Source organism: Hypanus sabinus, chromosome 8 (genome assembly GCF_030144855.1).
Source record: "Hypanus sabinus isolate sHypSab1 chromosome 8, sHypSab1.hap1, whole genome shotgun sequence".
Classification (NCBI taxonomy): domain Eukaryota; kingdom Metazoa; phylum Chordata; class Chondrichthyes; order Myliobatiformes; family Dasyatidae; genus Hypanus; species Hypanus sabinus.
Genome location: NC_082713.1, coordinates 162,539,109 through 162,611,197, shown reverse-complemented (window position 1 = coordinate 162,611,197; position 72,089 = coordinate 162,539,109). Strand labels below are relative to the sequence as shown.

General features: G+C 41.1%; 1 protein-coding gene across 1 annotated transcript; it reads left to right on the top strand.

The window, feature by feature from the left end:
• Positions 1 to 26,641: 26,641 nt before the first annotated feature.
• On the top strand, positions 26,642 to 67,459 carry slc6a15 (solute carrier family 6 member 15). Its single transcript, XM_059976589.1, has 11 exons — positions 26,642 to 26,933; positions 28,157 to 28,314; positions 33,467 to 33,593; positions 35,273 to 35,454; positions 50,896 to 51,006; positions 57,741 to 57,982; positions 58,081 to 58,273; positions 59,661 to 59,853; positions 61,398 to 61,557; positions 64,335 to 64,497; positions 66,263 to 67,459. Exons 1-11 carry the CDS (start codon positions 26,642 to 26,644, stop codon positions 66,629 to 66,631), a joined length of 2,190 nt encoding a protein of 729 aa, XP_059832572.1. The 3' UTR covers positions 66,632 to 67,459.
• Positions 67,460 to 72,089: the final 4,630 nt, after the last annotated feature.

The window sequence follows — 72,089 nt, the reverse complement described above, 5'->3', positions numbered from 1 at the left end:
TATTACTTAGACAGAAACATTGCCTAATAATCATGAAAAATAATGCAAAGGAAGATCATCTGATTAGAATAAAGTGGTGTTACTTTCTTTTGTGATGTATTGGGATTCATCACAAAGATAACCAATTAGGGACTTGATTCTGTCTTGCGTTCATATTGACATGTTATTTAGCTTTCAGTATTAAATGACTCATGGGAGCCTAACATTTTGCTAACTGTAATACAATGTAGGATGTGGTAAGTGTCTAATAATATGCCAGGGAAGGTATTAAGGAACATTAGCATTCAGTGAGTTGGATGCTATTAACAATCATAGCATTGTTATTGGCTTTCCAATGACAGAGTGTGACAAAGACAATTCAGTGTTTAAAGATAAACAACTATCATCACAATTAATATTGTTCTAAGGAGTGTTTCACAACAACTACAGAATAGGATGTTGGCACAGTTATCTATTTAAAGCATGCCAAACTCTGTGCTTTAAAATGAAGTACTTACAGAGTAAGTTTTTAACCCAACTTCCGGGCCAATGCACTGAGTGAATACCAAAGAACTTCTCTCCTGACTTCACATAAATATTTGGGATCGGAGGAGATTACCTCCTTAACGCAGTTGAATATGCAAAGATAACAATGTACATATGTATATAAGGAGCAATCTGGCACTTACAATCATTTAATTAAGTTTAATTTTCAACGTGAATCTGGCACTTAAATGGAGTTGTGTACCCAGTCGCCAATTTGATCCCAGTGCCATTGTTCCAGAGCAACAAGAAAACAAAGGTATGATGTTTCATGCAACGCACACGAGATGCTGGTGGAACACAGCAGGCCAGGCAGCATCGATAGGGAGAAGCGCTGTCGACGTTTCGGGCTGAGACCCTTCGTCAGGACTAACTGAAAGAAAAGATAGTAAGAGATTTGTAAGTAGTGGGGGGAGGGGGAAATGCGAAATGATAGGAGAAGACCGGAGGGGGTGGGATGAAGCTAAGAGCTGGAAAGGTGATTGGCGAAAGTGATACAGAGCTGGAGAAGGGAAAGGATCATGGGATAGTAGGCCTCAGGAGAAAGAAAGGAGGGTGGGAGCACCAGAGGGAGATGGAAAACAGGCAGAGTGATGGGCAGAGAGAGAACAAAAAGGGGAGGGGGGAAAATAAATAAATCAGGGATGGGGTAAGAAGGGGAGAAGAGGCATTAATGGAAGTTAGAGAAGTCAATGTTCATGCCATCAAGTTGGAGCCTACCTAGATGGTATATAAGGAGTGTGGCTTCATCTTGACATGAGACGACAGTAGTGGAGGCCATGGATAGACATATCAGAATGGGTATAATGTTTCATTTCTGTTTTGGAATATTTTGGATACATTCGACGTAGAACATAGAATGGTATGCACAGTACAGGCCATTCAGCCCATGATTTTGTGCCAACCCTTTAACCTTCTCCAAGATCAATCTAAACTATTCCTCTCACCTAGCTTCCCCCTCCAAAATTTTCTTTTGTTTATGTGCCTATTTAAGAGTCTCTTAACTGTCTCTAATGTACCCGGCTCTACCACTACCCCAGGCAACATTTTCCATGCACCTACCACTCTCGGTGTAAAAAAAGAACACCTTTGACATGCCCCTATACTCTCCTCGCAACACTTTGAAGTTATGGCCCTTTGTATTAACCATTCATTAGCTATTAGTATTCTGTTTGCAACAGTCTCAAGGATATGATCACACTGGAGAGGAAGCAGAGGAAATTTAGCAAGATATTGACTGGAATGGTGCAGTCCAGTTATAAGGAGAAAGTGGATGGGCTGGAGGGGGTGGGACTTGAAAGAAACATTCAGACAAGCATTTGAATCTCCAAAACAGACCAAATGTGGGTAAATGAGACCTGTTTAGCTCAGTACAATAGTTGGCATGTGGTGGGTGGCAGAGTCTTTCTCTGTGCTCTGTGAATCTAAGATTGTTGTTTCTCTAGTATCTGTACTTACTAAGTGAATACTGATCAGCAGAAATTAGCTTGCCTTTACTTTGTTTGTGGTAATTGAAATTCCAAGATTCTGTTACACATTTTCATATTAATGAAGTTATTATCATTAATTTGATTAACTCTGTCAGACTGCAATCACACTTACGATATTGGTAGGAATAATCAGCTCTACAAGATTCTGTGCATCTTGTATCATCCCAGATATTCAAGTGTAGAGATAGACCACGGGCGACCATATCGATGTTGATAAAAAAAAATCTTCCTCTTGGCTATCAACTCTAATTGCTTTGAATCCTCTTATTTGCATATTTATAGTTAATTATCATCAAAGTTTCAGTTAGACTGTTATATTTTGATGCATGCTTCCAGGAGGAGGCCTGAGGAGTTGAAACAGATATGAAATAGAGGATACAAAAACGCATAATTATCCACTTGTTAATTTCATTCAATTAAATGGAGTTAGCAACCTTCCTTTTATTCAATTCCCAGTGGTATCTGACAATAAGTAAGGATTAAATAGTGTAAAGTGGTGAGTTGAAAAGAAATAAGCATTACATTAAGTCTGACGCCATGACAAGTTGCCACTCTAATTTTACCAAGTTTAGTATGGTCAGAAACTGTGTCCCACTTAAAGTTAAATTATTGTACGTTACATATTTTACACAAATTATTGAACAACCCCTTTGATACAAATAACATGGTGAAGCTTAGATTTCACTTTTATTTTGTTCTTTAAGTTACTTTGGGCTGAGCCCGGTGTTTGGACAACGATTTATGTACCAGGCCAAATTGGAAAGGTCAGGAATTGAGGGGATGGGGTCCAGACCCCAGTGCACATGGAAGTGACTGGACAGAATGATTTAGGTGCTGGACCAGATTGCAAAGGTCAGGGTGTTGGGTCAGTTCAACTCACTGCTCCACATTGCACTGAACTAAAAGAGTCTGTGGACGGACTCTCTTTGTGGCCTTCAGTTCAGAATGATATTTGCTTGTATTTATTGCTTACATGATCTGTTTTTCTATCTCTGCACACTGGGTGTTGGACAGTCACCTTTTTTTAATGATTTCTTTTGAGTTTCTTTGTTTCATGGCTGCCTGTTAGGAGACGAATCTCAAGGCCGGACAACACATATCCAAGGGTACTTATAGAGGTCTGTGATTATATATACAAACCCCTAACATGTATTTTTCAAAAGTCAGTGAAGACTGGTGAAATCCCATAGGACTGGAAATGGGTTAACATTGTCCCGGTATATAAGAAGGTTGACTGCATCTGATATCTATAGACCTGTGAGATTAATGTGTATCGTAGGTAAGATAACAGAGTCATTAATAGAGAATGAGGTGGAAAAGCAGAAGATAAGGATCGGCATGTTAGCAGAAAAGCCCAGCAGGGTTCAGAAAGGAGAAATCATGTTTTACTAATATGGTGGAGTTCTATGAAGAGACAACAAAAATTTACGATAACAATAGTGCGGTTGATATAATTTACTCGGACTTTCAGAAGGCTTTTGACAAGATAAGCCATGAGAGGTTAATAATCGAATTACAGGAGGCAGGGATTCAGGGAAAGGTGTGTGAATGGGTGCAGAATCAACTCAAAAACAGAAAACAATGAGTTATGATGAGAGGAACATTAAGATATTAAAAGTGGGGTTCTGCAGGAATCTGTTTTGGGGCTACTGCTGTTTTTAATTTACATTTATGATTTTGATAAGCACATAACCAATAAACTAATAAAGTTTGCAAATGACACAAATTTAGGGGGACAGACTAATAACATTCAGGCAGCAGAATCAGTACTGTTAGATCTAAACAAAATCCATATATGGACAGATAAATGGCAGATGAAATTTAATGTAAGTAAATGTAAAATATTACATATAGGAAGTTGCAATATTATATATAAATATCCAACGGGGAGTCTTGAGTTAGAAAGTGCACTGTATGGGCATGCTGGTAGACCCACCATTATCAACATCTAGATAATTCATAGAAGTGGTTAGGCAGGCAAATAGGATGTTGGGCTATATAATGCTCTCAGTGAAGTTCAAATCTAGAGACGTTCTCCTTAAGCTGTATGAGGTCACACCTTGAGTACTGTGTACAATTTTGGTCTCTATATTTTGTAAGAGATGTAAAGTCACTGGAGAGTGTTCAGAGAAAGGCAACGAGACTCATTCCAGGTCTGCAGGGTATGAGCTATGAAGAAGGGTTGAAAGAATTAGATCGTTTTTGCCTTAGATGCAGAATGAAAGAAGACATGATAGAAGTGTTCAGAATCATTAGGGGTATAAGTAAAGTGGATGCCAGCTGCTATTTCAAAATTAATCCATCAAGGAGGACATGGAACCATAGGTAGAGACTCATTAAAGCGAGATTTCAGACTAACATCAAAAAGTATTTCTTTACACAGTGAGTTGTGGACACATGGAACAAACTACCTAGTTCTGTAGTTTAGAGTAGTACCTTAAAGAGTTTAAAATCAAAACATGATAGTTATTTCAACGCACTATGTGACTAGAAACTTGGCAAGCTTCATTGAGCTGAATGGTCTGTTCTTGACAAAAACTTCCTAATGTTCCAATATATAGGTACATTGATAATAAATGTACTTTGAACTTTGAATAAATAGTGCAAACAAAAGTAGTGAGGTAGTGTTCATGGCTTCAATGTCCATTCAGAAATCTGATGGTAGAAGGGAAGAAGCTAATCCTGAATCGTTGAGTTTGTGCCTTCAGGCTCTTTTAACTTGTTGCTTATGGTAGCAATGAGAACAGGACATGCCCTGGGTGATGGGAGTCCTTAATAATAGATTCCACCTTCTTGAGGCAGTGCTTCTGTGAAGATGTCCTGGATGTTTAGGAGTCCAGAGCCCGTGATAGAGATGACTAAGTTCACAACTTTCTGCAGCTTTCTGTGCAATCACCCCCCCCCCACCACCCCGCCACCCCATACCAGAACCTTATTTGAATTAGCATTCATCTTTTACACTACTTAATTATTTTTGTAACATAATTTTTGTGTCTTGCATTGTATTGCTACTGTCGACCAACACATTTCACAACATATGTTAGTGATAATAAAGCTGATTCTGACATTTGTTCAGATGAAACAACATAAAATATAAAAAATAATACCCATAAAAATATAATTGGTGTGGATATTGCAATATAAAAATATTACAGGATCCATTTACTTTCTGGTTTAACAGATCAGTGAACAAAAAACTGTTCAAATGCTTTGTTAATTTACACAAACTTTAAGAAAGCACATTAAATAATCATTAAAGATTATTGCTTTCGTAACAAATTAGATGTGTTGTTAGAATATAAATGTTAATGAAAGCAACAAATTTTCTAGGCTTGATAAAGGAAAATGGTTGCTTTGTCTTTATACCTAAGATTTGTTTGTTGGGTACATATATTGCGATGAATTAATCAAAATTCCATACTCAATACCTTCGACAAGCGGTCCATTTCCTTTTTGATTTTACTGATGTTACAGTTTTGTTTTGTTGCATGCCTTACCTACCTACTGCCTGTTATGCCTCTTGCATTTCGGGCAATAATGAAGTTTCTTCATCTTTCCCAGTATGCAGAGCTTCCTTCATCATGTCAGTAGTTTCTTCTCGGTTTTCACTACTGTCAGACAGGCAAGTACCAGGGGGAGACTCAGGAATATCATCACATTCGGATGCAAAACGATTCTTCATTACTTTTTCCATAACAATTTTGTTTTACCAGTCAATGCTGTTTGCTCTGAGCTGAACCCCTGAACCTGGAGGACCGGTGGACCACTCTTAGTCCGGCCTTTACCCTTTGACCTGTTTGTCATGGGTGACCCTACCAAGAGCCAAAGCATAAAGCCCTGACTCCAACCAACATAGATCTGTGAGTCAATGAAGCTCAGAAGACTCCAAACCATGACAAGGTTGTGATCCTCTTGGAGGTTGCTACGTGTCAAGCCTCTATTATTAGATCAATCGAGCTTCTTGATTTCACTCACCGATTTGTTTTTCACTTTCTGCTTGTATCTTCCCATTCTGGATTTCTCCAGAAAGTTACATTTTTTTTCACTCATCTGGGTTTTTTGAAAGGTAAGGGATAAATTACCTGTGTTAAAAGGAACCAAGGAATTGAAAATAATTGGTGATTCTTTGTTGGTGAAAATCTGTAAATTAGGTTTACAGTATCTATAATAATCTGTGGAATCAGGGGACTGTATTGTCTCCCTACCTGTTTACCCTATATATCTTGTACTTTAGATACAACACTGAGTCATGTCATGTGCAGAAATTCTCTGGTGATAGTGGGGTGTATAAAGGGAGGATGGGAGGATGAATATAGGGCCATGGTGGAGGATTTTGTCAAAAAATGCAAGCTGAATCTTCTGCAGCTCAACATCAGTAAGACAAAGGAGCTGGTGATGGACTTTAGGAAGACTAAGCCTGTACTGTTCCCTCTTACTATTGATAGTCAAGATGTGGATGTGTAAGGACCTCAAGTATCTGGTAGTGCACCTGGACGACAGGCATGAGTGGAGCACCAACACAAAGGCTGTGGAGAAGAAGGGCCACACTGGATGCACTGGATGCTACAAAGGACCCTACGTAAAATCCTAGCAATTTTGGACAATGTTTCCCACCCTCTGCATTCCATCTTCACTGAATAGAGAAGTACTTATGGTAATAGACTAAGACAACTGTGCTGCTCCGAAGAGTACTATATAAGGTCATTCTTACCCTTGGCCAATAGGCTCTCTAATGAGTCAACCTATAGCCGGGGAAATGACGACACCCTCCTGTTAGACTGTTTGTGGTAACTTATTTGTTATTCTTTCCACTTCTCTTCTAATATTTATATCTGCGCACTTCTAATGCTACTTTGACACTATAATTTCCCTTGGGGGTCAACAAAGTATCTGCATCTGTCAACTAAGACCCTATGTTACCATTAATGGGAAAATGTACTGTACAATGGGAGTATGATTCTAATGCATCGCTGCTGATGATAAACTACAACATGAGCATTGACAATGTTCTATGTTGAAAGGGACACATATCCGGTAGCAGCCAGTTCTAACAAGTCAATCGCCTCTCTGCTGACCTAGCATGGTTTGCTATCCTTGTATGATGTGCCCTTTAGTCACTCCGGTAAAGATGTTTGAAAAGTCAAAGAATTGTGCTCGATTCTTTATTAGCAATTAGCAAAGCATACAATCTTGAAGTGGTGTAATTAAGTGCAACTAAGCAGTCAACAAAAGATATGAGTTCTGGCATTCCCTAGCTCCAAATTGACCAGAACAAAGCACAAATACTCAACTTATTCCCTTTGATTTTACCACACCCCCACTCACGTGACTAGTTACCAAAGTACACATAATAAATGCGCAACACAGAGTAATATGCAGATAGAAGTATTTGCATGGCTCCTACATATCCCATCTTACGATGGTGTGAAGAAACAGGAAGAGAGTGATACAAGAGGTTCTGTAGGTGCTGAAAATCTTTAGCAATACACATAAAATGCTGGAGGAGCTCAGCAAGTCAGTCAACATCTATGGGCAAGAATAACCAGTTAACATTTCCAGCTGAGACCCTTCATCAGGAAATCTCAGATTGAACGGTGGAAGGAGTTCATGATCTTGTCAAGGTAAGGGAGTTTACAGGTAATTAAAGCCAAGCAAATTGAATCCTAAAGAAGTGGAATGGCATTTCAGAACCACAATAAAAAATCCTGAGTATTGTGATTATGGGTGAATGTAGCATCAAACACTACATATGTTCCCATCATCAATGGATCTGACATTCAGAAATGGAGTTCAATGCATTTATATTACTCACTATGTGTATTGTTCTGAGCCTCAGCATTTCACATGTTGTCATTTGTGCATGTCCCAAAACTTGATTATTTCCCCCCCAGTACCCAGAGGTACTTCTATACATTCCACTCAACTTAATTGGCTGTGTCTGTGAGACTCAGTGATGGGAGCAAACAATTAATATCCTCCCATCTTCCTTTTCTTCTTTGTTCTTCTGACAATAGACATCACATGAATAGGAAGCTAATTGCATCCATTCTCTTCAGCCATTTGAGGATAGAGGTACGAGAGTAAATCTAACTTCTAAAATACTTTTATATATGTTGCAATCTCTTTATGAATCTTTCTTCACCCATTCAGTTCATCAACCAACCAGCTAACCCTTATTAGTTCTGGTTAGCAACACTTACAACAAATTTTGATCTCTTTGCACTAAGAAATCTTTTTGTTCTAATTGTGTTATTTTCTTGTAAAAATGAAAATAATCTATATTTGCTTTATGTTTTTCTTGTGAATGTTGATTACGTGATGCCATGTGTCTTTGATGCTGCTGCAGGTAGGTTTTTCATTGTATATCTGGATACCTGAAACCTGAGAAGGAGAAGCTAAAGTCAGATGTATCAGTGTTACAGTGGAGTGAAGGGAATTACAGAAGCATGAGCGAGGAGTTGGCCAGAATTGATTGGAAAAGAACAATGGCACAGCACCAATGGCTGGAATTTCTGGAAGCAATTTGGAAGGGACACCCCAAAGAGGAAGAAGTATTCCAATGGAAATATGATACAATTGTGGCTAACAAGAGATGTAAAAGCTAACTTAAAAGCCAAAGAGGATTGGGAAACTTTTAAAAACAAACAGAAGGCAAATAAAAAGTCATTACGAAGGTAAAGATAGTATATGAAAGTAAGCTAGTCAATAGTATTAAAGAGAATGCCAAAAGTTTCTTCAGATACACAAAGTGTAAAGAAGAAGTGAAAGGGGATATCAGACTGCCGGAAAATGATGCTGGAGAGGTAGTACTGGGGGAAAGGAAAAGGTGGATGAACTGAATAAGTATTTTACATGTCTTCAATGTGGAAGACACCGGCAGATGGTGAGAGTTCCATGATATGTGTGAAGTTATCATAACTAGAGGGAAGGTTCTTGGGAAACCGAAAGGTCTGAAGGTAGATAAGTCACCTGAACCAGATGATGTACACCCCAGGGTTCTGAAAGGGGTGGCTGCAGAGGTTTTGGAGGCATCAGAAGTGATTTATCAAGAAGCACTATATTCTGGAATGGTTCTGAAAGATCAGAAAATTGGAAATGTCACTCCAATCTTCAAGAAGGGAAAGAAGTAGAAGAAAGAAAACTATAGGGCAATTAGTCTGACCTCAGTGGTTGGGAAGATGTTGGAGTCAATTATTAAGGATGAGGTCTCAGGGTACTTGGAGGCATATGATGAAATAGGCCATAATCAGCATGGTTTCCTGAAAGGGAAATCTTGCCTGAAAAATCAGTTGGAATTCTTTGAAGAAATAACCAGCAGGATAGACAAAGGAGAATTGGTTGATGTTATGTAGACCCTATCCTCGCTATATGCGTCTTCAGACAATACTTTTTCATAGTTGTACGTCAAACTTATTTCTACCAACTTCTCCTTAAATGCGACCAAAACTCACAGTTATGCATGCCTGTGTGGTGGAGTCTGCGAGGCTGTTGGCCGATCAGTATTATGTGGGACGAGACGCACTGCTTTCCTGCCAAAACAAGCCACGCGCACATGCCTCACAGTCTCATTCCCACCGGTCTCACATTGGTTTTGGCAGCGTGCGGATGTATGATCTTGCTTTCTTAACCTTTTGTTGTTGTTACCTACAGTGCAGTGATTTTGTGCTTGAAGTATTTAACCATGCCTCCTAAGTGTCCTATGTCAAGTCCTGGGCCATCAGCCAAGTGGCAGAGAACCGCTTTAACATTTGAACAAAGTTGGAAAGTTTAAACAGGGTGGCGTCAGATGAAGGTAACACAGCTCTGGGACGCTACTTCAGCCTGGGTGAGTCCATGATCAGAAACATGAAGAGAAATGCTGAGAAAATAAAACGTGAAGTGATTGATTCACCACAAGTGTCTTCAAAGATTGTTGCCAAAGTGCATCACCCAAAAATGGAGAAAATGTTGAGGTTGTACATTGAGCATTAAGCAAAGGAAAAAAACAACACTCAGTGCCAATCATCTTTGTGTGAAAGCTTTAGAAATTTATGGTCGCCTTTATTCAGAGGCTAGTGAGGAAGTGTCAAGTGATATTGTTAGCTTTAATGTAAGTAGGGGATGGTTTTCTAAGTTGTTAATCATCAGTGGCTTCACAACTTAGCTGTGCATGGTGAACAGGCTAGTGCTGACCATGACACTGCTGAACACTACCCTGAGCAGTTGGGGCCTATGAAAGCTGAGTTAGGCATCACACCAAAACAGGTGTATGTATGAATATGTAACAGTTTCTTCCCCAAACTATCAGACTCCTCAATACCCAGAGACTGGACTGACACCAATTTAATGCACTCTACTGAGCCTATTGTCTTGTCTATTATCTATTGTAATGCCTGTACTGTTTTGTGCATTTTATGCAATCCCGGGTAGGTCTGAAGTCTAGTGTAGTTTTATTTTCTGCGTTGTTTTCACGTAGTTCAGTGTTGTTTTTGTACTGTTTCATGTAACACCATGGTCCTGAAAAACATTGCCTCGTTTTTACTGTGTACTGTACCAGCAGTTATGGTCAAAATGACAATAAAAAGTGACTTGACTTGACTTGACTTGAGGTGTTTAATGCAGACGAGACCGAGCTTTTTTGGAAGCGTATGCCGAAACGCACTTACATAGGTAAAGATGAAAAGACTGCATCAGGTTTCAAGGCATGTTCAATGAGTATTTTTTATGGCAAACCATCTCTCAGATGTTGCAAGCAACAGATGATTTTGAAGAGCCTGGGAGATTACCAACGGTGAGGGAACGGTGGAAGTCCTTCAACATCAGACATGCCATCAACAACATTGATGATTCCTGGAAAGAGGTCAGGTCTTCCACTCTCAATAGAGCACGGAAATAAATTTGGGCAGAGTGTGTACACACCTTCAAGGGGTTTCCTGCCTTCACTGCAGGCCCTTGGTGGGGAAGGATTCTTGGAAGGTCTCTGAAGGTGCCACACATGAGACTGCTTAACAAACTATGAGCACATGGTATTATAAGAAAGCTTCTAGCATGGATAAAGGACTGGCTGATTGGCAGAATGCAAAGAATGGAAATAAAGGGGGCCTTTTCTGACTGGCTTCCGGTGACTAGTGGTGTTCCACAGGGGTCTGTGTTGAGACCGATTCTTTTTACACTACATGTCAATGATTTGGATGAAGGTCTTGATGGATTTGTTACAAAGTTTGGAGACAATATGAATGTAGGTGGAGGGGCAGATGGTTTGAGGAAGCTACAGAAGGACTTAGATTGGGAAAATCTGATAATTGGGAAAATAAATGACAGATGGAATACAATGTTGGGAAATGTATGGTCATGTACTTTGGTAGAAGAAATGAAAGGGTTGGCTGTTGGCTAAATGGCGAGAAAATACAAAAAACTGAGATGCAAAAAGAGTTCAGAGTCCTTGTGCAGGATTCACTAAAGGTCAATTTGCAAGTTTAGTCTGTGGTGATGGAGGGAAATGCAATGTCAGCATTCATTTCAAGAGGACTAGAATATAAAAGAAAGACTTTATAAAGCACTGGTGAGGCCTCACTTGAGGTATTGTGAGCAGTTTTGGGCCCCTATATTAGAAAAGACATGTTGAAACTGGAGAGGCTTCAAAGGAGATTCATGAAAATGATTCTAAGTTTGAATGGCTTGTCACATGAAGAGCATTTAATGGCTTGGTCTGTATTCAATCGAATTCAGAAGAATGGGGGGGGCGGTGACCTCATTGAAATGGTGGAAGTTCTCATAGTGGATGTGGAGAGGATGCCCCTTATACTGGGAGAGTCTAAGACCAGAGGACACAGCATCAGAACACAGAGGCGCCCTTTTAGAATTGAGATGAGGAGGAATTCCTTTAGCCAGAGAGTGGTGAATCTGTGGAATTTTTTGCCACAGGCAGCTGTGGAGGCCAAGTCTTTTATGTATATTTAAGGCAGAGGTTGATAGATTTTTAATTGGTCCAGGATTGGAGGAATATAGGCAGAATGCAGGAGATTGGGGCTGAGAGGAAAGGTGGATCAGCTATGATGAAATGGTGGAGCAGACTCAAAGGGCCAAATGACCTGTATCTTATGATCTTGTATGTGCTGCCGCACAAGACGATGCACTCAAATTTGACTTTGGGTTATAGCTCTCCTTGTAAAAATCCCATATAGTATATCATAACAAATGAAAAAAGCTCAGTCACAATATGAATTGAGCTGATTTCCCTTCAGAGGTTACAAACAATGTGACAAACCGATAACATTGCTCAAGGCCATGGATGTGCAGTCTTTCCCATATTTGGTGCTGCTGGCCACTAGTCACCCAGACTGCATAGTATTTTACTCTTTATTTTATGCTGTGGGGCAGCACAGTAGCAGAATGCTTTACAGTACTGGCAACTCTGGGTTCAATTCCCATCACTGCCTATGAGGAGTTTGTATGTTCTCTACGTGACCACGTGGGTTTCCTCTACAGTGCAGAGACATACCAGTTGGTAGATTATTCATTCATTGTACATGGACCTAATGATTAGGCTGGGATTAATTCGAGGGATTGCTGGGTGGCGCTGTTTGTAGGGCTGGAAGGGCCTAATCCACTCCAAATCTCAATTTAAAAATTAATTGATTAATTAATTCCCACATAGCACTACTGAGATTCCTACCTATGTATAGAGGATATGTGTAAGAAATTAATATGTATAAGGCAGCCAATATTACAGTGTTAATAAAAGTTTCTGACATAATTAAGCAAAAGTAGAGAACACATCAGCAACAACGTCCATAGAACTGAACAGATGATGATCTCATAGCCTTTACTGGAAAGGGAATGATGTTAGCAAAATCAGAAACTGGTGAAGTGTTTAATGTCCTTTCCCAAGGTTGCAACAAATGGCTGGGGTAAATGTAGAAACCCATGCAATACAACTTGAGAGAGGTACAACTCTTTGCTTTAAAGTGTGATGTTTGCAAACAGCGGGGGAAAAGGACAAAGTTTAGTGGAAAGTGAGAAGAGCAATGTTAACAAAGTAATATGCATATGCCCAAAGACAATTTGCAGGAATATCATCATACAATATTTCTTGCACAGCTACATTTGGATATATGAGTGCAGATTCTGACGTCCATGCTGTTTGCACAGAACTTAGAACAGTACAGCACAGACTGGCCCTTCAGCCCCCAATGTTGTGTTGGACCAGTTAAAAAGTAAATCAACCACCCCCCCCAAAAAAATCCCTCCAACCTACACAATGGATATATCCTTCTATCTTCCTCATATTTATGTGCCTATCTACATGTCTCTTAAAAGCCTTTAAAGTATTTGTCCCGACCACCATACAAGGCAGTGCGTTCCAGTCATCTACCGCTCTGAGTAAAAAACTTATCCCTCACATCCCCTTTGAACTACCCCCTCTCACCTTCAATGCATGCCCTCAGGTATTAGACATTTCTTCCCTGGGAAAAAGATACTCCCTGTTTGCTCTATCTAGGCCCCTCATAATCTAATAAACTTTTATCAGATCTCTCTTCAGCCTCCGGCACTCTACAGAAAACTATCCATTTATCCAGCCTCTCATGTTATCACACGCCCTCTAAACCAGACAGCATCCTGGTAAACCTCTTCTGCACCCTCTCCAAAGCCTCAAAGTCCTTCCTATAATGGGTTGAATAGAAAGGTATGCAATACTCTAAATATGGTCCCAGTAGAATTTTATAACTTTGCAACTCAGCCTCTTGACTTTTGAACTCAATGCCTTAACTAATAAAAGCTTGCATTCCATAAGCCTCCTTAACCACATTATCGAACTGTTGGCTACTTTCATGGAGTTGAACTTGTTTCCAAGATCGCTTTGCTCATCAACACTTTTAAGAGTCTTGTCCTCCTAGCATTTGTCCTACAATGGTGCAACACTTCACATTTATCTGGGTTAAACTCCATCTGCCATTTCTAGGCCCATATCTGCAACTGATCTATATCACACTGTATTCTTTGCCGGTCTTCTACACTGTCCATAGCTCCACCAATCTTGGGTATCATCTGCAAACATACTAACCCCCCCCCCCCCCATTTACATTTTCATCTGGGTCATTTTTATACATCACAGCCATCAGCAGAGATCCCAGCACTGTGGAACACCATGAATTACAAACCTCCAGCTTGATTAAGTCCCTTCACTATTCTCTGTCTTCTATGTGCAAGCCAGTTCTGAATCCAAGTGGCCGATTCGCCATGGACCCATGCATCCTAATCTTCTGGACTAGCCTCCCATGAAGGACTTTGTCAAATACCTTACTAAAATCCATGTAGACAACAGTCACTGTTCTACTTTCAATAATCTCTTGTCGAACAACTCCATTGAGTTGTTATGACATAACCTGCTACGCATCAAACCATGCTGGCTCTCCCTAATTTGGCCATGTGTTTCCAAATGCTCATACATCCTATCCTAAGGATATTCTCCAGCAATTTTCCTACAACTGACCTGAGACTCACCAATCTATAGTTCCCAGGATTTTCCCTTGTTCCCTTCTTAAATAGAGGTACAACATTAGCCATTTGCCAGTCCTCCAGGACCTCACCTGTGCCTAAATAGGACACGAAGGTACTGGTCAAGGCCCCAACAATCTCTTCGCTTGCCTCCTTTAATAACCTGGGATAAATCAAGCCCTAGGGACTTAACCATCTTAATACTCATTAGGAGACCTAATACTTCCTCCTCCTTGACCTCTAAATGCCTTCAAATATTTATGCACTCAGCACTGATTTCCTGGTCCTCCATGTTTGTACATATTCCCTGTAACCTCGTGAACTTTATCTGGTTGCTCAGATATCCTCCTTCGTGGGTAGGTCAGTGTTAGAATCCTGGGGGAAATACAACAGGGTTAATGATGGAGTAGTGTATATGGGCATTAAAGTTTGGCATGGACATGAGCCACATGGTATTTAGCTGATATGACAAACAAACGTTAATTGACATGATAATTATTAAATATTTAAAAGAGAGAGCAATTGGTAGGAGCTGGAGAGTTTGGACACAGAATTCATGAATGATCTCACTGACAAACTTCTACAAATGTGTAGTGGAGATTATATCACTGATTGGTATGGGAAAACCATGCCTTTGAATGGAATATCCCACAAAACGTAGTGGATTCTGCCCAGTACATCACAGATAAAAGCCCTCCCAACCATTGAGCACATCTACATCTAACACTGTCAGTGGAAAGCAGCATCCATCACCAGAGATCCCCACCACTCAGGACATGCTCCTTTCTCGCTGCTGCCATCAGGTAGAAGGTACGAGAGTTTCAGGACTCACTCCGCTAGGTTAAAGAACAGTAACTATCCTTCAGCCGTCAGGCTTTTGAATAAAAGGGGATAACTACACTCACTGCATCACTGACATATTCCTGCAACCAATGACCTCACTTTAAGGAATCTTTATCTCATTATCTGATGTTCTCATTACTTATTTGCTATTTATTTATATATTCATTTGCAGAGTTTGTTGCCTTCTGCACTCTAGTTGATCTTTCATTGATCCTGTTATAGTTGCTATTCTATAGATTTGCTGAGTATGCCTAGAAGAAAACAAATCTCAGGGTTGTATATGGTGACACACACATATATATATATATGGTGACATATATGTATAGTTTGCTAATAAAACTTACTTTGAACTTTGACTGGGACTATAAATATCTTGCATCATGATAAAATACAGGTATCAATTGCTATTGTATCTTCAACAGTCAGACTTGATGAAAGGTAAACACCACCAGCAGTGAAGTGATTAAAACTGAAGTTGTCAGACCAGAGGTATTCTAAAGAATTGAACGTAAGTTTGAAGGCTATCATGATATAGGAGAAGAGAAGACCATGACTGGATTGGAAATGAAAGAACCAAATTTTAAATAGTGATGGCTTTTTAACCCCCAAGCAAAGTATTGAAGGTATTGAAAATCCTAAATAAAATCAGAAAATACTGGAAGTAATGTATCCTTATAGCTTTGTTACTCAAATCAGTTTTTAAGAGTTTACTTTTGTCCACCACCACATGATTGGAATTAATTCCTTACACTCCTGGGGTGGTTAGTAACCCTGAGTAACATGTAGAACTTTTCAGTTTTCTGCTGAAGATCAGACTGTTTCCCTAGGTTGAAATTACTTGACAAAGGGAACATTGGCATCAGTGTCTTAAAAGGGAGTGTATTCAAGTTGGCTGACCTTGCCAAAATCCTCTTTGCATCCATCAATTGAGACTGTGACATTGAAAGTGTACAGTAGTGGTGACTTTTCCTGCCTCAGTGAAATATGTGGACCAGAGGATGCTAGTTGCAGGCCCAGCTCTAGTAACAAATTAAACTTCTCTGAAACAACACAAGCAAAATGCTGGATGGATTTTCCAGTCTCTGCAGAATCCTTTGTGCTTATTAGACTTCTTTGAAGTTTTACTGGAAAGTTACTTGAACTCACTGGAATTTAGAAGATTGAGGGGAGATCTTATTGAAATGTATAAAATTCTAAAGGGATTGGACAGGCTAGATGCAGGAAGATTGTTTCCGATGTTGGGGAAGTCCAGAACGAGGGGTCACAGTTTAAGGGGAAGCCTTTTAGGACCGAGATGAGGAAAGGCTTCTTCACACAGAGAGTGGTGAATCTGTGGAATTCTCCGCCACAGGAAACAGTTGAGGCCAGTTCATTGGCTATATTTAAGAGGGAGTTAGTTATGGCCCTTGTGGCTAAAGGGATCAGGGGGTATGGAGAGAAAGGTACAGGGTTCTGAGTTGGATGATCAGCCATGATGTAGGCTCAAAGGGCCAAATGGCCTACTCCTGCACCTATTTTCTATGTTTCTATGTTACAACTGAAATGGTGGATGCAGGTTTAATGTCAAAATTTACATGAAATTTGAATAACTACGTGAAGGTAACGGCATGGAGGGTTATGTTCCAGGTGCAAGTCAATGGCATTAGACAGTTTGCCATGGACTAGATGGGCCGAAGGGCTTGTTTTAGTGCTGTGGGGCATTTGTTCTAAAGTGCAACTGTACCTATAGATCTTGCTAAATGGGTCATCTTGTCCAGGCTTAAATGTCTTGATGGACCCTGATTAATTTACATTTTCTGTCAACTTGTCTCCTTAAATGTTGACTTTAGTGAGATTTCCATTGGAGAATTTCCACTGTTCCTAATCTCTAAGTTAACAGTTCTCAATGTGTTAGCAGCAGTCAATTTAAAATTTGCAAATTTAGAATAAATTTTTGTTGAGATTAGTAAAATAGCTGAATTTTGATGTCCAAGGAAATGATTCCGACCTTGTATTTTACTCAACGTTGTTGGATTAAGGTGGAAGTTACTACAATCCAACCTTAACCATGTGGCCAAATCGGAGCTAACCAGTCAACAGAATAGTTTAATCCAGATGCAGGAGTAATTCGACGCAACTGGGAGAATCTCTACTGAAAGCCATTTGAAACGATCATTGGTTGGTATACTCGTAGTCAATTTCAAGGCATTCCCCTTTAAATGAATGGAGAATGTTGATGGCTGTCGTCACTCTGGGGGGTTGGAGTTCAGTGAAGGTGTGGTTCTCTGTTAGAAACACTCGACCCTCTCATCGGATGAGAGCTCTTTCTTCAGCTCCGGAGCACCGTGAATCAGATGATCCAGCAGTGTCCAGACACGCTCGCCATCTATTAAACGATTTTATTTCTGGCAAGGTAAGTCAAGACGTCTATTTTGAAGCCTTCGATTAAAAACCGCTTTCTGCTTTAGAAGGATCGTAGTTATAATTTGAAATGCTTAATAAGTAGGTTGCATTCTGATTTCATGAGAGTGGAGTAAATTAATCGAGTTTGTGTATTTGAATTTTTGAAGAAAATATTCAGTTGTCATCGCACGAAGGTTGTTACGGCATTTCTTTCAATGCGTTGCAGGATTTGGATTTATTGGGTACAGGGGAATAAACGATGTTTTTCTCGGGGGGGGGGGGGAGAGAAGAAACACAGGCCAGCGGAATAATCGCATGTGTACTCGATGATTTGGTAATACGGGCGAGATGTCTAGAGATTAGGTACCTTGGAGATGATTGTGTATGTTTGGAGTTGTATGCAAATTTATAGTGACGGCTCTGTCTCCTAAGCCCTCTTAGTACTCAAACGCACAACAAATATTCACAATGCTGTCTCACACACACAACACAACACACACACACACATACACACACACACACACACACACACACAGATGAATATGTACACATACACGAAAATATCGACGTACGGAGACAAACGCCATGCGCCCACAAACGCAAAAATGTATCAACCCAAACACAAATACACCTGCAGAAAACGCAAAAATGTATCAACCCAAACACAAATACACCTGCAGAAAACGCAAAAAATGTATCAACCCAAACACAAATACACCTGCAGATCCGAATACATCGACGTGCATGTTGCAACACACCCTGGTGCCTATCCCAACCATGTAAATAAACGCACAGAATTAAATTCACAGCCACACATAACAATATCAGATATACATATGAACAAAATGGACATAGAAAATTACACAAAATAGATCTACATTGACAAACGACAGGGATAAATCACATATTGACATACAAAGAAACACATGCAAACGTGGGCGGGTATAAACACAGGATCAGAGAGAGAGAGGGAGAGAATTATTTGCTCGGCCGTGTAATCACGTTATCTGTTCATATATTCTGCGATGTATTTGTTCTGCACGGGGTGTATTTGACAAGTTACCACCCAAGGTTATTCCAGTCCCTCCCACGATCAGCGCGACCCCCACCCACCCCTTGCTCCCCTCAGACTGTCCGGACCACACTTGGCCAATGCGGCCGGCAATTTCTTCCGACTCTCTGGGGAATATCACCCTTTGGTTTGTCGCGGACAGTCTCCGGGAGCCCATGACGCGGTCAGCAGCCGCGATTATCCGTCTGTGCGGGATTTAAATCCCCTGTCGAGGCTGAAGGTCTCAGACGGATTTCGGTGCGTGCGGAAGAAATCCGTGTGCACCTCGGCTGCCTCGTTAAGTGCTGGTGGACCGGAATGCGGAGAGCAACGCGTACCTCTCTCCACAATTCAATGAAAAGAGATGGTTTGTGCTTGAATGTGTCGGGCAGGTGCAGCGTGTCGCGGCGTTATGCAGCAGGTTTCGTTCCTGTTCCACGGGGCAGCCTGATGCCGGTGAAAAGGACCTCACCGCGCACTGCGGTAACAGGCTCTCCCCCTTCACCGTCAGAACTATTGATTTGGTGGAGGCAGGCGTCGGAGTGCGTCCGTTTCATCGCTCTCCGGAACTGCAGCAGATGCTAGAGAAGACGTTGCATCTGAAAACAATGGCTTAACTTTCCTGAGGGTGTATGGACGTTGACCCTTGGCCGGGTAAGCGACGGGTAAATTTGCCGCAGCGAAACAATAGAATATTTGCGAGGTTTGATTCTTACTCCTCCGGTCCAGTGACTCAGCAGTAATCAGACTCGTGAGGCAGAATCCCAGTTTATCCTTGCGGGAATATGGAGATTAAACCATTTGGCTAATTGGTGAAGCAAGTCTGAAGGTCAGATGGTCATTATTAACCTTTTTTTCCCGATTCGAAATCACCAAACTATGCAAGCCGCCCAGTTTGTCCTAATAACTGGCGCCGTCAAGATAACTGAACCCATTGAATCCATTAGTTGCTTGCCGAATCTTTAGTGACTAAACATTTAAAATATTACCATTACAGAAGTTTTTTAATGTTATTTAAGTGATCTGTAAGTAAATACTATGATTCATCAATGATGCGTGTTGTAAATTATACAAATAATTCTGTGTGCGTTGCGGAAACTGATATTTGTCCGATTACGGAGTCAACAGGAGCAAACATCATTTAGGAAATAAGATTTATCTAAAAATTAAAGTCATTTGTATAGATCCAATGCTGTTGCAATTTTTGATCCTGGAATCAGGGGAACTGTTACGAAATAAATTCACTAATTTTCAACATTGAAATCTTATATTTTGCTTGGAGCAATGAGGGTATTGTTTCTCAGAAGTTCCAATTGGATTGACATACAGTTCATATAGAGTCTGAGGCAAAGAAATGGGTCACTTTCATACAATCCCAGTGCAGAATAATGTCAGTCAGATCTCCCTCTCACCAACTGAGGAGCCAAGCAACTGGCCCATTGTTCTCTGTTTCAGTACCTGAGACTTACTTTTTTGGAAGATCATGTGAGATCATACCAATTTGTTGCATTAAAATGTCGTCCTGAGTTTTTGCTGAATATTTTACCATTTTATCTTAAATCCAAGTCATTTGATAACCAACTGTCAGTCAATAGAAACTATTTCAATTCTTGATAGAAGCATTATCCCAAACATTTTCCCCTAACATTCCATGTAATCTCTGCTTTATTTCTCTGCAGAGGGCTGTCTTACCATAATAAGAGAGTTCCCCTATATCCTTGTCAAAGCTTTGATATCATTCCCATGGTGTGAAGGTTTGAACTCAGCACAGTATTTCTACTGTCTTACGAATGGTTTGCCATTATGATACATTCCATGACTACTTAGAAAGTCAAAGATCCATAATATTTTTACTCTAACAGCCTAATCTCATGGCCTGCCTCTATCTGAGGATGTGAATCCAGGAGTGGCTCTCTATCTGGATGATATTTACAAGTACACCATTTGGGTTTGCATCCGACAGGGGATATCCAAAGAAACTGAATGGGTTTGCAGAGATCACCAGACTTCAGTTGTTCCGGGCTAAAGTTATCCCTTATTGGAAGACCTGTTATACTTCAATCTACTCTATTGCATGCCATAAAATTACGTCAAAATAGTTGGAATCATAAATGAAAATACTTTAATGTGAGAGTTAGTACAGGGGCTCCCAACCCTTTTTATGCCATGGAACCTTACCATTAACTGAGGGGTCCATGGACCCCAGGTTTGGAACCCCTGGGGGGATGCCTGCTCTTCACAGACTTTTAAAAAAAATGCATTTACATTTCTCAAGGCTCTTACAAAGTAACATAAAGCAGCTGAGTTCCTCCAACAGCTCATTTATGAGTCCAGATTCCAACATGGGTAATCGTTTGTGTCTCCAGATAACAAAGCGGTATGTCTAAATTATTTTAGAATATTTGCATGCTCCAGAATACTGCTGCAAGATTAAAAAACATCTTCCAATTTTTTCAGTCTAAAGTCTGTGTCTTCTGTTAATTGACGCCCCATCCAACAGAAATTGATTTTATGTATTTTGTGAGTTGTTTTGTTTATGTCTCCCCTCTTGCTGTGAAAGAGAACACCCCTTTTTCCCATTACTGTGGAGGGAGGGAGGGAGGGAGAGAGAGAGAGAGACTGTGGTGTCTCAAATTGTTGGGTGAACCATTCGTTTTTGTTGTACTGTGAATTATTGTCTTTATTGGGGGCTTTGCTGTTGCTTGCTTGGTGTGTGCTGATGCTTTTCTGTGGAATTGGGTGGGGTGGGGGAGAGTTGAAGCTTTGCTGCTGCTTGTGCATGGGAGAGGGAGAAGGGGTCTTTGGGGTTCTAACATTTTAACTGTCACTCATTCTTTGGGGCACTCTCCCATTTTCATGGATCTCTGCAAAGAAAAATAATTTCAGGATGTATATTGCATATATTTCTCCTTTAAATGGAGCTATTAAGCTATAAACCTCATTAAAACTCCTCCAAAGCTTGAATCTCTATCAAATCATCTTGATCATCTCCTATGAATTCATTCTCAGCCTGTGGGAGAGATATTTGCCTTTTGTTGATGGCACTAAATATATATACTGTACCATTTACATCACCTCTTTACATCGAGCTACAGTAATATCAGCAGATCTGAATGTGGAGACTTGAGTGCAACCAACGGCTAGTAACCTCCCACGTTTAATAACAGACGCAAAGATAATTTTAACTGTTTCCAGCGTTCTGAACCTGAAAGAAATCAGAGTGATAATCATCATGTAAATGCATGTTTTACATGTTTGGTAGTGTTGTTGAAATGGATTGGTGGTAATTCTTGATTAAAATAAGTAACTTCAATTGTACGTGCTTCTGTGAGGTCTCAATATCTTCCCACAATCTCTCTCCAAAAGCACTCTTAAATAATTTTCTGCTACAAACCTCCTGTCCTAAGGAGAGGAGAGGAGCAATTTCCCACCGAGTAAAACACAGGAACAAAGGGACACCATTAGAATTTATTTATTTTGAGATAAAATGCAGAATTGGCCCTTCGGGCCCTTTGTGCTGGATTGGAGGCAACCCCTGATTTTAACCCTAGCTTAATCACGCGACAATTTACAATGACTAACTAACCTACCAACTGCTACACCTTTGCAGTGTGGGAGGACACTGGGACACCTGGTAGAAACCCGTGAATTCTACAGGGCGCACACACAAACTGTTTACAGAAGACGCTGGGGCAGAACTCTGAACTCTGTGATGCCCTCAGTTCTAATAGTGTCATCTTAACTGCTACGCTACTGTTGCACTCTAAGGTTGGGTACATTGATCACAAAACACCATTTTATTAGCCAGTGGAGTTCCCTGTCTCAATTCCACAATCTCTGCCACATATGAATTTAGGGAATAACCCCTGAGGGGAACACCATACTCAGTTCAAGTGATCTCACTACTACTCCTGTGCCACATATTCATTATTCTACTACTTCTCAAAGGGGCACCTATTTTAACTACGTCAAGTTGATCTACATTTAGGCTTGTTTTTTTTTGGGGGGGGGGGAGGAAGCAGCATATTGGAATGAACTGTTTCAATTCAACAACACTGAAAAAAATTAGCACATTTTAAATCTTAATATTGACTAACATTAGCTCTGGCTGAAAATAAATGTCAATATCAAGCGCGAGTTCAAGTGAAGATATCACCGTGAAATTTACATGAACCCCGGTAGTTATCTATAATTTTGAATAGGCAAGTTATGTTTCAGTAAAACTAAGTTCATAACAGTGGTTCCACAGATAATGAGAGGTCATCTGACTGAATGCAAATCCTTCCATCCCTGTATGTTGTGAAAGCTTTAACTAATTTTGCTGGACTTAATATATAAAACACTTTTTATCAACCCCAGCAAGCTAACAAGGCAAATAAACAGAGACTATACTTTGGACGATATTAGGTAGGTACAGATAAAATGGAAAACCTTTTTACATTTAGTCAGAAGCCTAAGACAGAATTATGAACTGGCTGCCAGTAAAATGGAAAAATTTTGTCATTAGCAAAATTAATTATTTTTATGCTTCAATAAAAATATCACCATGTTAGAAAATTTACATTTATTTCAAAACTGTTTGTATTTCCTTGGGGAAAGTGTATCTTAAACACCGTGGAGATTGCTTAGAATAGTGGTCACCAACCTTTTTAAGCCCGAGATCCCCTACCTCAGTTTTAATGAAAGGCGAGATCAATCACAGATCAATTGGTTACACGTATGCGCACTGGAGCAGAAAAGACCGGAAGTAAAACCCCCACAGCCCGGAAGTAGAAATAATGCATAAACACTAGGGGTACCCACTGTTCTTTGCACCACAGACCTGTTTAATATTGACAATATTCTTTCAGACCGGCCGACGGGGTGGGGGAGCAGCGGGTGTTAAACACAACGGGAATACGGTGATACTCAAAGCAGGTTCCCTATGTCCAGTCTAATCTGCAATTTAGTTGTCGCGGCTCTCGGCACTTAGCTTCCGTCCCGCGCTGCTCACGTTTTTATCGCTTAAAAATCTCAGTGGGTTCATCGTTAAGTGCGGCCTGAACTCCAGCCTCTGCCTGCCCACCACCCTGGCCAGGTGTGGCTGGTCGTGGGTGGGGTGAGAGGACAAGGCCAGGGCCGGAGGTTGCAGTCCGGAGAGAGCGACCGACCGAGCGAGGAGAGAGACAGGGTGCGCACCCGTCCCCCTTGTAGGATCTATCGGCTGACAGAAGTTTGTTTCAGCAGATCGCAGCGAAGTAGCTGCTCTGATACTTTTAGAGCCCTGAGCCCAAATTAGGTTGTCTGTGAATATTTTAGCACCGGGTTCCCCAAGAACATTTGGTGTTCTAAACAGGTATAGAGGTAGCGCCCATCTGTCCGCGCTCCAGGCCAGTAGCATCGGCAGTTCTCGCCGGCCGCGCAAGGCGAACACTGGCACGAGGGTATCACTGCGTTGAGGTGACTGATGACCTCGCGTGGGTTCAAATTCAACAGTGGGCTGACAGGGGATGAGGAAAGGGGCAGCTGACTTGTACTGTTTCCTCGTGGCCCGGTGGTTGGGGACCACTGAAGTACACTGTGTAGTGCGGAGGAGCTACACGCATGCGCACTGGGCAGAAAGAACGGAACTAAAACCCCACAACCCGGAAACAATCTCTCAACAGTATCTGTATTTATTTTTTCTTTTTTTCGGGATGTACTGGGAAGGTCTCAAAGATCGACCAGTTGATCGTGATTGACAGATTGGTGACCACTAGCTTAGACCAAATCTTACTAATTTTGCAATAATGGATGTTAGTAACTTAACAATGGATCACAGAACGTATAATATAGAGCAGTGCAGTGCAGGGACAGGCCCTTCAGCCCATTGTACTGTACTAAATGAATAAAATGAGTAATCAAATGCACAGCTAACCTTATCCATTCTTCCAACACAATGTCCATATTCTATCTGTGCACATTATTTGTGAAGATCTCTATCGTACTTACCTCCACCATGACAGAACATTCCAGGCACCCACCAATCTCTGTGTAAAAAATAAATAAATAATAATTTGCCCAATACATCTACTTTGAACACTCTCCTCCCCCCCCCCCCCCCCATCTTAAAGGCCTACCCTCTGGAATTGGACAATTCAACTCTGGATGAAAGTATACTGGCAGTCTACTCTATCCCTGAATCTCAAAGTGTTATAAACCTCCCTTCACCCTCTGCAGTCTGGTGAAAGCAACCTAAGTATATCCATGCATTTAATAGAATCCTTGTTACTTTGTCCCTTTGAAAAAGTCTTTGACATAGTGGAATTATCCCACCTTTCAGATGCTAAGTGAAACAAGTCTTGTATGGACCTTGTAAAAGGAATTTATTTATAAATATTGTAGTTCACTGAGTTAGCAAGTTCTATTTTGTTTTGTAACTTTGAGGTAATTTGCCCAGAATTTGCTACGCCAGCAGTGTTACACAATACAGCTCTTTTATTTTCTTCAGTATTTATAATTGTAAGCTTTCTGACTGCAACAACTAGCTCTGATGCTTATCGCAGTTCCTAAACTGAAATTATTGAGAAATGATCATAATTTTAAACCCATACCACAGCTGTACTATCTTACTGTGCAAGCAAACAAATACAATGTCCTGTGTTTAGATAGTTCCAAAATATCTGTTTCATTTGTTTTCCTGAAATTGCCTTGATCAGATGATTTTTTTTCAGGTAAATACAGTTGGTATTCATGAGAAAAACAGAACCCTCATTTTATCAATATAAAATTTTTTAAATGTTCCTTATAATCAGAATTTGATCACTTACATGCTAAATTGAATGCAAATTTCTGTGACCCATGTCATCCTAGATATTCCTAGATATTTACATCTATCAGGAATATCTGTTCAGGGACAGCTTCTTCCCCTCTGCCATCAGAGTTCTGAATGGACACTGAACCCATGAACACTACCATGGACGAGGAAATCTCCAGATGCTGGAAATTGAAGCAACACACACAAAATGCTGGTGGAACACAGCAGGTCAGGCTGCATCTACAGGGAGAAGCGCTGTTGACTTTGCGGGCCAAGACACTTCATCAGGATTCACTATCTTACTGCTTTTTTGCACTACTTATATATTTTTAAAAAGTTAAATTAAATATATACTTACTGTAATACAGTTTTTATTATTATGTATTACAATGTACTGCTATGCAAAAGCAACACATTTCATGACATATCAAACCTGATTCTGATTCTATGATCAATGCAGCTGGTCACTAATTGGTGATATATTTATTTTATGGAGATTATCTTCTCATATCAATAAACTTAGATCACTCAGAATGAGTAATGGGACCGAATGTGCATTTTCCATTTTTTGCCTGCATTTTTCCAGTCTGCTATTTGGAATGGAGCTTTCAGTAGGCCTTCTGGGACTCATGATTTTTGCCAAATTATAAGCTGTCCTTGTCATGTCTTTTCCATTGCCATAAGTTATTTTCCTCTGCCCTTGCCTCTTAGCTCAACTTAAGTTTTCTTTCTTGAATACCTGAAAAAAAAATGGTGGGGAAGAAATGTTCACTGATCTTACTTTGCAGCTAATTTCATGAATACTAATAACAATAATAATAAGAAGAAGAATTAATTATTATATATAAAATGATGAAGCTCGGAATTGTTAGTACAATTACAGCCTCAAACTTTGCTGTTCTGATGAGCAAAATTAAATGTTCTCTCCCAACAGATTTGAAGCATAGAATATTCCATCAGATTCACTGCAGATTCACCAGAGACCTCCAGTAATTTGTTTGTTGGGCTCCTCCCTTACCTGCCTGACCTCGAGTTACTCGTGGCTGAAAGTTTTGCTGGACTTTTGTAGAGTGTTACAGAATTTGCAGTCCGGTTTTTCCAATGCCTAAAAATAGCAAAGTTGCAAAGAGAGAGCTGGATGAAGATGTCACAGAGTCTGTCAAAGATCTTCTTTCAAATGAGGATATGAATGATAACCAGTTTAAAAAGAGTGCGTTATATGTAGATGATTCGCCTGCTGACAAAGATGTGGACATTGAAGAAGGATTTGATGCCGATGATGAACGGCCTGCCTGGAGTAATAAACTTCAGTACATTCTGGCGCAAGTCGGATTCTCTGTTGGTTTAGGCAATGTATGGAGGTTTCCATACTTATGTCAGAAAAATGGTGGAGGTAAGGACACACTGTGGTCATGATCACCATCTGTTTATAGCTAATAAACCGTAATGATAGTAAAATTCTTAAAGGAGGCAAGGTTAGATTTAAGACACCAAGATATATCCGGGGATGTGCTGAGACACATCATCAGTGATTTAACCTTGAATCATCAGGTATTTTGGGTCTTTCAATATCAGACATTGTTGCGCAGGCAACACAGCCAGGGCTGATCAGTCTCTGGATTGTGTCCCAGCAGCACTGGCCCATAGCCGTCTGGAGGCTCACTCAGCAGTGTCTGTGATAGTCCTGATGGCTCTTTTCTTTGTACCCCCCATTATGCCAAGGAGAGAGAGTGTTCTGCGTAGCAAGCAGCCAGCAAAACCTCTACACCCCACCTCGATAGGCTCACCTCGTGCCCTCCACCTGTGTCTCTGGCACTGCTCTATCAACTCCTGGTATTTGACTTCCTTACACTCAAACACCTCCTCACTCCAGTCCTCCTAAGGAACTATCAGTTCTACCATTACCACGGTTTCTGACAGAATGACCATATCAGGCCTCAGGGGTGAAGAGGTCACGGTACATTAATTTCTTGCCAAAATTGACTTTCAGTTGCCAGTCAGATGCCATGGTGAGCAACCCTGACTGGGCTGAAAAATAAGTTTCAAAACTTTACAATTACCAGCAACACTTAGTTTTAGATTTAAAATGGTTGTTTTCTTTCCATATAATCAGCTGGTTTCTTAATGATTTGGAGAATCACTATCAGCCTATCATGTTCATAATTATTATTTGACAATTTAATAGAGTCAATTTGTGAATTGTCTGGTTTTTGTGTTTTATGTTAATTCCTAATGCTAAGAAGTTCATCATGGACCTCACATCCAATAGACAGGCATACACTTCATTGTGATTTGATTTCTCTGTGTTGCACCCTGTTACTTAATTGCACATTCAGGAATTGTTATGCACATAATTAAGGGGATTCATGTCACATCGAATAGCAGCGCATTAAATTCAATTATTTTTAATGAGGAAAATGTGGAATAAAGTATTTGGTCCTAACTGACTAAATCTCAGTCAATTTGAATAGAGTATCTGAAATTTAATGAATTGGCATCGATATATTTCATAAATAAACTGTCATTCTTTGGAAGTTGAAAAAAAAGTCAGCTAAATCCGACCTGCAGTCTAGATGCCAACAGTAGGTTTTCAAATCTACATTGTCTTTTCTGCAGGTGCCTACCTCGTGCCATATTTGATTTTGCTCCTTGTTATTGGCATCCCTCTCTTTTTCCTGGAACTTGCGGTGGGTCAGAGAATCAGGCGAGGCAGTATCGGTGTGTGGAACTACATCAGCCCACGACTGGGCGGAATAGGATTTTCCAGCTGCATTGTATGTTGAATCTTTCAAAAACTGCTATTTCTTTTCTGCGCAATTTCTTGAAGCATGTGTTAACAATGCCTGGGGAAATCTTTCTAGCCCCCCCCCCCCCATTTATGTAAATAGAAAGAAATTCTTTCTTCAAGATCCAATCATTTGCAAATGAAAGGAGCAATTCACACCACGATGTTTTAAACCATTCTAGCATATTGTTGAAGTTCTCGGCAGTACATGGAAGTCAAAACACAGCTTCATTCTTTCATGGCTTCTCCACTCTGAGCTTGTTAGATGAAACAATAATGTCCATAGTTGCTCACAATTACAGATAATTCTAAACAGTAATTGAACCCACTTTGTGTGTTTATTAGCTTTGCAAGCTCTAGTCTGGCAATCAGATCATTGTACAAAGTGGTAGAAGCAATTTCTTAGGGTTCTTCAGGGTCAGGTCACTGGAAATGCTGGTTTGCAATCTTTGGCCTTCCAACATCAATTATTCGAATGGTAAAAGCAAATTGCTGTAAAGAGGTAGCAGCCAGAAATAATACTGTCTGAAGAAGCAACATTTTTGAGTCTTATTCTTCCAGAAATGAAATGTAAAATACAATAAAAATATGAATACACTGATGAAACTGCCCAAAAGCAAAACCATGGTTTATGGTTTGAGTCTAAAGCTTCTTCAGCATTATTTCTACCAACATTGACCGCCATCAACAGTACATGTAGGCAATTTGGCAAAGTACCATAATTCCATACAAATTAGTATGAAATATACCCTACGTTGTTTTGCTAGTTGACTATTTGAATACAGGAAAAACCTTGACACAATATAGAAATCTAGAAATCAAAAAGATTGTTCTGTGAAACAAAGCTTACTGGGAGTAAGCACTGCACCAGGCATTTCAATCATAGTTTCAACAATATAGATATCAACAGGACAGAGGGTATTTAATAGCAGCTAGTAACAGGCAATGACAAGTAAATAGTGTGGTGATGCGTCTCTGCCAAAGGAGGAGTATGGCACTCCTTCCTCCTACTTGACTGCAGGTCACCCCTGGACAAGGTGTAGCACCTGCTTAGCCCCCCCCCCCCCTTCCCCAATTGGAGTCATGTGAAGCCATTGGTGCAGATGGTGGATGGCCATACGAGCTGCTGGTGCATATCACAAGTCCTGGTTATGCGACCACTGACGCCAGGCAGACAATTTCTGAAGAGTATTGGTAATGGCTGGGGTCACCCGTATTGCCAAGATACTGCCCAGAAGAAGGCAGTGGCAAACCACTTCTTTTTGGCATGGCACATAATAATGATGAAGAACAAGTAAGCAAAAACAATTACACTTCCTCTTCAATTCTTCCCAGAACCTTAAGACACTACCTAATGTATTTAATTTCAGTCTTTAATCCTCTAGGGATGGGGGCAGTCCTTTACTTCCCACACTTTTAGTTAAGGGAGAACACAGGAGAATGGGGTTGAGGGTTAATAAATCAGCCGTAGAATGGTGCAGCAGACTCTGAGCCAAATGGCCTAATTCTGCTCCTATGTCTAATGGTGTCTTCAGTTTACCAGGATTGTTACACAACAGGATCAGAAACTAATCCAAATTTGGCATAGTCTGTGATTTATTCTATGGGCAAGCTGTTAATGGCAATTTAAGGCACTTCTGTGACTGCACTGAATAAACCATGACTGGCTGGCTATTTGTAGTCTACCAAATGTATATGAGAAATGTAGGAAGGTAAAAATAATTCTCACGTTGTCTTGCTTCCACACCTTTATTTTAAAACCACGCTTTCTGAAGGCTTTATTCTTTCCACCTGACATGCATACTGGTTCCCAGAGCTGCCAATTTGTAGCTTCAAGCTGAAACTTGCAATCTTCCTAATGGTCCCATTCACACGGAGCACGTGAAGCCCAGGGAACTGATCTGACAGCCCTGCATCACACTCAGCAGCTGGTGTAGCCTCATTCCCTATTTGCAATCAACACTGAGAATTGGTGCTGCTAGCACGTCTCACCTAATGACCTGCAGTGGTTCCCTCTTCCTGCTTTTAATCCAACAAGGAGCAGATTGGCAAGGGCATGTACAGCATTTCTATATGAACAGTGCTTTAAAGAATTTCAGGCTGGGTTCCAAGTCACATGTGGGAACATGGTGAAAAGCAGGGGCAAGTTACTACAGGTTGCTTTGTTGGCACCTAATTGATATTTTATAGCACATGTTCTTATACAATCCATCTACTCATGGGTAATTTTCTTCCACATCACTTCAGCGGCAGACGAGTTCAGCAGATTCTGTGTCTGACCACTCCCACTCTGATATGTCCACTTCAACTCCACAGACCACTCCCAGTCCGATATGTCTGTCCGTGGCCTCCGCTACTTTCGATGGAGCAATACCTTATCTCCCGCCTAGGTAGCCTCCTACCTGCCGGCACGAACATTCAACTCACAGACCTCCGTTGATACCCCTGCCCCCCCCTTACCCCATCTCTATCTATAATTTTAGTCTGGTTCTCTTTCTCTCTCTTTCCCCCCTCACTATAATCTACCCCCAGCCCTACATTTCTTTCTCTTTTATTTCCCATAATTCTCCACCTTCCCCCTATCCAATTTCCCTCCAACCTATCACTTCCCATCTCTCTACTTCATCCCTCCCCCCTCGACCATCCCATGTTACTTCACTCCTGATGAAGAGTTTCGGCCCGAAACGTCGTCACTACCTCCTCCCATAGATGCTGTCTGGCCTGCTGAGTTCTGCCAGCATTTTGTGTTTTTAAATATCCTAAGCTTATGCTTTGCACTGAAATAATATCACCATAAATCTCCCATTCCACTCAGATCTAGAACACACTGCACTTCTAGCAGGTCTTGTGATCAGAAACAGGAGAACATGTGCAGATGCTGGAAATTCAAGGCAACACACACAAAATTCTGGAGAGGACTTCGTGAGCACCGAACAAGGGTCTCGGCCCCAAACATCAACGGTTTATTCCTTTCCATAGATGCTGTCTGATTTGCTGAGTTCCTCCAACATTTTGTGTGAGGCCCTGTAGCCATCTTGTTAATACTCCAGTTCCCACCTTTGGAGACCCAGTGGATGGAGGAGCACCAATTGTATTTTTTGGGATGAGAAGCACAGAAAGCATATTTCCTGAATACGTTGGAGAAGTTAATTGATGCTGCTTTCTTAACCTGTGTTAAACACATTTCTAGCCGGCATGCCAGCCAGATTTTCCTGTTAATCAGCTGGGGAATTTGGTGGGGAGAGAATACCAAATAATTTGATGTATCAGGGAGCAGCAGGTCAGTGGTGTGGGCAGGATGAATCTAAATTCTGGGTACTGATTGAAACATACCAATGGCCTCTGATGTCATTAAAGCCACATCAGAGAACCACATCATTGGGTACAACTACGCAAAGGCAAAATTTGTAATTATGACTATTATTTCATGGACCCAGTTTCTTTTGTGCCTTCTTTTTGCTTGTTAGAATTCCTGACATAAAGAATTGACACCCCTTCAAACAAGACTCTAAAATTAATAATTAGAAATTAATTCTCCTGAAATCAATCAGAAATTACCCTTGGTAATTTTTGAAGTTACAGAAAGATTGTTACAGTTCAGAAATCATTTTTAAGAATGAAGCAGAGATTTGCTCAGAACAGGAAGTATGATAAATGTGCCCCAAAATACAGTACATAGTACTGCAAGAATTATATAAGAAAACAGCTTGCTTTTGAATTAGTATTGGTACTTATATCTGTTAATTGCTCCTTATGTATAATGTGCACAATGCCTTCCATGTTGGCACATTTCTTTTTGACTTTGACATGCTCAATTACTTTCAAATCTTCAAAAATTCATAGTAAATTTATTATCAAAGTACATATATGTCACTAGATACTACCCTGAGATTCATTTTTGTTCGAGCATTGACAGTAAGTACAAAGAAACACAATAGAGTCAATAAAAAATGACACAAACACAACATAAGTGCACAAGTCAAAAAATTGTGCAAATACAAAAAAAAGGATTACATTGTTTAATAGATAAATAAGTCAGAAATAATATTTAGAACATGAGTTGTAGAGAACTTGAATTCTGTGCTTGATTAGATTGTTGCATTTTAAATTGATGCAGTTTTAATAAAAACACAATATTATTTTCTCCTATGTAATAAAAGATCACTCCCATTTAAAATAGATTTTCTCCTTTAATAACGAATGATTAATTAAACAATGTAGTTTTTTTTAATGCTTTTGCATCAAGATAGTTGATAATCTCCCTATGATTTATGGTGAAGTCTTAATGACAAACTACACAGGTAAAAAAACTGCTGTAGGATACTGGCAAACTATAGAATATTTAGTCATAAGCTTAACTTCTGAACTTCAAATTAACAAGCACTAAGTCCTCAGCAAAGGAAATATGGCGTGAATGCATTACACGTTTGCAAACTATTCTCACTCTGCTGCCCATTATGCTGCTGGCAGTTAGTGCAGCAACAACAGTCCTCCATTTCTGGTGATGTTCAGGACTTCCGTCATCATGTCAGTAGCTTCCTCTCAGTTTTTACTACTGTCAGTCATGCAAGTACCGGGTGCAGACTCAAGAATACCGTCACACTCAGATGTAGAAGGATTCTACACTGCTGTTTCTGTAACAATGCTGTTTTACCATTCAGAGGTGTTAGCCCTGAGCTGAACCCCCAAACCTGGAGGATCAGTAGACCACTCTTAGTCTGGCTTCTACCCTTTGACCTGTTTGGTATGGTTGACCCTACCAAGGTGGTAACATAATTTGCAGGTTAAAATTTTTATTATTTCTCATCCTCTGCATGCCACCTTGGCTGAACAGAGGAGCACTTTCAGTAATAGACTAAGACAACTGTGCGTTATATGAGGTCACACTTACCCGCAGTCATTAGGCTCTATAGTGAGTCAACTTGTAGTTGGGGAAGTGATGACATCCCCCCCCCCCTCCTGTTAGACTGTTTGAGGCAACTTATTTTATATTCCTTCTAGTTTTCTTCTATGTAATATTTATATCTGTGCACTTGTAAAATCAATAAAATATCTATCTGTCTGTCTATGAAACCTGTAGTATAGCATCATATATTTAATCCAAGAAAAGCAATGTAAAATGTATCTTTTGTTTATTTTAGGTGTGCTTCTTTGTAGCTCTTTACTACAATGTTATTATTGGTTGGAGCTTATTTTATTTCTCCAAGTCCTTTCAGCACCCATTGCCCTGGGATCAGTGTCCCTTGGAAAAAAATGGGACCCAGACCTGTGAGTATACAGCTATGTTGTGCATATGTAAAATAAAATTCAAAAATGCTGGAATTACTCAGCAGATCAGGCTGAATCTGTGGGAAGGGAAGCAGAGTCAATGTTTCAGATCAGAGGCCCTTCACCAGAGCTGAAAATCAAATATCAGAAGTTTGTAAAGCTGCAGGAAGATTGGCAGAGGGATCTCTCTGATAGACTAAAACCAGGTTGACCAGGGGCATAAGGTTATCTCGTCAATGAGTGAATGGCAAGAGTTAGAGGGGAAGAACGTAGACAAAAGAATAGGGGAGTTGCAAGGTACAGAGTAAGAAGACTGCCTCAGCAGGTCAGACTGGACACTCCAGAGAGAAGCAAAGGAAGGAAACGTGAAACACGCTGGGCTAAATCTGCAAATACAAGACTGATGTACACCAAGAATTAAAGTTATCAGAAGTTGTAGAATTCACAGGAGACACACAGAACTGTAAATGTTGGAATCTGGAGCAACAAATGATCTGCTGGAAGAATTCTGTGTGTGAAGCTGTATCTGTGGGAGGAAAGGAACTATAGACATTTCAAGTCAATACCCAGCACCAGGTTGGTTTTGACCCAGAATGTTGACACTTCCTTTCCTCCCAATGATACTGCTTCATCCACTGAGTCCTTCCAGCAGATGGTTTGTTGTTGCAGAATTTAATATTGATTCCAGAAGGCTGCATTGTATCCAGGTGGAAGATTAGGTGGTGTTCCTCAAGCTTATATTGGCTCTCACAATGATGGTAGAGGAGGTCACAGACTGATAGATCAGATTAGGAACAGGACACTTGACCTTCTACCTCTTTCCCTCCAGCGTCCAGGGGCCAAGCAGTGTTTCCAGGCAAAGCAGGAGATCCGCTTACACATTTACCAGTGCCCCTAGGTGGCATGGTTGTGTAGTGGTTAGCTTAATACTTTACATTACCAGTGACCTGGGTTCAATTCCTGCTGCTGTCTAAAAGGAGTTTGTATGTTCTCCCTGTGACTTTGTGGGTTTCCTCCCCCAGTCTAAAGGTGTACTGGTTGGTAAGTTAATTGGTTATTGTAAAATTGTTCTGTGATTAGATCAGGAGATTTCTGGGTGGCATGTCTCCAAGGTCTGGAAGGGCCTATTTCGTGCTCTAGCTCAGTAAGCAAAGTAAATTAATTTAGTGGGCTGCATTTGCTGCTCACAACGTGGACTCTTCTACATCGGAGAAACCAATGCAGATTGAGTTAGGACATCCTTGTTGAGTCTACTAGGTGAACCAGAACTTCCATTGTCTGCCATATTAATTCCTCATCCCACTCTGAGTTGTCTGTGGCCTCCCGTAATGTTCTCAACTCAAACTATTCCCCCTCACACACTGAGCAGATCACCTTGTTTACAGATTATCCCCATAGTTACTCAAGTTTTACATGAGAGACAAATACTTTCTCACCCTTCCTGCAGCTTTGTAAACATGTTTTGACTCCTTTTTAGATCTGACGAATAGCCTCTCACCTGAAATGATGGTTATTTTGCTTACCACAGATGCAACCTGGCCTCCTGATTTCTTCTAGAATTTTCTTCTTTATTTTCAGAGTGTCCGCATTTGCAATCTTTTTGATTCATCCTTTGCATATGACTCCACATATTGCAACTCAGTGATGGAAATAATGTGATGTCCCTCTGTTTGTCTCAGTTGTCGTTCCTGAATGTGAAAAGAGTTCCGCCACAACCTTCTTTTGGTACAGAGAAGCACTGGACATATCGAACTCCATTTCTGAGAGTGGGGGTCTGAACTGGAAGATGAGTATTTGCCTATTCATCGCCTGGTTTATGGTGTGTCTTGCCATGATCAAAGGCATTCAGTCTTCTGGAAAGGTTGGTGGTTCTGCTAACATTACCTGTCATTAATATCTTTAGTAAGGTCATTATCTTTAATTTTGGCTCTTTTACAGTTAGCCAGCATATTTATTTTCTAAACACATTTTTAAATATGAATAATAATGTGTATTTGTTATCAAGCAGCAGGGAAGAGTTTGAACAGTTTATGTGGAGTGAGGGCTCATTCAACCAATGTCAAATCAAAGGTTACATTCATTGTGCTCTTTGTTCTGGCTGTTAAATACATTATTTAGTCTGGAAATTGCATGAATGCAGCCCTTGAAAGGTAGCAACGTAAGCTTTCAACAATAAATTTAAGTGTATTCAAAACTGATTGCCAGCCTGCTTAAGTGTCTCTGTTTCTTATCACTTTTTCTTAAATTATATACCAGACTTGTTTATCCACTATCTTTATCAATAAATACATCATGAAGTAACATAGATGTCTTCTGATATTTCTCTGAAATTCATTTCATAATGAATTTCAGAGGCAGGACACGTTGCACTGGACAACACAATTTTTCAAAAGTGCTGCTTGCTCAGAATTTCTTTTTGTTTATGATAGACCACTAGAACCTGAACTGCAATATACTTGCAGACTAATTGTATCATTGTAGGAATTTAGAGAAACAAAAAATAAGCTTTTATTGAATACAATGTGTTTAATTGCAAAACAGTGCTGACGGTTTGCAATCGTTCAACTAAGCTAAAAATGTTTTGGTGATAAGTTTTGCTTAAGATTCCAGTTGCCCTGGTTCCGTTTCTCTATGACCACAATGTCCCGGTGAAACCTTTCACAATGCTCATCACTGACAGGGCTAAGCTTTGCAGAAAAGAAGTCTAAATGGTAATGCAAAAATTGAATCTTTTCTGACATATTGCACTTGATGCTTTTGTATGCTTGAGGCATGTTGCCAACCAGCTACACATAGTTTGGTGCTCTGTATTTGCTAAGAAAATTTGCAACAGCATCCTTGAATGCCTTCCATGCAATTTTCTCTGCTTCCACTAGAACTTCATTGAATTGGCTGTCATTGATATCCTGTTTGATTTGTGGACCAACAAAGATGCCTTTCTTAATCTTGGTATCAATTATTCTGACTTGAATTATGAGTTAAAATAACAAATATAGGAGATCTTTTTAAAAAATAGTGCACAATAGGGAAATTTCATATTGTTTTTCATGATCAGCAGCTCAAAATCGATAAGATACATCCAGAAGTATTCAGGAACCTAATCTCTGTTGTCCATTGTAATTCCATACCATGCATTTAGCAAAATTGAATGTAAATCACGCAACAAACAATCTACTGGAGGAAATCAAAGGGCTGAGCAGCAAAAGTAGGAGAAAAGGATTTGTCAAAATTTGAAGCAAGAAAAGGTTCAAAGGCTAATTTATTAACAAAGTATGAATGCAACTCTGAGATTCATATTCTCCAGATAGCCAGGAAACAAAGAAAAGCATGGAAATCATTCAAAGATAAACATCAAACTCACCCTCCCACACACAATAGAATGGTAACACAATCATCAACCCTTAAACCCCCTCCTCCCACTGCACAAAACGTAACAAGAACATCAACTCCCAAACCCCCTCCCTCCACCAAACAAAACGCAACAAGAACATCGATGCCCAAATCCCCCTCACCCCGCACAAAAAAAAACAAAGAGAAAGAACGGGTGAAGCACAGAATATAAAAACCATAAGATTGAAGAAGTCCCTAGTCCATAGTCCAATCCATAATTCAGAACCTTGGTAACATCCTCCAACACCATCAAAAGAGAGAGAGACCGCAGGGCATGCAGCCTCCCTCTCTGGCAGCAGAGGGAACCCATCAGTGATCAGAAGGCAGGCAGTTGGCGCAGAGCCCTCCCTCACCTTCTGCCTCGATGTTTCAATCTTCCTTGATGCTTCGATTGGCAATTAATGGACACTTCAGTCGGCAAAAGGAAATATCCACAGTTTTCTGGGTATCCCTGAGTGAAAAGCAATGTCTACACAATATATATATGAAGTTTGCATTTTAATTTTCAGCTGAAGTACTCTCAGATCGAACAAACTAAGTGAAGCTGCTGAGCTAGTTCACTATTTTCCAAGCAAACAAAACTTTGCTGTTCAAACACTTTTCCTCGTTGCTCTGATGAGTTGATGGTGTATTCTTGATTTGAGTATGAACAAGATCATATGGAGCTTTTTGAGCAACGTAATTTTTGAGCTTGTGTTGTATCTCATTTCTTTGCCATCACCTGCTTGGCAGTTCACATATCTGTTAGAGTTTGAATAAGGATAAATTTTACATGCAGATTTTACCACTAACTTATTGTTTCAGACTCTAACAAAACAGTGCCTGAAAGAGATATTTTAAACCTGGCTGCAGCTTTGACTCGTTGAGTCGAGATATAATTCCACTCTGCATAGACCTTTCTCTCCATACAACCATAAGAAGGTTGAGAGGGAAAGTGGATCAGCCCTACTGAAAATGGTAGACCAGACTCAATGGGCTGAATGGCCTAATTCTGCTCCTATCTCTCATAGTCTTATAGTCTTGAAGGTCTCTGCATCAACCAGTTCTTCAATAAGACCACAAGAGGCTTGAGAGGGAAAGTGGATCAGCCAAGGTGAAATGGTGGACCAGACTCAATAGGCTGAGTGGCCTAATCCTGCTCCTATCTCTTATGGTCATAAAAATCTCTTTAGACGCATTCCTCCATAGGAGAGTTCTCTCAACTTGAATGGTTCTTTCTCTAACCATTTTCCACAGATGTTACTCCCTTCCCTGGCCCACTTACGTTAGAGCACACTGGTGCCTCCTGATGCCAGTTGTATCTATCCTGCCCCCATTTTGGTCCCTAAGTATGTGAAGGGATCAGAATAAGGGCGAGATAGTTTCAGGCTCCACGACCTCCAATTTACAGCTGTAACTTCTACATAGAATCAGGCTGGAGTAATTAAAACATTCAAGTGAGTCCAGCTTAGCGCCATTCTTAGATCAAATGGCATTGCAATGTTAGTCACCTAAACTATCCACAGACCATTGAGAGTACAAGTCAGGAGAATTTCATCATAGGATGACCTCAAGCGATCATTAATTCCAGCAGGGAAAATCTGGAAGAAATTCAAATTCGTGATGTTTTGGTATCATTAGAATGCAGAGCCTTAAGGGCTTCAAGATACCTGCCGCTAATAAAATTGCCATGGTTGACATTTTCTGCTCAGTTTGACTGTCACATATTTTAGATTTTGCCATTAAATTCTTGCTCTTTGCCTTGCCAGATTTCTTGCTTTTATAAGTTGGAGGCAGCCTATAAACAGTTGGCTATTTTCACATTGATGCCCAAGTGTCACCATGACAACCAAAGGTAATTGGTTGTCCTGCAAGAATTAAGGGACAAGCAGAGAAGTTGTCCTTCCTTCCACAACAATGTCAACTGTCATATCCTTAGCTCTCTCTCTTACTCCCTCAATGGGATCTATCTCTTCCCCTTAACGGCAATGGGCATTGTTTTTACTTCTGCTGCCAGGATGGTAAGTATGGGGTGAAAATTTGAAATGTTTTGTAGAAGTTTGGGCTTGTGTCCTGCCAAATAAGAGAATGAAAGTTAAGTCCTCAATGTCTCTACTAATCATGCCACATTTGGGAAACTAAATCAGGGAGAGGCTTTAACATTGGAGTCAAAATCCCCTTGTGGATATATTACATGTATGTTACATGAAGAAGCTTGCTTTGAACTACAGTACAGTGCAAAGGTCTTAGGCACATATATACTATATAGGTAAGTTGCATAAGACTTTTGCACAGTTCTGTATTTGTCAGTGTGGAGCAGAGAGCAAGTGGAGCAAAGAATGTTGGAAATAGCGAAGGTGGAGTGCCATGGGAGGGGTATTGAACAGGTGGCAGAGGAGTGCCAGGGTATGGGGGTGGCACAGGTGCAGACACACCCAGCCCTGAGAAACGAGGCAAGGTCATTTGATTGCAAGCAATTGGTTTATTGACCATTACAGAATGTCTCTGGTGCTTCCCGCTCCCTCCCCTCTCCTTTCCCCTTTTCCCAACCATGATTCCCCTCTCCCTGCCCCCTTCCCATCAGGTTTGTCATCACTCACATTATCTCTCATGAAATTTGTTTTTTTTTTGTGGCAGCAGTACAGTGCAGAACATAAAATTACTACAGTACTGTATAAAAGATTTAGGCACCCTAGAAAATTACTGTATATTACTTTTGCACAAGACTGCTTGAAGTAGCACATACATAAAAGTCTTTTCCACCAGCATTTATTTAGTCTGTTGATACTGGTGTATCTAAATTTTGAACATTAGAGATGGTAATTGGTTGTCTGTCATATCTAATGCTGACTGTTTGAAACCACTGCGGCAGAGTTTCTGAAGAGGAAAAGCTTTTGCACTGGGTCCATATCCAATGATGCCAACACAGCTGAGGTGGCGGTGAATGGCCACGACTTATTCTGTGCCTTGTCACACCCTTCACTCTTCACCCCCTGACTGTTAGATCTTTCTACTGATCTCATCTGCCCCGTCTGCCTGAGCTGACTTTGCACACTAGGACAGGCACTCAATGTGATCTGAGGCCCGCCTGCTACCCTCAGTTGGTTCAGTCAGGTAGAGAAATCTCAGGTTTCTCTGCCTGACGTTTAGGTTGGTTCAGTCAGGTTCAGTCAGCTCAGTAGAGAAAAGAACTGTACTTGAAGTTCTGGACATCATAAAGAGATTGATAATGGTTTAGTTTATTATTGTCACATATACCAAGATAGTGAAAAGCTTGTCTTGCATTCTGTTTTTTACAGATCAAATCATTACACAGTGCATTGAGCTAGAATAAGATGAAACAATAACAATATAGGAAAAAGTATAAAAGCTACCAAAAAATTGCAGTGCAGGTCAATGATAAAAGTGGAAGATCGTAGTGAGGTAGATTGTGAGGCCAAGAGCTCATCTTACCATGCAAGAGCTTCATTCACGAGACTGAAAACTGGGGGATATAAAACCTGTAGGCGTGTACCACCAGGCTCAACAACACCACCCTTGAGCCTGGTAATCCATGCCTTTCGGCTTCTGTATCTTATATATTTATTTACTTATTGAGATACAGTGTGGAATAGGCTGTTCTAGCCCTTTGAGCAAGCCACCCAGCAATCCCTGATTTACCCCTAGCCTAAACAGAGGACAGTTTACAATCTTCCAACCAGTCTGTCCTGGATTGTGGGAGGAAACAAGAGCACCCAGAGGAACCTTCTCCGGGTACTTGGAGAAATATCTTCTGCCCAGTGGGAGAAAGGAAGAGAGAGAACGTCCGGGAAGGGTGGGATCTCCCATTATGCTGGCTGCTTTACTGAGGCAGAAAGAAGTACACAGAAGGAGGTTCCTTCCTGTGACGTGCAGCCCACAAATCTGCAGTGTTTTTGAGGTCACACGCAGAACAGTTGCTGTACCAAGTCACTTCTGTACATCAAGAGAGAATGCTTTCTATAGACATTGGTAAAAATTGGGGGGGGGGGGAGATGGAGGAAGGGGGAGGTGGGGAGAAGGACAATTGAAGTTGAGATTTTAGGTGAATTGGATTGAAATGGCTTATCATTGCCACATATGCCAAGGTACAGTGAAAAATCTTAGATCTGTGTGCCATCCATACAAATCATTTCAAAATGTAGGTGCATTCAGGTATTACAAGTGAAAGGCAATAAGAGAGTCCAGAATATAGTGTTACAGTTACAGAGAGATTGTTGTGCTGGTAGACAATAAATTGCAAGGGCCATGCTGAGGTAGACATTGAGATTAAGTGCTCATCTTTAATATACAAAAGGTCCATTCAAGGGCCTTATAACAGGACGGAAACAGTCCTTAAGCCTAGTGGTGCATGTTTTCGAACTGACTGAACATCTCTTCTGCCTGATGGAAGGGGCAAAAAGAGAGAATGTCTTAAGTGAGAGGGATTCTTGATGATGCTGGTTATTTTTCTGAGGCAGCAAGAAGTGTAGACAGAATCAGTGGAGAGGAGTCTGGTTTGATGATTGATATTTCATTTCCTATTTGGCTGAGGCACAAGGATGTGGAAGAACAACTAATGCTTCCAGTATACTTTTCCCCACAAACGAGCTTGGCTAGAAAATGTGAAATTAGGAAGGGTAATCTTGTACAACTCGATGAATGACTACCAGCAGACAGTTTCCTCATAGGAAGAGACAACCTGGCTGAGAAATGTAACAGTCATCACATAGGTGATAACCTGAATATTCACGGCATGAGATATATCAGAATAAGTATGTGGTCTGAGCAAGGATTTTCTAGCATAATTCCTAGAGGTATATTACCAGGAAGAATAAAGAAACAAATCGAGAGCTCAGCAGACATTTCTGAGATTGGTAATGATAGATTTAACAAAAATGTAGATGATCATTATCTGGATCTTTTGCAGTGACATTGTCAGGCAATTTGCTACCTTGAGAAAGCTGCCTTTTAGGTAAAAATAATATTTGTATTAATTGTCTTTAAAATCTACAGTTTCAAAGTCTCATTTCCCATTATTAATAAAGAACACATTGGTTCTTTGCCTGTCACTTTAGAGGAAAGATCATTAAACTGCTTACAGCGAGTCATAGAAAAGTACAGCACAGAAACAGGCCCTTCAGCCCATCTAGTCTGTGCAGAAACATTTAAACTACCTACTCCTATTGACCTGCCTTCCATTCCCCTACCATCCATGTACCTATCCAAACTTCTCTTAAACATTGAAATCAAGCTGGCATCCACCATTTGGCAATTTGTTTGAAACTCTCACAACCCTTTGAGTGAAGAAGTTTACCCTCGTGTTCCCCCTAATTTGTTTAAATAGTATTTGTTAAAAATGATGATTTTTTTAAAACAAAAATGCATATTAACAGATTTTAGACCTATATATTAATTTCAGTCATAAATTTTTGGCAAAGGCTGACTATTTATTCACATTGGAGCTCCCATTTTGTTTTGCTCTTGGGAGTTAGGTTCTAATACTGCCAGCATTTTACCCCTAGAAACACAAATCCTGATTGTTTCCATTTGTTGCCATTAGTAGCAAGAAAGTTCCTCGGCCATCCATCTGTGAAAGCACCTACAGTGAAGCAGGCGAGATGTAAATGAGGTTTGCTCTGAAGCATCCTTGTGTGATCACTGGCTGCTCAGAAATCAGAATTTTAATGATGTGCCATCTGGCCAGTGCACATGAGCCACACAAATGATGCTCACTTAATCCTTCAGCATGAGCTGTTCATCTACGCAGAGGAGTTGGATAATTAAGTGGGCACTTCTTGATTAATAATTTCTAAAGACAATAATTTTGTGTAATGATGTGTTCTATCCCCTGCCTTGGCTCCACCTACTCCCAAACCTTGCACAGCAGTTGACCAATTCCATTCCATATACATGTTAGGATTCATAATCATTTATTTATCACATGTACATTGACTTTGTTTGCCCATTACGCTGCTGGTGTTTGGGGCAGCAGTAAAGGTCCTCCATCTTTGGCAGTGTTCAGGGCTTCCTTCATGTCACAAGTAACCGTGGATCAACTGCCTGAGAACAATGACCAGATGGCTTGAGTCACAAAAATAGATTGAGGTGCTTTTATTTACAAGAATAGTGGGAAAACAAAAACCTGGACGTCCACATCAAAACGAGAAAAAGAATGAAAAAAAATACAATATATATATATACAGCTTGCAATTGTCACCTGTCTAAATAGACTAAACAGAAAAAAAAACCAAACCCTTGGTAACCCGAGGCTTATAACTGCTAAGCCCCTCCCCCTAGACCAACCAAAAGCTAAATAACTCTATTTGTCTTCCATTTCACACGATCTGAAACTACTACCAGTTCTCACAATAAACACATATACCTCATTACAGGAGTCACCATTTCCCGGGTAAATAACTTAAATAAACCCCAAAGCTTTACCACAAGATGAGTAATTAGGTAAGATAACCCTTGACCCAGATCACCATCGGCACCCCTGTGCAGGTTGCTGTTGCCTCTGGATCAGACTGCTCTCTGCAGCAGCTGTGTTTCAGATCCTGTGACTGTCTAGACGAGAAACGTCAGATTATCAGGACACTTCGGCAAAACACTTATTGGAAAGATGAATATGAATAAATTGACCTGAGATAATTAAGCTGTGACATAGTGTGTTTTTTTTTCCTACCTATTACTGCTGGGGACGAGTGTAAAATTGTGACTGTTGAATTATTGTGATGTGTGCACTCACCACAATGACAGGGGAATAAAGTGTGTGGATGACCCTTTGAGTGTTTTACTGAATGGGCCGTGTGCCGTCCGTAATCAGTGACGGGCCTTCGTCACACTTCATCATGTCAGTAACTTCCTCTCGGTTTTCACTCCTGTCAGTCATGCAAGTCCCGAGTGGAAGCTCAGGAATACCGTCACACTCTGATAAAGAAGGATTCTTTGTTGCTGTTTCTGCAATAGTCTTGTTTGAGCAGTCAGGGTTGTCAGCCCTGAGCTGAACCCCTAAACCTGGAGGACCAGTGGACCACTCTCAGTCTGCCCTCTACCCTTTGACCTGTTTGACGTAGTGGACCCTACCAAAAGCCAAATCATAAAGCCCTGACTCCAGCCAGCATAGCTCTCCAGGTCATTGAGGCACGTGAACCTCCAAACCCAACAACAAGGTTGTAGTCTTCTTGGGGCTGTGTACATTGAAGTATAGGGTAAAATGCATTGTATGCATTAACAGTGAATGGAACCTAAGGATGTGCTGGGGGCAGGTGTTACCACACATTCCACACATGCCAACCTAGCATGCCCATAATCTTCACAGAACAAGACAAACAACATGGAATTTTAAAGTTCAAAGTACATTTATTATTGAAGTATGTATACATTATATAACATTATGTATACAGGTGGCCCCAGTTTTTCAAACGTTCGCTTTACAACAGCTCGCTGTTACACAAGACCTACATTAGTATCAGTTTTTGCTAACCAAAGAGGATTTTCGCTTTTACGAAAAAAAGACGCCCGCTTTATACATGTGCTTACCCCAAGAAAGACTACCATGACTGTGAAGCCTTGTGTGGGCAGTTGTGTGCGTATGCGTGTACATGCAGATTTTTTTTCTCGAAATTGATTTTGGCTCGCTGTCTTCCCGATTTTGCTAAGTGAAACTACACCGTACATACAATATTTCTACTTTATATAGGGTGTAAATTTATTATATCTTTCCTGCTTTTACTATATGTTCATGTTATTTTAGGTTTTATGTGTTATTTGGTATGATTTGGTAGGTTATTTTTTGGGTCTGGGAACGCTCAAAAATTTTTCCCAAATAAATAAATGGTAATTGCTTCTTCACTTTACAACATTTCAGCTTACAGACGGTTTCATAGGAACGCTCTATCTTTGGATAGCAGGGAAAACCTGTACATTAAGATTCGCCTCCTTACAGGCAGCCACAAAACAACCTGAAAAAGGCCGGCAAACACCCAGTATACAAAGGGAAAATAAATAAATCGTGCAAACATTAAAAGCAAGCAAATAGCGTTCAGAACGAAAGTGAGAGCACTGACATGGAGCCACTTCAACTGGAGCAGGCCACAGCTTCAGTTCAGTGTAGAGCTGAGCAAACGTCAGAGAGCAGAACCGGCTTAACCTTTGCTTCTGGTTCCATGAGACCATAAGACATACAAGCAGAATTAGGCCATTCGGCCCATTGAGTGTGCTCTGCCATCCCATCGTGCTCGATACGGATCTTGCCGAACCCCATACATCTGCCTTCTCACCATACCCTTTGATGGATGCCCTAACTGGTCAGGAAACAGTCAACTTCTGCCTTAAATATATGCACAGACTTGGCTTCCACAGTCTGTGGCAGAGCATTCCTCCTTACCTCTGTTCTAAAAGGGTGCCCCTTAATTTTGAGGTAGTGCGCTTTAGTTCGTGATACCCCGACAGTAAGAAACATTCTCTCCACATGCACCCTAGCGGGTCCTTTCAACGTTCGGTAGGTTTCAATGAGATTTTCATGTACTAAATTCTAGTGAGTACAGGCCCAAAGCTGTCAAACGCTCCTAATATGTTAACCCCTTAATTCCCGGAATCATCCTTGTGAACCTCCTCTGGACTCTCTCCAATGACACCACATCCTTTCTGAGATACGGGGCTCAAAACTGTTGACAATACTCCAAGTGTGACCTGACTAGTGACTTATAAAGGCTCAGCATTATCTCCTTGCTTTTTTATTCTATTCTCCTTGAAATAAATGCCAACATTGCATTTGCCTTCTTTACCGCAAACTCAACCTGTAGATTAACCTTCTGCGAGTCTTGCACGAGGACTCCTAAATCCTTTTGCATCTCTGATGTTTTACCAAAATGTATTTTCATACATTTCCCAACATTGTGTTCTGATGCCCTGCCTTTCCAACCTGGCCCAGCATTTTAAATAAACACTACAGCATTGCATGTCTTTATAGTTTTGTCCAATATCTCCAGTGATAAACACAAGCGATTCTGCTGATGCTGGAAATCTTGAGCAAAACAAAGAAAGTGCTGGAAAAACTCAGCATGTCAAGCAGCGTCTATGGAGGGGAATATATGGTCAATGTTTCAGGCCAAGACCCTTCACCAGGACTCTTATAATTTCTGATATTTCCTCTCGCATGTTTCTCTGCTCATGAACTTTGGTTTCTGCTTTCAATAACTTTTGGCTGAAAGGTTATTTAAAAGCGCAGTCAAATCCCATGACTAGTAGGTGGTGGTAGGGTGAGTTCTGGAGTTGGGGTATAGAGCAAACATTAATTTCACTAACAGCTAATCTTCAGATTTGAATGTGGATTGCAGATTGAATTTAAAACACAGCCCTGAACAATTAGACCTCAGATGCCTTCAGATGCATGAATGTGGCCAAGAGTCAGAGAGGGATTAACATTCATTTTAGGTGTCTGGAGTGTGGGTGCAAAGAAGGAGGTGTGAGGAAACTACAGGTAATTCAAAGGAAGCATTGTAGATACATTGTAACTATAGAATTATCCTCCTGTTGCCTTTGATTTTTAGCACGTAAAGCTGTCATGTAATATTGGTTCAGGAGGCCTCTTCAACCAAGAGTGTCTGGAATTGCTGCTGGTTGTGCTGAATAAACCTGTGTATCCACTATCTTCGGTGTCTGTCCAGTCACTTTGTTCACATTGTAACAGGTGGAATGATACTTACTGCAGAATGACTGCAACAGTGACTCGTGATATTAACTGAATATACAGGTGTGTTTCTTTTTTGACATCCCTCAACATCCACATTTGTTATGCATCAATAGTTGCAAAATTCTGCTGCCTATCACCTTTTGTTTAGATGCCCCTGTTTGCCAAATGTTGCACCCATACGTTTTTGTTAAGCAAATCGTACCGTTTGGCATTTTAGGGAGGGGACTTGCCAACATCACACTGTTGCAGATTGCTACACACAGACTGGCTAGATCATGATGTCAAGCTTTCTGCAGTCGCTGTCTTCAATGCCAACATTGTCAAATTGAACCACAGCATTGTAGTTAAAACCATGTTCAATGATTCATTGATTCAATTTAATATCAGAATATGTATACAATGTACAACCTGAAATTCTTACTCTTCACAGACAACCATGAAACAGAAAAAAACTCCACAGAATGATTGACACCAGAACCCAAAGCCCCTCCCACACCCAAGCAGCAGCAAAAGCATCAACCCTCCCTTTTCCCCACCCAACACTCGCTCTAGTAAAAGCCCCCCCCCACCACCACCCACCATGCAGCAATGGCAAAGTCCCCGCCAGAGACCATGATCCAGAGTCCATCAAAAACTACAGCCCATTACAACACTTCCACACCTCAGATAGTCTCTCTCTCTACCTCACCAGCGAGAGAGAAAGAGATAGCACTCCTGCAAGTGACAAGAGGAAGACCAACTGTTCACTGTTTCTATGTTACAAATTGTAGTATCGCTTATTTTGACAGCTGTGTACATGGCTGTCACGGTGTAGCAATCTCTTGCGATGCTTCATTTAATGACACTGGTGAGGAATTGGGTCGTCAACAGGGCCACACCCCAAAGGCACACATCTTCCAGGGCACGCCGGGAGATGTCAAAAACGCCAGGCCATTTGGCGAGGTACTAGAGCGGGTGACCACAGCTGTGAGGAACCGCAGTTTGCCGCTGTAAATCACGGATTCAGACAGGACCTCACCCACCTCGAGAAGGGGAAATCAATACATTAAAAGAGAAGAAATTGAACTGTTCCATGGATGAACTTGAAGAAGTCGCCCAGGTCCGCAAAACCCACGTGTACAGAAAACGAATCTCTTGCAGCAGAAAGAACCTTAACCAATCTAAAGCAATCTTCATTCAGTTGTAGGCTAGTTTCATATTCTTTACTGCAGTATTTAAATAAGCCATTGTTTGTTAGGGTGGTGAGGTGAAGTTACATCTTCTACCACAGGAGGTGTAAGGCACTCCTTCCCTCCACCAGCCTGCAAGTCTCTCTTGGGCGAGATGTAGCACCTGCTTAGCCCCCTGATCTGAGTCAAGGGGAGCCATGGGGGCAGGTGATGGATGGTCGTATGAGCAGCTGGTGCATATCACATGTCTTGGTTATGTGACCATTGACATCAGACAGACAATCTCTGAAGAGTATTTGATAATGAATGGGGTCACCCATTGCCCAGAAGGAGGCAATGGCAAACCGCGGCACATAATGTTGATTGTTCTATGTTTCCAGATGTGTATGCCACAGGCAGTGGTGTGGCAGGATTATCACATGTACATTGGAACATACAGTAAAAAGGGTTGTTGGCCAACACAGTCCAAGTCTGAGGGTGTGCTGGGGGCATGTGGCCATTCTTCCGTCACCATCATTGCATGACCACAACTTATTAATCTTAACTGTACCCCTACAGGATGTGGAAGGAAACCAGAACACTTGGAGAAAACCCAGCTGGTCATGGGGAGGGAAGATTGTACCGACTCCTTACTGACAGCGGTGGAATTGTACCCAGGTTGCCAGCGCTGTAACAGCATTGCACTAACTGCTATGCCTCCTCACTCAACTGTTCCCACAACCCATGGACTCTTCATCTTATGTTTTTGATATTGCTTATTTATTTATTATTGTTGTAGTTCTTTCTTTTATATTTGCACAATTTGTTGTCTTTTGCGCTTCGGCTGTTTGTCCATGTTGTTGGTTGTAGCCTCCCATTATGGTTATTGGATTTACTGAGTATGCCCACAAGAAACTGAATCTCAGGGTTGTATATGGTGACATGTATGTATTTTGATAATAAATTTACTTTGAACATTGAACATTGATCCTTGCTGTCCCAAGGTACTTAGTGAAGGAGAATGTGCCTTATTTACACTGATGGTAATGGAATCAAACTTAAGGAGGATTATACATTTCCCTTCTACCATATTACACTTCTGACACTGATAATACATTTCTGGGTGATCATCCTTGATGGCATCAGAGAATGGGAAGTCTTATAAAGGCCATGCAATAGTCCAGTGGCATCAATGGCTTCAGTTTTGATGATATTGATAAAATCGCTAGTCTGAACATCAAACGATTTCCAATACATCTCCAGACTGGTACTTGTGGTGGCACATTTAAATAGTGCGATTGCTCCTGTTGCTACTTAAAGTGCACCCTATTTTAGTTTGGGATTGAAATCAGAGTGTAACACCTATAATATTAATCCAGCTCCACTGAACCTATTCAATAGATCAGTGTATCTTGGAAAAAGAACATAGCTCCCTTTTAATATGTTTTCTGACAGGCCCATCGTGCACTCAATAGTCAGTGAGCTGATGCCATGTCAACAATCCAAATTTTTCCATTTAGTAAGATTACTGAAGTATGATGAACTAGTTCAACTGTTCTGTGTCCAAGGAGCTATTTATGGTTATTTGCCCTTTTTTTTCAAAAGAGTTCAAAAGCAATATTTGGGCTTGGATGATGAGATCAAGTATTTGTGATCTGTTCTCATTACTTTCTGTTTACAGTCAAGACATGTCTCTCCTAACTTTACTAATTAAGAGTTATAGACTTGAAGCATGACTTTCTCCACAGATGCTGTCTTCCTTCTGAGTTTCTCAGGCATTTTCTGTCTTGATTCAGGTTTCCAGTATGTGTAGGTTTTTACTTTTAAAGAATTATAGTGGATGGAGTATATTCTGTGTAAAGGTCTGTGACTAGTGGTGTTCCACAGGGATTTGTTCTAGAACTCTTGCCCTTTGTGATTTTTATAAATGACAGATGATGAAGTGGAAGGTTGGGTCAGTAAGTTTGCAGATGACATGATGATTGGTGATGTATGTAGTGTAGAAGGTTACAATGGGACATTGGTGCAGAGCAGGGCTGAGAAGTGACAGATAGACTTCAAACAGGCGAACAGTGAATTGATTAACTTTGGAAGGTCGATCAGGTTAATTGCAGGATTACCAGCATTATGGCGGACAGAGAAATATTAGGGTCTATGTCCATAGATTCCTCAATGTTGCTGTGTACATTGATTGAGTGGTTAAGGAAGCGTCTGGTGTTTTAGCATTCATTAAACAGGGGAATTGAATTCAGGAGCTGTGAGACTATGTTGCAGCTCTATAAAATTCTAGTTAGTCCACACTTGGAACATCATGTTCAGTTCTGGTTGCCCCATTATAAGAAAGATGTGGAAGGTTTAGAGAGGGTGCAGAGGAGATCTACCAGAATGCTGTGTTGATTAGAGAGCATGCCTCATGCAGAAAGGTTGTGCAAACTAAGGCTATTTTCTTTGGAGCAAAGGAGGATGAGAGTTGAATTGATAGAGGTGTATAAGACCAGCATGGCTAGAGCAGAGAGCCAGCTCCATTTCCTCAGGGCAGTAATAGCTAGCATGAGGGACATAAGGTGATTGGAGGAAAGCATAGGGGTATGTCAGAGGCAGATTTTTTGTGTAGAGTGGTAGTGCTGGGATTGGGGATAGACACAGATAACAGAGAGATCTAAGAGATTCTTGGGTAGGCACATAGATGAAAGATGGACAGCTATGTGGGAGGGAAGGGTTAGATTGGAGTAGGTTAAAACGCTGGCATGACATCATGGGCCAAAGGACCAGCACTGTGATGTAGTGTTTTCTGTTCTGTGTTCTACGTATGACCCCGTGCCCGTGTGATCTGAATTTTTGCAGTATCCATTCACAGATATACACTGGCTGTTGTACTGGGCCAGAAGTCATCATTTCAAAGATGGTTATTTTCTACTGTTCAGCCGTATGTCCACTATACAAAATAAAGCCCAGCAGGATTAATGTGTATTGCTCCATATAGTAAAGTCAAGTAGACTTAGTTACATTATACTTATCAAGCCATTGGTCTTCACATGTCTTTGTGTGCTGCTGTGGACTAATGTCTCTTCATGCATTTTTTTTTCAGGTGATGTACTTTAGCTCTCTATTTCCCTACGTTGTACTTGTCTGCTTTCTGGTTCGAGGCCTTCTTCTGAAGGGTTCTTTTGATGGCATCCGTTACATGTTTACCCCTAAGGTATGTCCTGAGACATTGTACTGTTAACCTGCAGCAGGCATGGGGAAGTACAGTTTTTTGAAATAGAATGGAATAAGTTAAAAAAAAGGCTAATTTGTAGACTACTTTTGTAATGTGCTCAGAACGGTCTGCTTGATGGTTGATGATGCCACCTAGTGGTAGGTTTTCAATTAAACACTTCCATTTATTCTATTTCTCGCCACCTAGTGGTTTCTATATGGTAATAACTGACGATGCTGATCCTGTTACTTGGAGGAAGGATACACGATGCAGACAAACTGTTCTTTATTCCTTTAAGCTGAATGTTTGTTTAATAGAAGCAAAAAATTGCAAGCAAGCCTTATTTTAATTGGAAAAGTACACACTCCAAGTACGTTATAATCAGTCAATAGAAACGTGTGTCATTGTCTAAAGATGAACGCATGTATAACATAACAGATGCTGGTTTATATGCCCAAGAGGGTTAAAAGTCTAGACCAATGGTGGTTGTTCATCGTATTCAGCGATAACAGGAAATCCGTGCGGAAAGTTTTTAAAGTGGAAGTGCCATTGCACTGGGACATTTCAACTCTCTCGACCTCAGAAGTCCAGGTTCAGTGGTACGGACGAGAGTCACAAACTAGGGTCTTCCTTGGTTGCAGTGGACCATGACATCTCCTGTGCCTTGTCATACCCTTTTCTCTCCCCAGAGTGTGGCAGTACCACCTTCCTGGCCGTTAGATCTCACTGCAGCTCTCGTCCGCCCAGTCAGCTGGAGCTGACTTCACCTGCAGGGTCAGGCGTGCCCCCATCTCGCTGGGGTGTGAGGCTGCCAGCTATCCTCACCTGGCTTAGCCCACCCGTCGAAGTGGTGTACTGGAGTGTGGCCACTGTCACGTGTAAGCAGCGACTTGGAGCCACAGGGGAGAGCTGAGTGCCCGGTGAGGACCAAAGGTGTGTGAGCTGCCCCAGAGTGGACACAGCAAGCCCCTTCACCAGAGGTGCCATTCCTCCCTGGATACCCCCATAATACCCCCAGACCTGTAGGACAGGCAATATTACACAAGTCTTGGCAGTATAAGGGGAAAAGCAAGTAATTTCATAATTAAAAGGGATATGGAGCTGTTAGCTATTAATATGTTCTGGACAGAATTTAAGAGAAATATCTTCAGCCAGGCAGTGATTAGAATGTACAACTTGTTAATTGAAGTGTGTAGAAGGAGGAATGGAAATATACTCAAGGGGGAAAGCAAAGAAAGGGAATGCTGATGAATGTAGATGAAGAAAGGTAGGAAAAGATTTGTGCATCATATCAGTGGATCCAGGTGCCCTATTTCCAGCTTTCAATTATCTAAGCACATTTCCACATGAGAATTATCTATTGTACGCTAATTATGTGTAGGTATGAAGTTGTCATAAGCCCATTATAATTAAATGTACTGCAGTTAAAGACCGTCTTATTTTGAAAAATCAGAATATTTTCATTTTCAAGACTGCTGTCCAACAATTGTAATGTCTAACAACTGTAACAATAATTTTTTTTGTAAGATTAAATATTTAATTTTATAAGAAATTATAGAAACTGGTGATTACTGGCAAAGCGGGTGATGCCAGAGTGATCATTCAAATGTTTATAGTCATATGTAGTGTGATCCCGTTTCAAGTGGCAAATATAGAAACACTACTATGTCTAGTTGGGTGGAGGGGTGGAGATGTGAAGACACGTCCCCACCGAAAGTGCTCCTTCCCTCCACTAGGCTGCAGGTCACCCCTGGGCAAGGTGTAGCACCTGCTTAGACCCCCCCTCCCCCCGCCACGTCGATCAGGGTCATGTGAAGCCATGGGTACAGGTGATGATGGATGGTTGCATAAGCAGCTGGTGCATATCACAACTCTTTAAGAAAGAAGGAATGCAGCAGAAAGGAAATTATAGACCAATTAGCCTGACCTCAGTGGCCCTTGTGTAGAACACCCTGAAGATTAACTTGCAGGTTGAGTCGATGGTGAGGAAGGCAAATGCCATGTTAGACCTCATTTCAAGAGGTCTAGAATACAAGAGCAAGGATGTGATGCTGGGGCTTTATAAGGCACTGGTGAGGCCTCATTTTCAGTATTGTGAACGGTTTTGGGCCCCTCATCTTAGAAAGGTTGTGCTGGCATTGGAGAGGGTCCAGAGGAGGATCACAAGGAAGATTCCAGGAATGAAAGGGTTATCATACAAGGAACGTTTGATAGTTCTGGCTTTGTACTCACTGGAACTCAGAAGGATTGGGGGGGGGGTGGTATCTCACTGAAACCTTTTGATTGTTGAAAGGCCTAGACAGAGTAGATGTGGAAAGGATGTTTCCCATGGTGAGATAATCTAGGACAGAAGGGCACAGCCTCAGGATAGAAGGGCGCCCTTTCAAGATAGAGATGCAGAGAAATTTCTTTAGCCTAAGGGTGGCGAATTTGTGGAATTTTTTGCCACGTGCAGCTGTGGAGGTCAGGTCGTTCAGTGTATTTAAGGCAGAGATTGATAGGTTCTTGATTGGACGTGGCATCAAGAGTTACGGGTTGAAGGCCAGGTGCTGGAGTTGAGGATGAGAAGAAAAAAGGATCAGCCATGATGGAATGGCAGAGCAGACTCGATGGGTCAGATGGCCTAATTCTGCTCCTATGTCTTATGGTCTTATAGTCTTTCGCAACCACTGATGTCTGACAGACAATCTCTTCGTAGTATTGATAATAGTTGGGCCACCCCTCTTGTAAAGACACTGTCCAAATGAAGACAATGGCAAAGCACTTCTGTGGAAAAATTTGTCAAAAATAATCATGGTCAGAGACAATGATCACCCATGTTGTACGGCACATAATAATGGTGATGTCTACTTCTAATACATAGAAATTTTGAGACCAGCTTTCAATGGTAGAGATTCCCCGCCAGTGTTTTGTATGGTACGTACCTCTCAAGGGGGTTCTGTAATTTGGAGAATGCTAAGTGGTCAGACACAGTTGGGTATACAATTCCCAGCATGTTCTATTCATTTGTAAGGGTACTTTATCATGTAGATTAAATATAATCAGGACTTCATCTAAATTCATTTTATCAAGCAATTCAAAGCATTCTCTGACAATGTACAAATGCCATAAATAAGATCATAAGACCATAAGATGTAGTAGAATTAGTGTATTTTATCATAACTGATCCACTTTTCCTCTCAGCCCCAATCTTCTTCCTTCTCCCTATATCCCTTCATGCCCTGACTAATCAAGAATCTAGCAACATCTACCTTAAGTACACCCAATGACTTATCTCCACAGCCACCTGTGATGATGAATTCACAGATTCACCACCCTCAGTCTAAACAAATTCCTCATCTCTGTCTGAAAGGACATCCCTCTATTCTGAGGCTGTGTCCTCTGGTCTTTTTAGACTGTCTCACCATAAGAAACATCCTCTCCACATCCACTCTATTGAGGCCTTTTAACACTTGATAGGTTTCAATGAGGTCACCCCTCATTATTCTAAACTCCAGTGAGTATAGACCTTGAATCTACAAATGCTCTTCATATGACAAGCCTTTCAAAACTGGAATTATTTCTTCTTTAAGCATCTCATCAGTGAAGCGTTTGCGATGCTGGTATAGAGTACAACACTTAAGTGCCCCATAGTGGCAAGACCCTAGACTGTGGTCCTTCCCCAAGAAACCTTTGCAGTGGTCTTGCTGAGCTTCTCTGTATTCCACAACAGGTATTCGTGGACCCTATAATGAGCCAGTCAGATATCTCCTTGCACTGGAAGATCAACAAATATGTGTCCCCAGGAACAGTCCACATCAGGCTTGGGTGAATTTCGTTAAGATCCACTGCATCCCTTTCCAGATCTTCTTGCCAAAAGGAGATGAACAATTGCACAAGATTGTTTATTGTCATTCTTCAGTACACGAGTGAAAAGAAGAACAAAGTTATTGTTACTCCGGATCCGATACAGCATTAAAAAAGCACAATAAATATAAATGTAAACGCGATCCTGTAAAACATAATGTACAAGTAACTGTGTGTAGCTGTATATGCATAAGATTAGCTTCTACAGTATAGATAGACTGACTGAATGTACAGTACATAGAGGGACTCCGGGTGCAGGAGAACCTGTACATAGGTGACTGACAGGAAATGATGAAGTGACAAAGTGACTCTTGACAAAAAAATGTCTTCTAGGTGGCTGCAGAGCAAATGAAAAGATGGTGGCTGTGTCAGTGTTGATATTTATTTGTTTATTGAGATACAGTGTAGAATAGGCCTCTCTGCCTCTACGAGCCCTGCCGCCCAGCAACCTCCCTGACTTAATCCTAGTCTAACCACGGGGCAGTTTGCAATGACCAACTTACTGGACCGTGGGAGGAAACGGGAGCAGCTGGAGAAAACCCACATATTCCACAGGGAAGACAGTCGGACACCTTACAGGCGATGCCGGGATTGAACTCTGAACTCCAGCGCCCTAAGCTGTAATAGCATCATGCTCGCTGTTACATCACAGCAGTGCGTAGGTGTGAAGTGTAAGCTGAAAGTGGCGGTGGGGCGACTGGAGGATGCTGAGAGGCCATAGGTAGGAGTGGCTGGTTATGGACGATTTAATAGTAGTGAGGAGTGGTCCCGTGGGTCAGTGGGTGTAAGATTGGATGCTATGTAGCCTCTTCCCTGATGGGGTTGGGACAAACAGCCCATAAACAGGATGGGCGCAGTCTCCTGCACACTGCTGCTATATGAGGGGCAGTGAACAGGTACCCATAGAGGAACTGATGGCAAGCTTATTTGTGAGATTTTAGAGATGAGGCATTCAATAAATATGGTTTGAGCACTTTGCTCAGGAAACTACCCCACAGGAGCAATTGTTCCCCTTTGCTACAGGACCCTGCCTGATAGATCTGCTAACAAAGGTGTTTTTGTGCAGTAACTTTGTTTTTTTATGAAGGACGGGTAGTGCAGTGAGGCCTAAGCAAATGGAACACTGTACGACAATTGGACCAGGCCAAGCCTTGGTAATCCAAGTAGAACTTCAGTACGTGGGATGTTATGTTGAAGTCAGACAAGATATTGGTGAGGCCCCATTTGGAGTATTGTGTGCAGGTTTCATCATCCACCTACAGGAAAGATGTAAAAAGTTTGAAAGAGTACAGAGAGAACTTACTAGGATGTTGCTGAGTCTGAAGGACCTGAGTTATAAGGGAAGATTGAATAGGTTAGGATTTTATGACTTGGAACATAAAAGATTGAGAAGAGATTTAATAACGGTATACAAAATTATGAGGGTTATAGATAGTGTAAATGCAAGCAGGGTTTTTCAACTGAGGTTTGGTGGGACTACAATCAAAGGTAATGGTTAAGGGTAAAATGTAAAAAGTTTAAGGGGAACATAAGAGAAACTTCTTCACTCAGAGGGTCAAAACAGTGCGGAACAAGCTGCCAGCACAAGTGGTACATGCGAGTTCAATTTCAACACTTAAGTTGAACAGCTACATGGGTGGTAGGGGTACGGATGGCTATGGCCCCAGTGCAGGTCAGTGGGAGTAGGCACTTTAAATGGTTCGGCATGGACTGGATGGGCTAAAGGGCCTGATTCTATGCTGTACTTTCCTGTAACTTTGTGACATGGTGACTCCTAGTGTTTACAAGCTCCAAGTCTAGGCACAGTTTAAAGTAGCCACTTACTAAGTCGGCCATCAGGATCAGAGCTCTGTTGGATACCAATGTTCCCTTAAGGCATGTGCGTGTGCATGTCCACATATCTTTTGCCACTTGCACACTAAGGAATTTAAACTGCACTTCCCTCTACCTAATTGGCATGTTAAGTACTGTATATTTCATGATTGTATACAATCACATTATCTTTTCTGGCTTCTCATGTAGTTTTATTTCTTTCAAACAATGTACAACAGATTGGACGTCCTTAGAATAGCTTCAGGTTTACTTCCACTTAAAAATTCAGTGTGTACAAGTTGTTTTCACTGGGTAAAAAATTCCACAGCATAAGATTTTTGCACACACTGGTAATTACAAATTAGAGGGAACATTGTTGGGTGCATCACTCTTCCAACCTGATTTACGAGGAGAACCATTTTCCCTTCTGTACTTTTACAGAGGCCATACAACTCATGCACAATAATATAAACATGACTCCCATAGAATGCAAAAAGCTTTCAGGAACTCAGAGAAATTATTCCTATTATTGCTTTAGTGTAGTGGGGGAGGGGGGTTCCAACCTTCTTTATGCCATGAACTGAGGGGTCCCTGGATCCCAGGTTGGGATCTCCTGCTGATGGAAAGCTACTAAGTTTAGTCAGCAGAAGGAGACATTGTGAACAAACTCTTGTGATATCAGCAATTGGGTTGAAATCTCCTCAGTGTCTGGTAGCAAAATTATTTTTCCACTCTGCTATTGTTAATGAGTTTGTACTTTCTTCCGGTAACCATGTGGGTTTTCTCCTCATGGTCCTCCCCCATTCCACAGATGTACAGGTCACATGGGTGGTTGGGCCTAGAAGGCCTGTTATTTTTCTGTCGATCTCTAAATCCAATAGATGAGGAAATTTGATCCAGTACAAATATCAGGAGAGATCCACTGCTTATTTTAAAAGTGTTTCCAGATTATCTTCATTTAATAATTAATTCTTCAGTTTTATCCATTTAGATTCTGTCATTTTGACTGGGTTCCTTTTGCAGTGATGACTGCGCTTGAACTGTGGATTACTCACATGTTGTTCTCTCCCTCACAGCTGGAGATCATGCTGGACCCTCAGGTCTGGAGAGGGGCTGCGACACAAGTGTTCTTTGCTCTTGGCCTGGGATTTGGTGGCGTGATTGCCTTCTCCAGCTACAACAAACGTAACAACAACTGCCATTTTGATGCGGTCCTCGTGTCCTTGATCAACTTCTTCACGTCCATCTTAGCAACACTGGTGGTGTTTGCTGTCTTGGGCTTCAAGGCAAATATAATAAATGAGAAGTGTGTTGCTAGGTGGGTGCTGCCTTGCTGCTAAATAACAGTGACCGTGCTTTTGCCCAGGTATGAACGCTCTTCCTCAATTTGATGAAGTCCTGTTGGTTACGTTGCAGAAATACAGACAAGATCCTGGAAATGCTGAAGGCAGGAGTTATCAGTCATGACCTCATCCCTCACCACGTTAATCTGTCTGATGTTTCAGCCACCGATTACCATCAGATGTACAACATCATAAAGGAAGTGAAAGAAGAAGACTTTCAGAAGTTAGGTTTGGATTCATGTCAACTGGAGGATGAACTTAACCAGGTCAGCTAATAATTAAACTGAGTAAGCTCTGAGCACTGCAGTTGTCCCACCTTTTGTTTGGGTGGGGAAGATCACATTATCTGGGCAGAGAGATGGACTCGAGGGAGGGTCTTCATCCACTTAATTTGATGTCAGTGAACATTGGTACCTAATAGACAAACGGAAATAATGGCATAATGATGAGATAATAATGAGAATAAATAACCATAATCTTATATAACAGCATTATGTGTATCTATGTTAAGTAAATGTTTGTTGGTGATATAGATGATGTTGTAGTGTGCACAAAATCACCAGAGAGATGCGGCTGATAGTTACGAAGAAGTCCTTTAGTCGACAAAATGAGACACAGCAGGTTAAGGCCCTTTCAAAGGAAGAGGCCTGTTCAACCCAGTATTACACTTATTATATGTTAAAGATCAAAGGACAACTCTATATTTACAATTTATCTACAATGCTTTCTTTGAATTACATATCATCTTCACACCTCCTTCTTTGCACCCACACTCCAAACACCCAAAATGAAAGTTAAATCAGTATTGTCTGGTTTTCCTGTTGACAGCAATTCTTGGCTCTAGGGATCTGCTGTCCAGAGCTGCATTTTAAATATAATCTACAATCCACATTCAGATCTAAAGTTTGGTTGCTGTTTAATACATTACTGTACACCCTAAGACCAGAATATGCTCTAACAGATAACAAAAGTGGAAATGACTGATCAGCTTTGAACGTGTTCAGCCGTTCAGTATTCAGGTGTCTGAGCAGCAAATTGTCTTTGTCTTTAGAGGGCCGCAGGATTATAATCTGTGGAACTACCCAAGGCTAGTGGGCAGCAAAGCATCAAATTTGCCCCTATATCTCTGATGCCTTACAAGAATGATATAGACCATAAGGTCATAAGGTACAGGAGTAGAAATTGGCCATTTGGCCCCATTACATACGCTCCACCATTTCATCATGGCTGATCCATTTCCCTCTCAGCCCTGGTTAATCAAGAATCTATCAACCTCTGCCATAAATATGCACAGTAACTTGGTTTCCACAGGGACATATGACAACAAGTTCCACAGAGTCACCACACTCTGGCAAAAGAAATTCTTCCTCATCTCCGTTGAAAAATGACACCCCTCTACCCTGAGGCTGTGTGCTCTTATCCTAGACTCTCCCACCATAGGAGGCATCCTGTCCACGTCCGCTCTATCGAGGCCTACCAACATTCGATAGGTTTCAATGAGGTCACCCCTCAATCTTCTGAATTCCAGTGAACACAGGTCCAGAGTCATCAACTTCATGCGACCAATGCATAAAGCTTCTCTTCTATTCTGATGTTATAGTGAGCAAATGTATTGTCTTACTTGATCTTGCACTGGCTATGTGTGTTTTGCAGGCTGTACAAGGTACTGGTTTAGCCTTCATCGCTTTCACTGAGGCCATGACTCATTTCCCAGCATCCCCCTTCTGGTCAGTGTTGTTCTTCCTAATGCTGGTAAACCTAGGCTTGGGCAGCATGTTCGGCACCATTGAAGGAATACTCACACCACTGGTGGATACATTCAAAGTGCGCAAAGAAATCTTGACCAGTAAGTAGAAAGGCCATGAAGTGACACTTCATTCCTTAACAAAAATTGCATGCGTCAAGAACATTCAGCTTAGATAATATGGAAGGTGAATGAATATGGATAGGACCTAAGGAGACTTCCTTCAAAGCTTGTGTTAAAGTTCAAAGTATATTATCAAAGTACATATATGTCACCACATACAACCAGATTCCTTTTCCCGGTCAGCCTCCTCAGTAAACCTATAGATTAGTAACTATAACAGGATTAAAGGAAGGTCAACCAGAGGACAACCAACTGTGCAAATGCAAATATAAATAAATAGCATTATGGATAATGAGAACATGAAATAACAAGGTAGGGAGTCCTTAAAAAAAAGATCATTGGTTGTGGAAACATTTCAATGGATGGGCAAGTGAGTGTAGTTGTCCCCTTTGGTTCAAGAGCCTGATGCTTGAGGGGTAGTAACTGTCCCTGAACCTGGAGGTGCGAGTCCTGAGGCTCTTGTACCTTCTACCTGATGGCAGTGGTGGGAGAAGAGCATGGCCTGGGTGGTGTGGATCTCTGGTGATGGATGCTGCTTTCCTACGACAGCCTTTCATGTAGATGTTTCTTACTGGATATATCAAAGTTCAAAGTGAGTTTTATTATCAAAGTACATACATGTCACATTAGACAACTCTGAGATTTATTTTCCTGCGGGCATACGTCAGTGCATATTCAAGTTTGTGTGTGTGTGTTTGTAAGTATAATTAAATGAAATACAGTACAACAATGTCCGATACTGTCATATACGCATTGAAAATTAAGATAACTGCCCATAACCCCATTGTTTGGGAGGTCTAGACTACATGCTATTACCCAATCTAAACATGACATAAATGGACATTGCCAGTACCTCCCATCGTAGTCCAGACTCCAGACAGCTCCTTATGTTTTATTCAGGGCCTGTGGCCCAGTGTTTTGTGACTCTGAGACTGAGCTCAACAGGACTCAACAGTGGCCTGACGAAACCTCTGACATTCCACGCCCCTCTTCAGCTCCGTGGGCTGTATGTTGATTACTGGCAGCCCCTTCGAATATCATGAAAATCCAACAGGATCTTTGTGCAAAATGGTTATTGTTTGCTGAGTCAACTAGAAGTTTGTTCACGCAGTTTACCTTCGTGGATCTGGAGGTTCTATCTTGCATGGGAATTATATTAAAGTTTCAGCATTTCATTGTTCAGCTCCGACTTGAGGGCTATACTTTAAATTCCAAATCAACCAACAAGTGAGAGCTCTGTTCCCATCTCTGTACGTGAATAAAATAAGTATTGAAAGTCTCACAGTGGACAATGTATAAATTTTATTTCCAGTGTAGAGTCATGAAAGGTTTTGGACAAGAAACACTGGTGCCTTTATTCTGCAAACACTGTGCGGAAAAGGCTTGCAATTTTCAAATTCTGCCTCCTTTTCATGCTTACCCCTGCTAGCAATTAGAGGATTACAGTCAGCTTATTTGTAGCTGATTTGCAATGTACCTTGGCTGCCTGTCAGCTCCATAATATCTATTTTTCTTTGCTCTAGTTGGCTGTTGTCTCGTAGCTTTCGGTATTGGCCTGGTCTTTGTACAGCGCTCTGGAAACTACTTCGTTACCATGTTTGATGATTACTCAGCTACCCTGCCCCTTCTGATTGTGGTTATCCTGGAGAACGTCACTGTTGCTTGGGTTTATGGCACAGATAAGTACGCATCCACACCCCTATAATAATTGTACTTCATTTGGTAAAATGTATAACAAAGGAAATGGATAACTGAAAATGTAATTAATTCTTCACATTACGCCTTCTTACTTTACCTTATATATTCATTGTACGAGCCCTTTTCAGCAGCAAGAGCACAAGTTGTCCATTGTGTGTCTCCATTATAGCGTTGTATTGCTTTATTGAGTGATATCCTTGAATTCTCCCCACCATCCATCGAGAACATTTATCAGGAGCGCTGCATACGCAGGGCCCTAAGTATTATCAGGGATCCTATGCATCCATCCAGCATTCTCTTTGACTTTCTGCCATGCATAAAGACAAGAACGGTCTGGATGGGAAACAGTTTCTTCCCTCAGGCCATTAGGCTTCTGAACTCCCTGCTGTATCATATTTGAAGTGTCACCAGTTAACTTGTTTTGATCCCTACATATTAAATGTATGCACTTTACTTAGTTTATTAATGCATAATTCATTTGTAGGTATAATTTTTACTTTCCTGTTACTGTGTGTTATATGTACTACTGTGATTTTCACCCTGGTCCAGAGAAACGTCGTCTCATTTGATGGTATATTATACATAGTTCAATGACAATAAAAAGCTAACAAGAGAAGTCAAAGCCAACATAAAAGCCAAAGAGAAGGCATATAATAGAGCACAGATTAGTGGGAAGTTGGAGGATTGGGAAACCTTTAAATACCCACAGAAGACAATTTAAAAAATTCATTAAGAAGTTAAAGATGGAATATGAAAGTAAGCTAGCCAATAATATTAAAGGGGATACCAAACGTTTCTCCAGATATATAAAAGTATAAAAAAGACATGATGGGGTATTGGCCTGTTGGAAAACAATGCTGGAGAGGTAGTAATAATGGACAAGGAAATGGCAGACAAACTGAATAAATACTTTGCATCAGTCTGTACTGTGGAGAAACACTAGAAACACTGTGGTGGAAGTTCCAGGTGTCAGGGGTCATGAAGTATGTAAAATTACATTACTAGGGTGAAAATTCTTGAAAACTGAAAGGTCTGAAGGTAGATAAGTCAGCTGGACCAGATGGTGTACACCCCGGGGTTCTGAAGGAGGTGGCTAAAGGGATTGCGGAGGCATTAGTGGTGAAACTATGGAATTCTTTACCACAGGCAGCTATGGAGGCCAAGTCTTTATGTATATTTAAGGCAGAGATTGATAGATTCTTGATAGGTTAAGGCATGAAGAGATACAGAGAACGCAGGAGATTGGTGCTGAGAGGAAAAATGGATCAGCCATGATGAATTGTCAGAGCAGACACGATGAGCCAAATTGTCTAATTCTGCTCCTATGTCTTAAGGTCTTGTGGCTTTGAATGAAAAATCGTTTTGAGAAAGTTTGTTAGGTATTAGATAGTTCACATTTAACTGATTTCACTTAAATAAATGTGTTTAATTATATGTAAGTTATGTTCTTTAACTTGTTAATGAATATTCAAACTTTTTGGATCCTTTATGAAGTCATAGGGATTCGAACAGTTTCAAGACCTTTGATAGAATGACACCTGGCTAAATTTGCAGGCTTTACTTAGCCATTTATCCAGTGTTTCTTGTGTGGGGTTTGTTCTGGCATATCCATGTGGAGGCATTGTGTTATGGCAAGGGCTTGCCCTTTCAGGATCAGGAAGGTTTGGGCCTCCTATTGACTGCAGATTCTGGCCTGGTAACCTGAGCTACTGTGACACTTGCACATACCACCTTTTAATCTATTTAGCTGCAGTTCACTGCAGCCCCGTAGGAGCATCCTAGTGTGATCTATTTCTAATTTAGTTATTGCAGTCTCAACTCATCCAGTGATTGGAAATGGACTCCCTGAAGGTTAATTTGCAGGTTGAGCTGATGGTGGGAAAGACAAATGCGAAGTTACCATTCGTTTCAAGAGGACTGGAATATGAAAGTAAGGATGTGACGTTGAGGCTTGATAAGGCACTAGTGAGGTCTCACTTGGAGAATTGTGAGCAGTTTTGGGCCCCTTATCTAAGAAAGGATGTGCTGACATTGGAGAGGTCTCAAAGGAGAGTTACAGAAATGGTTCCAGGATGAAAAGCTTATCGTATGAGGTGTGTTTTGATGGCTCTGGGCCTACTCTTACTGGAATTCAGAAGAATGAGGGGTGACCCTCATTCATGAAACCTAATGAATGTTGAACGGTCTCGATAAGGTGGATATGGAGGGGATGTTTCCAAAGGTGGGGTAGTTTAAGACCAGAGGACACAACCTCAGAATAGAATTTAGATTGTAGATGAGGAATTTCTTCAGCCAGTGAGTGGTGAATCTGTGGAATTCATTGCCACAGGTGGCTGTCGATACCAAGTCATTGGGTATATTTAAGGCAGAGGTTGATAGATCCTTGATTAGTCAGGGCATGAAGGGATACAGGGAGAAGGCAGAAATGGGAAATGGATTATCCATGATGAAGTAGCAGAGCAGACTCGAAGGGCCAAATGGCCTAATTCTGCTCATATATCTTATGGTCTTAAGCTTTTGTGGATTTGCCTTCTCACTGACAATTGCACTTTCAAGAGATCTGTGAAAAATCGTGCATAAATTTCCCAAGGGGATTCACAATTGTTTTCTATCTAACTTCACCGAAGTCAGCAGGCCAGATTAAAAGTGACAAGCTCGTTTGTAAAGAATCACATAAAAAATCTATCTACAATAAACAAATAGACTACAATTAAAACACAACCTAGTATATTATAATGCACAACTGTGTTCCATTTCCATAGGTTCATGGAGGACTTAAAGGATATGCTGGGTTTTACTCCATTCCGATACTACTATTATACATGGAAATACGTCTCTCCACTAATTCTTATTGCTCTGCTCATAGCAAGCATTGTCCAGATGTGCTTAAGTCCACCGGGCTACTATGCCTGGATTAGTGAATTGGTGAGTGTTATTTTGATCAAATGTTGCTCTGTAATACTTGAAAGGAATGCTAGGCATATAGTACAGACACGTGTGAGTTTGTTCATGTGCATGTTACTCTTCTGCATTTATGATTTTTAATAACTTATAGCAGGGAATTCCATAGGCAGTTTGTCTACTCCAGTGTTCCTGATTGCTCTCTGCACCAAAAATTCAGAAACAATATGGGAAGCAAATGTAGCTTTGCATATAGTACATGTAGGAGCATTGACACAGTCACAACATTATAAATTTATGTCAACCGGAAGAGAGAGATAATAGCCTGGTTTGTAATCTATGTGGAAGTGTTGCCTAGATGTTAAGATGTCAATTTTTTTTTCTCGTTTTGTTTTTTAACCTGCCTGAAATTGGGTACCAAAATGCCAGTTCAACTGTAAATTTGGCACTACACCAGGGTAAACCATGCTCCGATCAAGGATGATATGTCATATTTTTCTGAAGAAGAAATTCTTCAGCAAGTTCTTTGAGAGAGAATATAACTCTTCAGTCATTCTCAGATTAATTTTTGGGAAGTATTAGTTAAGAAAATCAAGATTGACAAAAGCACCTTTTAAAAAGACTAGTTAACTCACCGTCTTTTATATACTTTTAGACAAGGCCTGGCAGGTAATTCAGATTTAATTTTGTTTGGGTACTGCAGCAGCTGTCCCCACTTTTACCACACCACCTTCACTGCCACCACCTCAATTTCATCCCACAACACTCATATCCCAGGATCTTGTGACTGAAACTGGCAGGAGTGATGCACTACATTTATTTTTATCATTGCCAGTTGGATTGTATCAAGGTTGTTTGAACAGAAAAGTTGCAGAATGTGTGACTTAAAACTGTAAATTGGGATTGAAATCTGTAAAATTTTGAAGGGAGAGAGCAGGATCAGGAAGCAGACTCACTTCACACTGTACCTGATTTTGTTCCAATGAAATATAAATAGTTGCCCATTATCTCTGATCCATTGATATTGGTTATTTTAATACCTTAATCCTCCTAAGTTTAAACCATCTATGTATTGCCTGAAGTATAATGGAAGCAATTATTAGATTATTCAATTGACTCGAATTGTTAACAGAGCATAGAACAGTTACAACAGAGAAACAGGCCCTTGGCCCACTCTGTTGTGCAGAATCAGTTAAATCAAATTGCCAAGTGTACAAATTCCTTCTGCCTGCACAATGTCCATATCTTTCCATTTCCCTCACATTCATGTGCCTATCTAAACAGTCTCTTAAAAGTCCCTCAAGTAGCTGTCTCTGCACCCACCGCTCAGTATTTAATAAAAACATGCCCTTCATATCTCCTGTAAACATTCCCCCCTCACCTTAAATGCATGCCCTCTGGTTTTTGACATTTCAACCCTGGGAGATAGATACTGTTTGTCTTCTCTGTCTTTCCCTCTTACAATCTTATAAACGTCTGTTAGATCTCCCCTCACCCTCCGCTGCTTCTCAAAAAGCAACCGAAGTTGTCCAGCCTCTTGTTATAGCACAAACTCTCCAATGCAGGCAGCATCCCGGTAAACCTTTTATGCACCTTTTCCAAAGCTTTGATATTCTTCCTTCATTGGGGCAATCAAAACTATGTACAATACTCCAGATGTAGCTTGTCTAGAGTTTCACAAAATTGCAACATTCCTGACTTTCGAATGCAGTGCCTTGATTAATAAAGGCAAGCCTGCCATATGCTTTCTTAGCCACCTTCTTGATCAATGTTCTATCAATTTTCGTAGGCTGGTGAAAAGTTTCTGAGTTTCCCAGTGTGGGGTTTGACCATCTGCATCGGCCTCATCATCCTGGCAGTTCTTCCCGTCCCTATAGTCTTCATCATTCGTTATTTTAACCTCATTGATGATGGTTCCAATTCCCTGGCCTCGGTCTCCTACAAAAAAGGACGGATCCTGACGGAGAACTCCAACCTGGAGGAAGATGATGCCAGTCTCCTGCAGAGCAAAACCCAAAGTGAGATGCCCTCCCCAATGGTTGGTAATAGTATTTATCGTAAGCAGAATGGATCCCCCACTCCAGAAGCAGACACAGCTCCGAATGGCCGCTATGGTATTGGATACTTGATGGCTGACATGCCTGAATCGGACTTATAGTTTCTGATTGAGCTTTGCCTGGCTATGTGTATGTTGTTACATTGCGCAAAATTGCCACTCGGAAGCACGCAGAGTACTAATGTGGCATATGTACCATGTATATCCTGTAGATAGACTATATTTTTCCATATTAGTGATACTGAAATACTGTGCCTGCCAGTAGCTCTGAATTTCTAGTTCTATAAGATTGTATTCAGTAATCCCTATAAGGAAAAAAAAGTAATTATCTTTTTTGAAGAAAAACTTTGTTTCCCAGTCACAGATTATCCTTTATCAGTATGTAAATCAGCAAATATATGGAATTCTCATTTCTAAACTTTACATGACATATGCTGACATTTAGGATTAATTTGAACACTGAACTAAGAATGTAAACTGACATTGTTGCAAATTATTTACTAGCTTATGACACCCCAGTGCCAGGTGACATCCACACCCGACTTCAAGGCGAGTGGTCCCAGGTTCAAATCCTGCCGGCTCCCTTGTGTGCTTCCATCCGTGCTGGGTTGAGCATCGAGCTAGCAAGTTGGCCTCGTAAAAGACAGATAAATGCTAAAGAAACGGCAAGACTGCTGCCTGATGCACCAAAAGGCGCGGGGAGGAGCAACGACAATGAAACCCCAGTACATATTTTTATTTGTACAGGGGATTATCCTTTTATGACACCCACAGTCTTAGCCACAGGGCAGTGATTGGCACTGAGGTAAAAACACAGTAGTCCCAATTCTCTACGACTTTTTCAAGTTCAAATGTTTTTTTAATTATTATTACTGAAACCCCAGTGTGAGGATTAAGAGTTTGCTGGCTGAATGAGTACTGTTGCTACAGTGGCCAAGAGATTTCCTTCAGAAACCTCTGTGGCTCTTATTTATGTGTACAAAGTGTCAGGCACTTTTCTGACACCGAGTCAGCCAGTTTCTCAGCTGGACTTGGAGGAATTGGTCTGTAACTAAGAAGATGATTGAACTTATCTAATGTAAGAGCAGGTGAAGTAGGAGCTCTTCTAACCAAACATTAAAAAATGTACTGGTTTCTCTCCCTAATGGTCGTGCATAAAGATCATTCTACCTGAGGTTCGAATCCTGCACATTCTGAACCCAATATGACCTCTGGCTCAGATTCTACCCACAGCCCACACAACTGCCTCTGAATTCTCAAGTTCATTCCCTCTTACTGGATCCTCTCCCAATTCAACACCTTTGGCAGCGCACACAAAATGCTGGAGAAATTCAGCAGCCAGGCAGCATCTATGGAAAAGAGTAAACAGTTGACGTTTCGGGCCGGACCTTCCTGCAGAACTGGACGAACAAGTCCTGAAGAATGGTCTCAGCCCAAAGCATTGACTGTTTACTCTTTTCCATAGATGCTGCCTGGCCTGCTGAATTCCTACAGCATTTTGAGTGTGTTGCTTTGGATTTCCAGAATCTGCAGATTTTCTCATGTTTTTATTCCTAATCTTGGACCTGTTAGCCACAACCTGTGCCTCATTTCCTCGTTACAATGAGTCCTAAGGTCCAATATCTTAAGAGGTTGAGTTTCAGGGTCAAAGCCAACAGGAGAAGAGAGGGCATATCATGGACATTTCCTCATTTTGTTCATCTGGGACAATCATATTCTCTGAACTTGTAACTGCTAATAACATACAGCACAACAATTTCTTTCAGCTAGTTTGTTAATTCTGGTGAAAAGTAAGTGTTCTCTCCTTTATTTTTCTAAAGAGATAATGGCATCTACCCTTTAGCAGTCAATGTGAAATGGAGATTATGTGCTTTTCTTCTGTGTAGACATGCCATATGAGTGGCCAGCATGAGCTTTGGATAGCTGGAGGGAGCAGTAATTTTAAAATCAGCTGTATATTTTGTGTAAAGTGTTTGCGATTATTAATTTGAAAAAAGGTAAAGTACTATTTTTAAGAGTCCGAACTGACTCTTATTATCAAACTGATCAATATGGTTAATTTGTTGCCTAATTATTTTAGATATTTATTGTGAGTTAGAATATTTAGTGAACAGCCTGTATATTTATATCGCATATTGTAAAATGTACATATGTATATTTTGCCTGGATTTGTTTGAACATTTTGAAGCAAACAAAAAGCTTTTATTTCAGCATTGATAAATCCTTTGAAGAAATTCTTTGTTAATTTTGTTACCTTTGCTAAATTGCTTTCCTTTTTGTAAAGTTATAGCTGTACTCTTCCCATACAAGAATATTTAGGTTCTTAATTTTGTCTGGAGATCTCCAATTCTTTTGTTATACTCCCAAAGGAAAATAAACTCTTAATGACAAACCACAGAACAATCCTTGTGTTTTCTTTGATTATGCATTCTTTTCAAAGAGGCTTTTAATTCAATCTCATACAAAACATTCAGTTCAAAAAAAGTCCGTGGAGAACATTCTAGCAGGCTGCATCACCATCTGGTATGGGGAGGGGGCTTCTGCACAGGATCAAAGTATGTTGCAAAAAAAGTTGTAAACTTAGTCAGCTCTGCCACAGCTACTAGCCTCTGTAGTACCCAAGACATCGTCAAGGAGCAGTACCTTAGAAAGGCGGCATCCATCATTGAGAACCTCCATCACCCAGGATGAGCGGTCTCACTGTTACCACCGGGAAGGAGGTACAGGAGCCTGAAGGCACACACTCAATGATTCAGGAGCAGCTCCTTCGCCTCTGCCATCCGATAACTGAATGGACATTGAACCCATGAACACTACCTCACTACTTTTTTAGTTTTGTTTCTGCCATACTTTTAAATTTAATTATTTAATAAACATATATACCTACTGTAATTCATGATGTTTGTTTCTATATTATTATGTATTACATTGTACTGCTGCTGCAAAGTTAACAAATTCCACAACGTATGCTGGTGATATTAAACCGGATTCTGACTCTGAATATAAGAAAATATCTTGTTTATTCCCACAAGAGCTTTTTATTTTGGCTGGATGGTGAAAACTGCCCAACGGATCACTGACACCAGCCTACCTGCCACCACAGACATATATACAGAAAGGTGATGGAAAAATGGCCAGTAACATCACAAAGGATCCCACCCACCCTAATCATTGACTGGTTGTCGCACTCCCATCTGGGAGGAGGCTAGGTAGCATTCACACCAGGACCACCAGACTCAAAAACAGTTACTTTCCCCGTGATCAACATCTTCAGCCCCTAACTCCACCATTATTTTATTATTTCCCATCAGTCACCTTATGTACAACTTACTGTCACTTTACAGATATACAATCAATCTATATATCCTAAGTATTTATATTTTTCCTCTGTGTGTTTTTTTGACTATTATTACTGTTTTTTTTAATCTTTTGTGTTTTTTATGCTGCATTGAATCCAGCTTATTCTGTTCTTGTTGCCCTTGTGTGCAGGAAATGTCATTAAACAATATTGAATCTTGAAATTCGATATTTGTTGACAATATGCAGCTTTCGTACTTGATATTTATATCAGAGTACTTCAGCTTCCGGTGGGATTTTTACACAAGTATTTAGGTATATTACCAGGATTTTTCCCTATTACCCAAGTTATCAGATTGGAGTGCATGGGTTTTGAACTAGGAATTTTTGAAATAGGATTGATTGCCATTGAAGCCATCAGCACAGGAGTGGAGTGGGTGAAGCGGTCCCGACCCTCCAAGCAGACCACTGCCTTTGTCAGAGCTGGGGAGCAGCCAGTACCTGCCAAAAGAACATCGGCAAGAGACTGGCAGCTGTTGCTGGACCTCGAAAGGCAGCTGAGGTTCCCCGACCATATCGCAGCCACCACCCTGCGACCAGACATTGTCCTTGTGTCTGAGTCTACGAAGCAGGTGGGGATGCTGGAGCTGACAGTCCCATGGGAAGATCACTTGGAAGAGGCCTTTGAAAGGAAGCTCTTCAAGTACACAGGACTGGTCAGCAACTGCCAGCAGGCTGGATGGGGAGCGAGGTGTCTCCCAGTGGAAGTTGGTTGTAGGGGATTCGCAGCCCGTTCCTTAGCCAGAGCCTACAGCAATTTGGGCATCGAGGGAGAGAGGAAGAGGAGAGCGATCCGCAGTACCACCAATGCGGCAGAGAGGGCCTCAAGGTGGCTGTGGCTCAAGAGAGGGGAGCCATGGAGTCATGTGTAGCAAGCTGGGGTCTGATCAGCCCCGGCTGGGTCACCTGGAGGAGGGTGTATGATGTTGAAAGACCCGAAGCACCCGATGATTGCAGGAACATCACTGATGATGTGTCCAGAGGCATCAGTAGATGTATGCACACAGCATTGGCTGTTCAGTGGGAAGTTTACATTTTTTAATACCATTTTCATTCAAAATCTGGTCAGCTTTGAAATAAACAACAACCTCTTCAGTGATGCTGTGGCTTCATTTGAAAACAGAAACTCTAAAGGTATGATTTCTTTCCTTGTCCTATAATTGATTAATGTAGTTTTCACCTTGAAATTTACAATTTCATTTCATTCCTGCTTTTTAGGATAGATTGTGCCTGGTAGGACTTTTTTTTTGCTGCATTTCCATCAATTGGACAGTTTATAAACTAAAAGGAAAATTTCCTCCTGCTCCCCTCTTCTTCTGAATAGTTACACAACGCTGGAAGAACTCAGCAGGTCAGGCAGCATCCGTGAGAAAAGAGAAGACAACATTTTGCGCCGAGACCCTTCATCAGGAACATGGGGGAAGAGAGGGCCGAAGCCCAGTAATAGAGATAGGGGAGGGGGTAGGGCCTAGAGGCGCCAGGTGGAAAACCAATCAGAGGAAAGATTAAGGGGGGAGGGGGAGGGGAAAAGCATGAAAGAACTGTAGAGATAAAGAAGCAGAAAGTTGAAAGGGGAGAGAGGCAGAGAGGGACCTGGGATAGGGGAAGGGGGAGGGGGAGGGAATTATTGGAAATTGGAGAATTCAATGTTCATACCACCAGGCTGGAGGCTACCCAAACGGTTGATGAGGTGTTGCTCCTCCAACCTGAGTTTGGCCTCATCGTGGCAGTAGAGGAGGCCATGTATGGACATATCTAGATGGGAATGAGAGGCAGAGTTGAAGTGGGTGGCAACCGGGAGGTCCTGTCTATTGTGATGGACTGAGCGTAGGTGCTCGACGAAGCAGTCCCCCAATCTGAATCGGGTCTCGCCGATGTAGAGGAGGCCGCACCGGGAGCACTGGATACAATAGACGACTCCAGCAGACTCACCTGGAAGGACTGTCCGGGGCCCGGAATGGCCCCTCTTCTTCTGTTTCCTACTTAGGCCTCTTACCTCTTCTCACCTGCCTATCACCTCCCCCTGAGTCCCCTCTTCTTTCCCTTTCTCCTACAGTCCACTCTCCTCTCCTCTCACTTTTCTTCCTCTCCAGCCCTTTATCTTTCCCATCCATCTGGTGTTGCCTATCACCTTCTAGCTATCCTCCCTCCCCTTCCCCCCACCCTTTTATTCTGGCACCTTTCTCCTTCCTTTTCAGTCCTG

Bases quoted from the DNA above. Each gene is read 5' to 3' on its own strand.
- slc6a15 (XM_059976589.1), top strand. From the start codon at position 26,642: ATGCCTAAAAATAGCAAAGTTGCAAAGAGAGAGCTGGATGAAGATGTC. The intron at 26,934-28,156 runs GTAAGGACACAC...TCTTTTCTGCAG, and splicing joins ATGTCAGAAAAATGGTGGAG to GTGCCTACCTCGTGCCATAT. The intron at 61,558-64,334 runs GTACGCATCCAC...CCATTTCCATAG, and splicing joins TGGGTTTATGGCACAGATAA to GTTCATGGAGGACTTAAAGG.